The sequence below is a fragment of the Myzus persicae genome, unplaced genomic scaffold (assembly GCF_001856785.1).
Source record: "Myzus persicae strain clone G006 unplaced genomic scaffold, MPER_G0061.0, whole genome shotgun sequence".
Taxonomy (NCBI): domain Eukaryota; kingdom Metazoa; phylum Arthropoda; class Insecta; order Hemiptera; family Aphididae; genus Myzus; species Myzus persicae.
The window spans coordinates 73,972-146,060 of record NW_019102984.1 but is presented as its reverse complement, the minus strand read 5'-3'; the positions used below and the strand labels follow the sequence as shown (position 1 = coordinate 146,060).

Sequence of the window (72,089 nt, the reverse complement as noted above, 5' to 3'; positions counted from 1 at the left end):
ATTAATTATATTGTCTGTTAACACTATGTTTTTTGATTTTGAAAATTTGAAAATACACTTTCAAACATAAATAAAAATTAATGATCCTATAAAAACCAACGAAATAGTTTTTTTTTTGTCAGTATGGAGTTCTGAACGCTATATTATCCTATATTTATTGCTTATGAAACAAAATATTGAGTTGTATTCAAAAATATTCTTCAACACTAACAAATACACTATCTCTAATCTATCCATTGTTATGCACCAAAAACTCTTCTACTCTAGATTTTAGTATGAACCGTAAAGATATCTTAGTCCCATATTCATAATAAATAATTAAAATTTTAAGATAAATTCTCTTAAGTAATAGACAATAGACTCAATGATCACTATTAAAATGAGCAAAATATTGTATTTCAATGGTTTGAGTATTTAAGCAATGTGTTATGGTCTCCCAACACTTGAAAGTTTGGCAGCCATGCTCAAAAAAAAATCTTTAAGGAAACGAGTAGTTAAAATATAATACTTAAACAACTTATTTACAGACAATAAGACATACTTAGTTTTTTATTTGAATTTGCTTCATAATTTGCCTTGATTTTTTCATACTTCTTAAATCCATTTTAGAAGTTCCCAGAAACAAAAACACATCATAAAATTTGTCAGATTTTTCAGCCCATTTGATAGTATCCCTTGGTTTGATACATAGATCTGTGTTACTACTTGTGGGCTGAACATTTTTTTTTAATTTGAATTAAATGTTTAATATTTCAATAGTAAAATAAATAATAATAATTTTTTTAAATAAATGTACAATTTACCTTTATGAATAAACATTTTTTTTAAAAACGTGTTGGTAAGTGATGTAGATTGTTAACTTTAACAAATTTAAATCGATGTACAAGATCAAATAATGCACATAATGTTGGTTTTTTTGTTTTCTCTTGGTGAACTATTGACTGTATTATCATCACTATAGTATCAAGGGCTTTGACAAATCTCAAATGCATAAAGCGACAATAAATTGACCCCATATCTATTCGATTGTCATAAGCTATTAATAACTGAAAACCTAATGGTTTTAAGTTTTAAAAAAATGAATTAATGTTTTTACAATTCTGTATTGTTATAATAATTGAGGTTAAAATGAAATGAATACTTTTAAAGTTGTTTTCACCAATTCAACTGATGAGAATTGTTTTAGGTCTGTTATAGGAGTTGGAATTGGCTTCATAAAAAATAGATGACTATTACGGAAATGTTTAAGACTTGTAAAACTGCATAAGTATCAGTTGTCAATTTTTGATTATTAAATTTTGCACATACAGCCAATAGATACATTAAATACTCATAATTTTCGAGTTTCTTTTCTTTTTCTATCTAAAATTAAACAACAATAGTTAAAAACCAATATTATTTAATAACCACGAAAGACAACAAACCTTTAAGATTATTGGAACAATAGAATCAATTTCATTAGTTTTATTTTTTTCAATTATCTTTCTGATCATTATTATATCATTTAATTCATAAAGATTTTTTTCATTTCTCCAGAATGTTGTTTGGCGAATTGGATTTACATAAATTGAATTTTTATGACCCAAGTATATAAATCGACGTAATTTAATTTCTATTAATGAATAATTCATCTTGGTAAATAAAGTACTGCAAAACATACTATGTATCATATATCAACACATATTCACATAAAATATTAATGTATACTTATGCTATTTTATCTTAATATTCTTAAAAATAAATCAAATATTATAACTTTAATATATTATGATTCATCTGCAATGTGAAATATGTAATCTTATAAGGTACCTATTATGTATGATATATTAATTATTTTTGATTACAAATCATCTATAACTAAAATCTAATTGTATTATCCATTTTGAGTGAATTATATGCATAAATGTAACATTAGACATAATATATATATAATTATTACATGTATCTACCTAACTAAACATTATATATATTCACATGTGCAGTATACCTCTGACATTGAGATTAACTAAAATGTGTTCTGCCAGATAAAAAATATTCTTGGTGCTTATCGGTTATTATGAATATCTATCAAATTATTTGGGTAGTAAATTGATATTGCGACTACTACATGTTAATAGGGTAAAACAATTTTGTAATACAAATAACTAAATTTACCTACTTTATCTTGATATTAATATTATTTCATCTCACATTTCCATATTTGTTCAAAACAGTTTATTAAATATTTTAAATAAATGAAATATTTGTTAGAAAATGTTATTCCACAATTCAAAGCGAAGAATATGACACTTAATGGTTTTAGTATCTACCTATAAACTAAACGATTTTCCAGGAAACTCATTTCTGTCATTGTGATTATGACCAAACCTACTTCATCCTAACTATTATATGTTATATTATCCTAAGGCAATTTTTTAATCTACAGGACAAAATAATATAAGTAAATAAAAGACAAGTGGTGGTTAACCTACTAAGAGTATTTTTGGCCTCACTATTGTTAACAGTAAACATTTAGATTATAAATTTCTAAAATAATATAAAATAAAACAGTATTTACCTACGTTTATTACAGACCCAGACTTTTAATTACTTGCATTCATCATTCACGTTTGTGAAATCTTAAAAACTGTGGAACAGCTAAGAATGTTACTTATCAGTTATAAGTTATAACTATGAATGTAAAATTTGTTCAGTTTATAAACAGATAAGTTAGTTTTATGACACAGATATTAAAATGAAAATAGGAACCTATAATAGATATAATATTAACATATTCTGTACTGGATGTACCCCATGACTACTGCACGGACTAATCAATTAGTGGTTTGGAATGTGGATCCATAATAGAGATCGTTGAGGGGAAGAGAGTGGTTCGCAAAATATGCCACTTTCTCATTTGACAAATCGTTCATGGCTACATGTAAGTGAAGTATGAAAACTTAACAGCTAGTTGCTGTCAGCGCGCGTGGTGATTTATCTACGGACTAGATAAAATTGTGGTGTACCTACTACGTGATGTATACAGTATGTGTGTCCGTGATTCTTTTCAAATGTCGCTCAAATTTTCATTTGTTTTGTATTTATTTTTTTTAAATCTAAAACAAAAATTGATGATTTATTGATACATCATGTACCGGTAAGACCAATTTTACTACTAACTAACAATAATTATTATTTTTTATTAAAAAGGGAGAAGCATGACTATATAGGTATGATCGCAATAAGATGCGTTTTCGCTATGGGATTAATAATTTGTATTGTTTTGTGATAATGTGCATTGCCAGTGGCGGCCTTGACTCCTGCGTATCACAAAGTCGTGACCATAATACCTATAAATTTGGTATTCGGAAATAAAATAAAACAAATAAAATTTATTAAAATTTATAAAAAAAAAAAACTAAAATAATTTAAAATTTGAAATGTCGTAAGCAGCTCAAAATGAGTCCAAATATTTAAAAAGAATTTTGAAGCCAGTTCTTAAATTGCAACAAAATTTAAAACTAAGCAGTTACATTCAGTATTTTTGTTAGTTTTAATTTATAATACTTATCTTTTATTTGTATAATAATATGGGCTATTATAATATATTGATTTAGTAGCTACATGTGGCTACATATCGTTAACTAATGATTATATAAGGAAAAGTTAATAATAGTTAATAATATTGTTCATTGGCCTAATTGATAAAAAAAAAATATTAGGTATATAGATTTTTATTATTTATTATTTTTTTTGTTTTCAACTTTAAATTTTATATTTCACTTTCACAATATTTATTGACTTTCACAATTTCAAAGGAGGTGAAATGTAAATGTCTCAAAATAATGAACCTATAATTTTATTTAATAAACAATAAGCAATGCCTATCAATAGTCACTAAATATTTACAAATGATTAGGAAAAACTAAGTAAATACTAGATATAGCTACCCACAAATAATAATTTTTAGGTAAAAGTGTAAAACTACTACAAAATGTAAATATATGATACCAGTTATAATACAGAATGAATAGAAAACGTTACTATTTATTCAAATCTAATACATTCTAAGTATATTTTTTTACTAACTTAAAATTTAATGTTCATCTAGGTTCTAGGATCATATATCAATTATAATATCTAGTATCTACTAATAATATACTTTTCAACTTTAAAAATGTTCTATTGTTTATGTTATGTGAAAGAAAGTCTTAAACATTTTATGGACAATAGTTGTCCAAGTTAACCATGCATTTTTTTTCGGTTTACTTAAATTAAAACGTTAAGTAAAGTTAATCATTAATTATTGAATATCATAATGGTGATTGAACCATAAATAACTTTTTTCTTGCAATAGTAATATAAAATATTCGTATAAATCCATGAAATGTATTATTTAAAAAAATATGTTATGATAATTATAAATATCATTATTAAAATGAATTTAACCTATTATTGTAGTACTAATGCGTAATAGTTAAATAAATTACATTAAAAATTAAAATTCCCAATAGCTTTCAAAAGCGACCGGAAAAACAAACAAAAAATTAATGAAAAACAGGAATCTTTTAGCAAAACCAGTTTTTGTAAAAATCAATTTTAAATTTAAGTGTAGCACTAACAAAAATTACCGTAGATACATGAAATGTTCATTGAATATCTGTATTAGCATTTTCTATACACCATACAATTTTCAAAATATTTTAACTTGTGTTGAACTATTCATAGGTATATGAAATTTTCAATCATTTATGAGTTTTGACAAAATTCGTAAGAATTACAAAAATTGGCAAATTATTTTTAGTTAAAAATGTATACAAATTTTTCTCATGTTTCTATATTTAAAAATTTGATACAAGATTCCTTATAAGTTTGTCTAACTTAATCGAAAAAAAAATTTCTACCGGAATTTTTTATGAGGGTTTGAAGTTGACATTTTCACAACATTGGATATTCATTCGGTTTATCATGTAATGATTTTCTTATTTTGTTGTAACTCAAAAACAAACTGCTGTAGACATTTAAAATACCATATGTTTATTTCATCAATTCATATACTTGATACAATTTTCAAAATATTTTGACTCGCTTTTTTAAGTTGTTATTTTCAATTTTCATTTTTTTTTCTATAAATGTCAATAATATTTTATTGGTGGGGTCAAAAGCATAACAGTTTGATACAAGACTCTTAATACCTTGTTACAATAGCAGTTGAAAAATATTAAAAATACATATATGCACAATTTTTTTAATGTGCACAATTCAATTTAATAATACTATTATTCTTAATATTAATTCAACTTACCGGCTACCGTATTAATAATAATTAATAACAATTAAAAAATATCCTAGCCTAGACTGACATTGCTCAGAATCATTGTTCGTGTACAATGATATCATATCAAATTCATTATTCAAATTTAATACCATCCATTTCAGTGACCTTCTAGACAACTTATGTATAGCAGAGCGACATCCATTTACCCTCTTTTTTTGTTTGTAATTCTTATCATTTTTTTTAGGGATATTTATCAACAAGTCTATATCGAATGTTGAGTTGGTAACTCTGTCCGACGGATTGTAGACGGTAGACGCTAATGTCTCGATACGCGTTTTGTAGTCGTCGTCATTACCCGTTTTGTAAGTCTGTACAACGCACTCCGCAATACCGGTACCGTAGATACATCGGAAATTCGTTGCGTTCAGTTTTTGGTCTGCAACAGGTAGTATATAGCAGACAGAGCATAATATATCAGCCATCAATAGCTTGTCGTCATTATCATCGTCTTCACTGGTGAGCATAACATTATATTATTATTATACTTTTGTATTTTATACAAAATAAACTGACAGATGTATTTAACTGTAATTTAATAACTTTATTCTAATCGAATTTTTAAAACATTTTATTTTTAATTTAGGCAGGTATTTTATGATAGTTGTAAATTGTATATAAAAAGCAAAAAAAAAATTAACGTTGATTAAAACAGAAGTTATTAGTTATTAAATAGTTAGTTAATTACATTTATCAGCAATTTATGTTATTAAACCCTGCATATTTTCTTTTCTTATTTTGCTTTGCTCTTCGCTCTCGTCATATAAATATTATTAAAAATTAAGTCAGTAGTTCGGGTTCAACTTTTTAATGTATACCTATTCATAGGTAATAAATTAGTAACAGACCTACTGCATAATTTTCGTTGCCATCATGCATGCTATGGCAGACACCATTACTGTTACCATTTTTGCCTGAGACATTTACATTACTGATGAGCTTGCGCCCCTAGCACCGTATCAATAGCATAACAATAGTGTACAATCACATTATTATTTTTTTTTTGCATCCTACAATTTTGGTAGGCACATGAAAAAATATCTAATTTAGTAACCGAAAAACTGCATCGGAGGGACTATAATAATGAGCGATTTCAATGAGACTCAGGATTGTGACACTGAAGTGACGGCCGTGCGGGTACTAGTCTTGGCATTGCTCGTTACAGTGACGTACTGCTGTTCGTTTTTCTTCGTAATACGATGGGCGGCGTCGTCTGCCGAGCAACGGCAAAAGTCTACAAGTTACCAGCATAAGAATGTCGCCGACATGAAAACGTCGAAGTCCAAACAAAAAAAATCAACGTCCACCGCAGTCAAACTGAAGGTCAGCAATATTAAAGATAACACAGTCCAACTACAGGTACATTGGTATCTAGTTTGTAGTAAAAGATCAAAAATAAAAATTTCTAGTAATTTTCAAAAAAACCAGAAAAATTTTTAAAAAAATTAGTTGGGGAAGAACGGGAATTTAATATAAAACCAGTTTTATAAAAAAATTTTTTTTTTTTTTGTAATTTAAAAATTAGTAACTTTAAAGACTTAGAATGTTTTCTAGACGTGATATGGGTAATTTTCAAAATATTTTCGCTCTTTTTGCTGAATTATGTAGGTAGTGCAATGACGATTTTTGTCAAAGTTCAAACGCTTATAATAGTATTGTCTGTCTTAGCTTGTGCGTTAGTAACAATTGGTTAGTAGTGTTATATGTAATGAATAATTATATTATAATAATTGTTATGTAATACATACTATTTGTTTTTGTCCAAAATTAATCCAACCTGCCGTATAGCCATTAACAAAATAAATGTATGATAAAATATCATTATAAATATTGTCTGGAGTCTAAACTGTCCTAGAATTATTTTTCGTAAAACAATCGTATCGTATCATTTAATTCAGGTAATCAGATTTGAGACTTACATTACACTTATACTGTAACTACAACCTACTTAATGACGAGGTACATTTGATATTTACTACATAGGAGAACGACTTTCCCTGTTTTTTTCTATTGAAAAATTAATGTTATAATAGATTTGTATTATTTATTTTTATAATTCAACGAAATTTTCAAAAATTTGTAGACACTGTTGTTTTTGTTTGGTAATAATATTACCAACATATGTCACATATTATGTTCATTGTTCAGAAAGGTTGTAAAATATTGGTATGATTTAATTTTAATTTCGGTTAAATATTGTCATATTGTATACATATTTGTAGATACCTCCTTACAGATTTGCTTCATTAATGGATTCATTCTCAGTTCTTTTTATGTTTATTGTACCTACGAATAAAGTTTATTACATGGGTGTTATAGGTATTTTTAAGTACATTAATTACCTAATGATACATTAAAATTACTCATTTGTTTTTCTGTTGATAATCTGTTATCTAAACCTTCCTTGAATTGTCGAAATCAGAGTATTTTTTAATTCTATATGCCTCAGCCTTATATACGCTTTGCATTTTATGTATAATAATTATTTTGGTCATAAGCTGTAGATTGAGATATGCGTCATTTAGATATAACCCAACTAATTATATTTGTATTAGGCGATTATCTATTAAAATCTACTTACCTATTTATCGTTTCTGTTTTGCTGCAATATTCTTAAATGTTTTTGTCAAAATTGATAGTGTTGAGTATTTTTTTTTTACATATAAACCTCAACTATTCACTCAGCCTCTAATATACAATAGCTATTGCCTATTACTCAATATCTAATTTTAAAATTGAAATAGAACAGATTTATTAGTTAAAGTCACAAAATATGTTAACTATAATGTACAAAATACTCAAAAATATGGTCAACCGAACTTGAACCTAACCGTTTAGGCCGGGCTATACATGGCGTACCTATTCCGCCGCGTTTCAAACGTATTCCGCTGAGTTTTCCGTCGAATTCAAAATGCATTGGTTTATATCGGATTAGCTACATACAACGGATGTAATGCGCCGCGTTTCCATCCGCGGAGGAAAATGCCGGTCGGTTTGCGTTTTAATTACGAACACCGAAGTAATAATAACGCAAAATCCTAATTGTACATTTTTTTAAGTTGGGAAGGCATACCGGTCGGGAAACGCGGCGGAATATTCGGTGTATAGCGAGCGCCGGCCTTAATAGTATGTCGAACTGAACTTTGACTGACTTTTTAATCGTATGTATGTCGAACCTAACAATTAAGTGTGATATCTGATGTCCGGATTTATATTTTCTTAAAACACCTACAAATATTCTCTAAAACATTAGAAAAATATGGTTTTAGATCATTTTTTTTCTCAACATTAACAAAATTTTCGAAAGTATGCAAAAAAAAACTTTATCCTATGAACTCTGCAGCCTGAATGATGTGAAAACATATAAACTTGGACTTTGGACTGATGTCAAACTTGAGCTGAACAGCCATGGTAATAAGAAATAATACTAATAAGTAATAACTATAATCAGACGTATTGTATAGAGAGTGACGTACCGATTGACCGAGAAGTCAATTCGCTGACATCCGAGATATTCAGTTAAAAATGAATTATACTTAAAATATAATCTTTTATTGTTTTTAACTATTTAAACAAGTCACGAACATTGTTCAAGACAACTATCAACTATGTATAAAAATACCTAATCATACGAGCCTTTGTTTTCTTAATGAAAATGGAACATTATTGCATCTAAGTATTCCAAAATACAAATCGTACAATTTTTAATCTAAAGTTATAATTTAAAACGTTCTTAGGAAAAATATGTATTATTATATGTCATTCAAATTCATAAATCAACGACATTTTAAATTTTATATTATTAAATAATTAACTAATGGTGCAATGATTACTAACGGTCTGCTTACAAATGCCAATAATAGTATAGTTTTATCAACATTTTGGCTGTATATTATTATATCCTAGGTTTCCAAAATTATTTTTGAGTTTCGTGAAACTACAATTTGTAGGCGAATCGTACCGGGTAACAAATAAGGACCAAAAAATACTTCAATGTCACAAAAACAAAATCGATGCATGGGCAGTATCTTGATTTTAATTTTACTCTTTTTAAATCTGTCTTAAATGCTCGAAAAGGGTCTAAACAATTTTATTCATTTTGTTTAAATGTAAAATATTTTTTGGATTAGAAACTTCAACTTATATTATATTTTATATAAGTTATGACATTTTCAAAACATTTAGATCAATTGTATGCTAATGCCTTTTTAAAATGAATTCCGTATTACTTTTACTTATAGAACAATAGATTATTATAACATTTAATAGCAATATATTAATTATAATATGATAATCGGTATCCGTTCAAAATCGTTGTTCGAATACAATGATTTCTTATTGAATTTAAATTTAATTCTTCCATTACTGTGACCTTCACAATAACGAGATACATAGTTGACTCCTACTATACAGCAGAGTGGTTACTCACTTCTCCCCTTTTTCTTATCTGTATGTGTATGCAAATAAAATTTTATATTTATGAGTTAAATAAAGTATGGTAATAAAATAATAAATATACAGTCTTTATATTTCAATACAATATTCGCTTATCTGGATGTTTTTTTTTACAAAATTATTTTTTTTTTTGAATTATTTTAAATTTGAATTTTATTGATGAATACATCAGTATGATGCCTGCAATAATTACCTGTTAAATATGGTCTTAATTATAGTTATTGTGTCATTATGTATAATTATAATTTTAGCGTTAACCGTTTAACCTAATTAAGCTTTACGAACGTACTCTTTAAACGTTTAATTATTCCAATAAAAAATTACTGTTGAATCCATGTTATCCTTTTTTTTTAAAAAAAAACTAGTTTATTTTAAATGAATAAATAAATTCCATAGACTTTATCGCAATAATCATTACGTTTATTTTCTAAAATATGAACTAGTTATAAACTATTATTTTATACCGAATATTTGAATTTCATCAAGTCTATCCCAAAAACTATTGGCATTTTATTAAAGATAAAAACAGTATAATCATTTATCCGATTATAATATGTATTTAAACAGACATTACTAACTAGCTGAGTCATTGTATTTTGTATTTACAAACCAAACGATAAAATTTATCAGATAAAAATAATGTATAAATGTTATGGCTATCCTCTAAAAAAATCTTAATTTTATTTTATTTTTATCCACCAAGAAGTTTGAAAATTGCAAGTTATATTTTATAATTAATTTAAATAATTTATAAAACACCTGTGTATTAGATTTATCATTTTAATATGACTTCATATTATTAATATTTTATTTTTTTTGTCAACCTATTATCATCTACTTATATTATTGCGTCCCTTGTATTTCAACAGGAGAAGAAAGAAAAAAAAATTAATCTTAAGATGCAAAACCAACCAAAAAATAAAAACTTAAAGAATCAAAGTCTGGTGGAAAAGAGAAATCAACAACAGATGCAACAAGCATTGCAATTGGAGATTCGTCGACAAAGACAGGAGATTCATTTAAATAATGAAATAATACATAAGCAGGTGAAGCAGATACGTAGAGAACAACGGGAGCTAGAGAAGCAGCAACAGAAAATAAAAGAAGAAAATCGACAACTAGAAAGAAAGCTACTTCAAGAAAATGAACAAAAAATGAATGACAATCCATCACCTGCCACCAACGACATTGCCGTTGCGCCAACTGAATTGGCAATGGCAGCAGCTGCTACCGATAGTCAACCATCGAGCCAGAGCCGCCGAGATAATATTGCTGCTGTCGACGTGTCAGAAAAACAGGTGTGTGTTGATAACATTCAGAACGACTTGTTGCGAGCTGAGCAAGGTAAAGAGCAGGGAGCGGAATTCCAAAAAGTTGAGAGGCGTCGTCGTAGAAAGAAGATCGACGAACTGCTTAAGACCCCGATTCAGGTTACGCAAGTGACTCATGAGCTCCCTGTCGTTGAAGCGACAGACATAACATCAAAAGATCTTACGGAAGTCCGAGATTCGATTGGGAACAGCCAGAACGAGCTAAATGAGGATCACGAGGCGATATTTGGAGCTTTGATAACAGAACATGACCCGGAGGTAACATAATATGTTAATATTTCTCTTATTTAGAAAAAAAAACAATAAGAATTTTATGTTTCTTTAAACGTAACTGTCTCGAATTTAACCACCCCACTTGTTTAATAACCTTATATTGTTCCTTAATAACTACAATACGTTCATTATAGTTGAATACTGCTGAATAATATGGAGGTCTTATTAAAAATATAACCAATATAACGGAGATAGCAAAAACAATAAACGTTTTCTCCGTGTGATAAGTTTTAAATTAGGAATAATTGATACTGAATCAAATACATTAGCTAAAAATCTATGCATTTAGCCCCTCAAAAATATATTGTTTAACTATGATATCATTTATTAATAATTTCATTGTTTCTCCAGAGCGAAAATTTCTCTTAATGCTACCACAACATAATCTCGTTTCTACTAATACATTTAAATTCTACCACAAATAAAAATTATATTCATTATAACCTATAAGTATAATTATATTAAATGTTAATTCTCTAAAAAAAATAAATACGATAGAAATGATAGAATAGTATAAACTAGCTCTCTCTTATAGGTTTAATTTATTTATGAATTTTATACATATTATTATATATATATAGATTATATAGATTTTAATTTTATACTCATCTTCTATAATTTACAATTGATACTTAATATTTAAGAAGCATTAGTGTAGCATGATTTAGGTCTATGAATGAAATTGTATCGTTCACAACAATAGCAATATAAATATAAAAAATATATTTTGATAATGAATGAAAACGTTGACATTTAAATATCTTAAATATATTTATTCTTAATTTTTGGCTTATTATAGACTAGCAGTATTTGTGCTGAGAAGAAAAACCAGAATAATAAAAAAATAAAAAATAAAAAAATGTCACAAGAGCTGGAACAACAATTATTAAAGGGAGAGCTTCGACGACAAAGACAAGAAATTCAACTGAATAAAGAAATGATTCAAAGACAGGAAAAACAGAAAAGGAGAGAAAAGCAACAGGAATTAGAGAAACAACAAATCCTAAAGAAAGAAGAAAAACGCCAACAATTAGAAAGAAGGCGTCTCGATAAGCTATCTCAGCGACAAACCGCTACACCTGCCACCAACGACATTGCCTCTGCGTCTACTAAATCGGTAAAGGCTGAATCCATTATCTATAATCAACCACCGGGGCATAGCCTTGAAAATAATAAAACTGAAGTCGATGTAACGAATAAACAGATATGTGCTGAGAACGACGTTTTGCTGAAATCGTCACAAGCTGTGGAAGACAAAGCTATGGAAGATCAAGAAATGAACCAGCATTTGAGAGTGGAGCTTGATAATGTGCCGCAGACACTGACGACTCAGATTACGAGCTTCGCTCACGAGATCGATGAGAGTGATGTCGTCGAGGACACAATAAACAGACCACACATCGAGGACTTAAAGGCTCTCCTCGATTCCGTCAGGGACTTAAAGTTTTTGGAATGTTCGGAAAAAAATGTGAACTGTGATTTCAAAAATGAGCAACTTTGTGAAAAGCACGACACGGCGATCAGTAGCCTACGTAAGGAGTTTGATGATATCCTCGCAAAGTACACTAATGTTTGGACAGACATTGACTTTGATGTCATGGTTGACGAAGTGCGTGTGGAATGTGAAAATGACAGTCTACAGGTGATTGAAAAGCTTAAAAAGGATCACGAGGAGGAGGTTAAGAATTTACATATATACTATAGTTCGAGGATTCATGATATCCATGTAAATAACCAGACTTTGATCAATACTATTCAAAGAAGTCACGATTCCTCAGTTTTCCATTTGCGTAATTTAAATTACAATCAGGGCGTACGACAAGAAGCCGCGTTGCGAAGTATGCGTGAGCTTAAAGAAAAAACGCGCAAAGAGCACGAGATTGCGATCAAAGGTTTAATTGAAGAAAAGGAACTTCTTTGTACAGAGCACGAGAGGGTGGTTCGAGAATTGCAAGAGATAAATCAATCGCTGAGAATGGAAATCGAGACCATAACGAAAATACATTTGCCTTCTAAATGTGAGACCGTGATCAAGATGGTGAGGAATAAGGATGATTCCCTGGTAGTGATAACAAGTCCAGATCTCACTTTGCAAAATGGAACTGTCCCAACTGAAGTGGAGAGACTTCAATGTCAGCTAGCCGGGGAGGATCAACAGCGTTCCATCGTAGTAGCAGTAAGTACTTATTACAATGTTTGTGTATAGCATACAGTTCGTTTAGGTTTAAATATTTTATGATGTATTAATATTTAAAATTAATTAATTTAAATTTTCTCTGTTTGATCAGCATCAGCAGACAACCAACGGCGACGACAATAACGATTCTGACACCACAACGAGCACTATCGATGACAGCGATGAATTAGACATGATAAAGTCTCAAGACACAACGTCTCCAAACACTTTAGAAGATTACGAGCAAATATTTTATGAAACGGTACGTGTGTACAGCATATATTATATACTTTAGTGTACCCATAAGCGAAACTTGACACTTTTATTAGGACAGGTCATATGATAAATATGGTTTTTTTAATTATTGAATTATTTTTAAATTGTATTTAAATTATATTGAGTCACTATGTTGTCCAGTCAGTATTAAATTAGGCCATGGCCTGACCCGTAATTTCGACTATAAGTCATATTAGATCTTATAAATTATATTTTTCGATAATTTGGTGCCGTGAGGATTGTTGCATAAATATCTAACCAAACAAAATAAAATACAATTAGAAATATTTTTAATAATTTTTAATTTATATATGTTTGTACAAAATATCTTAAATTTGTACAGGCAGAAAAGCTGAGCCTGTTACATAGGTACGTTTCCAGAAATGAATCAAATTGTTCGTCTCAGGAGGACGACCTACAACAACAGGACGATTTAGAAGTAGACGCCCACAGTCCACAAAATAGTCATAGCAACTCAAAAGATGAAGACTAGGATGAAAGTTACGCTATGGCAATGATGGTAAAATGATTACCAAACAAAAAATTGATAATTTTGGTACGTAATTATTTTCACTTTATCACTTGTTCCTAAACTTCAAGCTGGGACGGTTATTAGCTTATTATTACTATCATTTCTGTAGGTAATAATATTTTAAACAAAAGACAATAAACCACGCTCATCATAACTTTTTTTTTAACTGTAAATAATAATATTAATGTATAAATGGTTACAAAAATATCATTTATCATACATAATATAATGGATTCATGCACAGTAACAGCTTTTTTAAATGTTGTATGTTATTTTTTTCTTAAATTCTTATAGCCGTTGTGAGTCGTTGTTACAAGTTTATCCTACGTTTTTCCCTTGTGGTAGTTGCCTATTAATATCCACAAGACCATAAATGTTTTTTTATTATTATATAATTAATTTAATTAGGTATTAGTTATGTAAATATTGTTAATAATTATGGCTTTCGCTGGTTATTATCGTGTGTTTGCCTAATTATATTATTACGTTAACTGCTAGATCATTATTATGTACAATTTGTAATTATAATGTAATAGTATTTATTAATTATTGTATTCACCTTATGTATTACTTACATAATTTGCGCTCATTGTACTCATTAGTCACTCGATTTCGTATTTACTTAAATTGTTACTTATTAGTTATTATACTCTGTTCGAATTAAGATATGTAGTCGGCGGCGACCAGTTTTCGTCGGGCCACAGCCGGGCAACACCCGTTTGTCGCCCCTACCCAGTCAATTAACTGTATACCTGCCGTGTAGTATTGCACACGGCCGACTACGTTTCTTAACGTCTTAACAGAGTTATTTAAAAAAATAAAGTTTTATTTATTTTCAGTTATAATATCTCTCCTATTCTCGTTTAATTATTATTTGTTGTTTGTATTATTTTTGTTTACATATGCATTAATTATTTGTAAACCTATGTAAGTTTCATAAATATATATTAATTCACACACATTTATATATTTTTCAAAAATTTAATATTGAAATCATAAGTTTGACTTCCAAAAACAATACCTCAACTTATAAATTATCATTGGTGTACTAACCCACCCTGGCATTAGGTCCAGAAATCGTTTCAGCCGTTTTTTTGTGTAATGGCCCGTTGTGTAGTGGCGTGATTAAAAAAAATTTATATTTTGAAAATGAGTGACGGACTTAACAAAAATGAGAGCGAATAATAATCACGTACCTAGTAGTCTAGTACTAACGTCTAATGGCATGCGGTGCGATACTGCGATTGGTATAAGACATAGACTCAAATAGCGTTTGAAATTTGGGAGGAGCTGGTGACCTACTAAATAATAAATAATAATATTGTAAAACCTTAAAAAATTTTTTAGGAAATTGTTGAAGGGGCTTGGTGCCTTCCTATTGCTCTCCCTACATATAATATTAGACGAAAGTATCTATAATACTCTAAAATGATTGTAAATATCTTGTTATTTTTGGAAATAAATGAAATAATCGGATGGTGGTTTAATATACCTAGTGATAATTGGAAATAATTCATATGGGTCATGCGATAAGTATCAAGTATAGAATATATACGGTCTATTACATATAGCATACTTGGATTACACTTTGTAATTGAACGGTAGGTAAATTATTTAAATTCCGGCGGTTTTTAAAGAATTAAAATCGTATTTACAATATATTAATTTATTTGCAATAGAAAACGTTTATAATGACACTGGTCTTAGTAGCATATGCGATTTTATGACTTCAAACCCGTACAATTGCATACGTACATTTTATAGGTAGTTATGACTATCGGTTATTATGAGTTCCATAACGCTTGCACAGACACACTGACGTTCTACGAAACAACATAAATTCTCTAATGGTGGCGGCCGTATGTAATTTGCACCACTTCTAAAAATTAACTTTGGTGATTTGCAACCACTTTTTAAAGTTTCAATTTGCGACACATGAACCTAGGTAAATGAGTATTACAAGGGTTTTTACTTGCATGAGACTTACAAAAACGTTCCGTTTCCGCGTTAAGACGGTTTCGTTTTATTGAGGTTCAGTGTCTATATAAAACTATAGGAACTTGCCGGGACCATAGAAAAATTCTGTATTGGATAGTTTTCCGTTTTATTCAGGGTCCGCTTTAGAGAGTTTTCACTGTATACCTAACTGCATAAGGTTATGGAATATGTCAACATGGGTATATTAAAATGTATTTCATCTTAAATCGTGACTGCGATAAGCGATTGTCATTATTATTAAAATAACGGGATGTCGCAGATGTTGTTCAGTCATTGAACATCCTTCAGCCGATAGTTGATAGGTAAATACAGAAATATATTATATTCGTATTTCCGATACTTGTGTCCGTCGTTGTGGACTTTGCTACATGTCTCGAGTGATTGCATTGTAGCCCCCCTGATATTACGTGAAAAGTAACCCATGACGATATTACCTCCACACCGACCACACCCCCATGTATATAAACAAGGTTTGACAGCACACTTATGCGACAAATAGCAAATTCAAAGACACGTAGTTAGCAGAATGCTTAAACTTAATGATAATACTTTTGACGTACCACGTAATAGTCAATGCACGGCTTGCTACAACAAGCCCTAGTCCTAGTCGCGGGCAATAGTCTGTAGAATACAGGTCACCCATGAGTGTAATTTTTCTATGTTCTAAACTTTAAACTAGAACATGATCCTTATACACAATAATACTGTTAGAACATTAAAGTTTAGTACTCAGTGCAGACTGCATATTATACTGTACAATTATGTATAAAAATCGTATCGATGTGCCGAAATAAATCGTTTTCTTAAAATCAAATAAAAAAATTACAGACATTCAGTTATATTTATCATAGGCTATATAAAATAATCTTAAACTTTAAACAAAAATTAAATTTCCAAAAAAAAATTAAGATTACAGTTGAATTTTAAGAGGTTAATATAATATTTTAGGAAACAATTGAACATTTTTTTTTGGGGGGGGGGGAGGCTAAGCCCAGCGGCTAACCTATACTAGTTTCACTAGTGACATATTGATATTATTAGTACATTATAAGTTATAAAATTATTATGTGACATATAGATTATTGACATACATACCTACTCACATCGATTTTGCACGAACGGTAATCCGAGCCACTGACACGCAAAAATGCAAAGACTCATTCATGCATAAGTAATATTTAATAAGTAATAAATAATTAATTAATAACAAATAATATAGAAGAAATTGTAGTCCTCGTTCACACAACCTTACGGGCCAGACGTATAATTCTATTTAGTTCATTGTAATAAAGTGAGTACTTAGTGAACTAGCGTGTGTACTCACTAATCGTAAATCATAACCGCAATTACGGGTGATACGGCTACCGCCACCGTGCTACTGTACAACCGCCCAGCGGGCCGGTGTCATATAGTCACGGACTGGAAAAATATAATCCACCCTGTATAATATTATTATTGTTGACGATTGTGCACTAAGGAAGTTTCAGGTAATGCTTTTTAAGTTCAAAATTTATTTCATCTAAAGAGAACTGAAATCATAAACTTTTATTTCGCATTTTAATCGATTTTGTGGCTTTTCTGACATTTTTTTTTTATATAAATTTGATAAGATTTTATTGAATTTTAGTGCATAATATGTATTAATTTTATCTATACATATTTAAATTAAGCTTACGTTATTGATATTTCAAACATTTTGTGTAGGCCATTTATTATTTATTAATCGTACTATATTTATTTTATGATTTCGGTAACTTATTTATATATATACAGTTTATCTAACGGATGTTAATATGCGTCCGGGACGTAAGCCAGTAACAACTAATTGATCAGTTGCCTTTAAATCGTAATCAAATTTTTTTATAAGTTCGTATTTTAGTTTGTTTGAGAATTATTAAAAGAATTTTTTGGTCATTTTTTAAAGACATTATTGCGGTCAAAACTAATCTTTTGATATTTTTTAGAGAATATCTGGATTGTTTTTAGGACATTTTAAGCTGGGGCCTATTAATAACTCATAAATTACTCAATAAAATTTTGATTTTATTATATCAAAGTTCCTCAAAAAATAAACCAAAAACTATGTTTTTGTTCTAAAAAATTAAAAACTTAAAAAATAATATGTCTGTTGCCAACGATCCAAAATAACCATCATTAAAATCTCTAGCTTAAAGTATAATCTAAGAAATAGTTGTAAATATGTCTATTATGAGTTAGGTACCAACTTATTAAGCAATAATTAATTATTCATTAAATCGTTATTTACCTAAGTGAAATGATCTATCTCTCTATCACATTAATACTTTAGAATTTACCTATGGTTTGTAATTTAAAATACAATATAAATAACAATAAATTAATATATAGGTACCTCAAATAAATTTAAATTTTAAAAACATTTATATGCTTTATTATGGTGAGTAACCAAAAGTGAGAAATAAAGTTTTAAAAGTTAAGATTGTAATAGTGTAAGGCCGAGATTTATTTTCGTAATAATAGGCCCAATGGGACCTAGTCCGTCCCTGCCTGACAGGTCAATTCTCGATTTGAGTCCAAACCATTTTTTTAAGAGTCGTTTTAATTGTTTTTCGTTCATGTGAGACACTTTTAACACTGTTGTAACTTGTAAGCTATTATTTTCCAATTATTGTTACATGATATTTTAATTCTGCAACGACTTCGACAAATATGTCATGGCAACGACCACATTTGTAGAACTTCATTAAGCATAATATTGTCGTTTACGTTTTATTTATTGTCATGTCTTCATTTTTTTTTTATTTGAAAACAGTACAATGTTCATTTTTCTGATTGAAATTGCATATATTTGCATCTAATTAACATTAAGAAATTCACTTCAGAAAAAACCTAAACTTGGAGACCATTTTTAACAATAACAATAACATTTGCTACGTATCAGATTATGAAGACAGATCATACGTTAAAACAAAATCCGGAAAACAGTAAGTTATCCAAAATCTGTTTAGATGATTAAACTTGAACTTTTTACCTATATTATTCTACTAATAATCTATGACAACACATAACTAAAAATAAACGATTCATAGAATACCTGTATTTGATAGCAATCCAAAAAAATCTATAGAGAATAGAGATATGAATATAATTATTAATTAAGCCTATCGTAGACTATGTGTATTTCTCTTGTAGCTCATTTCCAACTTTATTAATATTTAGTCCTCCTTCCCAGGGCATTTACTATTTAGAGAGGGAGTGTGGGGCAATGTCGAAAACTGCCCTTGGAGTCAACATTTTGGGGGTGTCAAAATTTGTTCACTAGTGAATTATTAAAAATTTTTTTTTTATGCTGTATGTTTTCTATATATTATGCTGTTTAAAATTTAAATAACTTATACATTTTTATTTTATGGCTATCAGCGATCAATAATAATTAATTGACATATAGGTACCTAATAATAGTTCCTTTTTCCCAATTTGTTGTGATGCAATAAATTTATGTTGTTTAAAACATACTCTCAACCTTGCACTATAAAAAGCCCACAATGTGAACTTAATAGTCTAAAATATATAAAACTTGATAAAATAATACATCACTAATTAAAAATAAAAATAAGTATCTAACTTAATCAACAATTTAACTACCTAGTAATAGATTCTAAGCAATAATTGTTTTATTAAGATTATTTATAAACAGTTATATATATTGATAATATATAACATTAATATGCATAGTTTATACAGTTTTATCAAATTTATTTGTATTTCGTTCATTATAAATATGTAAAAAAAAATGATGGTTTATGAAATTATTAAACAATATTTAAGAAAAGGACACATTATAATACATTATTGTAAAGCCAATAGATTCTTTTTTGCTCAAAATCTAAAAAGTTCATGAGAATCTATGAAGCCCAGTATAGAGCTCGCTTATTTTGTTTTAATAAACTTGTCTAATCTGCTTTATATATATATAACTGGCGTTCAGTACATATGTATCATTCACTTTTAATACGATTATTAGAACAACAGGTGTGAGCTTAATAGTTAACTTCCTAACTTGAGTATTGAGAAAAGAAGTGTCGTCATTCGCTAATTTTATTATTCCATTCTTTGGGTAATTAGATGTAATATACTATACGTAATCGGTTGTCGGATAAGCACGGATGAATGTGAAAAAAATGTTATTTCAAATAATTTGTAAAAGTACTAAAAAGTTAACAAGTAAAGAAGAGAGGAGGAATGAATATAGCTGAAGAGATGGGATTTGTAAAAGAAGGAAATGTTATGAGAGTAACATTGCATAATGTTATTCTATTCATGTTATTCAAATATTTTAGTACCACCTTTGGGTAAGAGACCAGTGATGTTGACATGCCCAAGGTGCAAACAACAAGTGATGACAATAGTGAACACACAAACATCGTCTACAGCTTATATATGCTGCTTGTTGATGATTATTATTGGGTAAGTGGAAAAATATATGGATAACTGTATTGCGAAGATTGTGATTTAAACTATTTACACTATAACTTATTTTATGAAACTTAAGATGATGCTACCCACACGTTTGTTGTCTCCATCTTACTAAAGTACGACATAGTTTACTAGTTTAAAAAGTATGCTGTTAGTTTTTATATTAAAATGAATTGACTAATAATCAAACTGTTATGTAAGAACATTATCTGTACTTAAGCATCGGCGAATTTTTAATATTTTCATTTTCAAACAAGATACAAGTGTATGAAATGTCAAAAATTAAAAATGCTCATATCTCGATTGAAAATGAAAATATCGAAAAATAGCCGACGCATAAGCACAGATAATTTCCTTACCTAAAAGTTTGATAATATAGGTTGATTTAGTCTAATATCAAAACGAACAACACACTTTTGAAACTAGTGAACGAAAAATGTCTATGTCTTAAGTATGTATGGGTAAGTAACGTTCTCTTGAAAATCATGGAAATTAAAAGTATTTAAGCTATTATTGATTAGATAAAACTATATTCTACAAGATAATATACATTTCAATAATAAAAAACAGGATCCGTCATATTCCCAATATGTTGTCACTTGGAAGTGACTGTTGGCCGCATGACGGCGATAAAACAACTATCTACATGTACAAAATCAACATGTTTTTCTCGTGGAATTAACTTAAGTTTATAAGCTTGCTAATTATATATATTAACTTATATGATTAATAATCAATAATATTTAATAATATATAACTAAAATATGATTGGTAGATGTGTTAAGTAATTTACATTTTTTTATAGGTGTTATATTTGTTCGTGTGTGCCATTATGCATGAATAGCTTTAAGAACAGACAGCATTCATGTCCATTGTGTAATGCTTTCATTGGACTTTACAAACCATAAGCCAATAGACAATAATATAATTAATTAACCACCAATTTAACCAAGCGTGCAAACTACAAGTGTATAAAATATTACATTCGTCAAATGATTACATTTGATTACAAACTTTCATTACTATAATTACACTATTAAGTATATTTTTGACAATAATTTTTATTTAGTAAATTATTGAACTTAAAGATAGCAGTGTCTGGAAAGAATGTCATTCATTAACTCACCTTCATATTTAGTAACCTAACGAACGTCACACGTTTTTATCAAATTGAACTTGAACGTGAACGATATTTCTATTTTAATGAATTTGAACAATTTTTAAGATGCTCAATTTATTTAACATTTAATGAATATATGTTTAAAATACATTGATTAATTTTATTAAGTAATAATATATTTTTATTATAATTCCTATAATAAAAATTTAAAAAAAAATGTATTATAAGTGTTTGTAACATAATATATTATATGAATCGATCTACATTTTTTTATTGATTCTATATAAGCCTCAACCATATACATTTAAGTACCTATAGCCTATTAATGGTAATCGGAATAAAAATCTCTGGAAAAAAATCCCTGACCCTAGAAAAAGAATCCCCAGACTACAATGTTACTCACAAACACACGTAAATTATTGAACAAATTTTTTTTTTAACTCTAATTAGTGTGATTACCAAAATTATTAATATTTAATTACATATATATACTTATAGTGTAGTAATATATCCTTAAAATGGAGAAAATGTCCAATTTCTATAGCTAAGGATTGAACATTGAAAATATTGTCTACGTTTCTTGTATGCAACATATTTCTATACTAATCATGCTAGTACCTAATTTAATGTACAATAAATGGCATGCAAAAATCATTCAATTTTAGTTAGCCAAAACTAAAGTCATGTGTAACCCATACTATATTTTGACTGAAAACCGAAGCTACAAATCCTCTCCAAGTATCAAGGAATCTATTGATATAACTTTTATAAAAAACGGCTTAGCAGTTTTCGAGTCTATAGAAGACGAACCAACTTACATTTATGAGTACAAAATATTATGTATTACCTACCTATTATATTTTATATTTTTATTACAATATTATTATTGTACACCGATTTGGTCCCTCTGGTTGCGGCGTAGTATTAAACTAAATACAACCGGCGACTCAATACCTACCTACCTGTAAAATTATTACCCATTGGGCTGGTACCACTTATTCACTTATTTCACGTATTTTTTTTTTTTCGTGTTAGCACGATTTACACAAGGCTCGAGTTCCCCCATGTAGCGTAATTTATTGGAAATAAATGATAAACGCACTAAAAGGTATGTAGACGGGACAAGCACCGCCATACCCACCCCATCTACCTTCGTCGGCATAATGCGTAGTAGACGAGTCCCGCCTCGCATTCCAGTATTCCACCCTCAAAGATTACGAAAACAGACAATGTAATGAACATGATTCAATCGGCGCCGTTTCAAGGTCTTCTCGGCCGACCGTAGTCGACCATCCCAAAATCCAAACACCTGCAGGCCCGAGCCCGACACTCTCTGCTCCCTGTTCCATAATAACATTCCTCTATATCAGGGGTGCCCAATATGCGGTTCGCGTCTTATGTACAAAAACCGATATTTACTACTTACCCATCTTACTATCAAGGATTTAAATTGTTTCGTAATGAACTGATACGCGTAATTTGGCATGGTATGTCTCTACGGCCGTCGGCTGTATTTCCATTGGATACATTTAAATAGTTTCGTCTAATCGGCAATGATGATTTTGAAACGTTTTGGCTCTTGACGCCTTCGTGTAATATCATTCGATCCGTGTGGCTGGCGAACGCATTCGTCACTTCTGCGTACACCACAAACACTGTCGGCGCCGGTCGTCTGGACGCATGCCGCATGCCCACACGCGTATAGTATTATATTGGGTACCAACCTATGTTAGCTATTAGCGGAGATAATGAAATTCCAGATATTGCCGACAGTCATTACTCCGGGCAAATGCCATTAGTAGTGACTTGACATTTTAGACGATACTGACTGATGATATACAAAGTAATAATTTACGTTATCATCGACTTAATGGCTGCAGTGTTCTAAATGGACAACATGTAGATATAATATATACTTACTGCCTAATCCTGGTATTTCCTGATCGCGTATTACAAATACGTGTATGTTACGATAAAATACTATAGTATAGTAAACTACTCACTATTAGTCCGTCGAAATTATTTTATTTTTCACGTAGCTTCAGATTATAATAAAAGGTTATAGTCACCGTCTGTATTATGGAATTACCTGCTCAGACAGTACTACCTTTTTGGCTGTAACTGTGTGCGTATCAGTTTCAATAAAGGTATTTCACATTCCACGCCGATATCGAGTGTGATCGGTTTAAGAAGTAAAACGCACCCGAACGTTTTAAAATTCGTTTACCCATAATAAAATAATATTATCATTGTCATTGCAGGTAGATAGTAAAATGCAAACGACACAACTTTAAACATTTTATTTCTTAATTTTTTAACTTTGATCATTATTATATTTACATTATCGTCAAAATACATTAAGACGTAATATTTTATTCAGAATTATATGATACTCGTCCAATATGCTATCTACCACACGTTTGATGGTTTAGTGTATGAATATTTTATCTTTTTTTTTTTTTCTCGTTATCGACGACGCTGCCGGAACTGCTTGCGCATTACGTCGACATAGCGTTAAATACGAGGTTATATATTTTATCTACCATCGACTTAGTTGATTTTCATTTTTTCGTAAACACTTCGGCTTGTGTTACCTTTATTTGAAATACCCAATACCAAACAAGTTCTACGATATCGCACAAATTTAAAATATTTTATTTATATTATAATATTTATATAAACATATATTATATTATATTTTATTTATATATATTTTTTTCATTTTTTTTTCAACATTAATTGTTACACTTTCCCTTTTATCCATGTACGTAAAAAGGTTATTGTTTTTGCGTATGGAGTAAAATGTTTGGCACCCTTTTTTTGTACATTGATAATAAATTGTTTTCAAAATATTACCTTCCGAATCACGTTTTTGACTATTTTTTAGAACTTTTTTCAACACCACAAATTGTTGGGTTTTTAATTGTTGTACATGTTTGGTCGATTGGTAATAACCGAGTATGTTTAAAAAATGTTCTCACATCTCTTCATTTTGAATTATGTGTTGACACACAGTTGATAAACCCATAATACATAATATGTAATACAACACGACTCACCAACACACTTTAAACAGGTATAATATAAAGGTATACCTACTAACCTACCTTACCTACTAAATTACGGTAGATAGTATATATTGGACGAGTACCTACCAATTATACTTAGTACAAAACCAAATATTATAGTTAATGTCTAAAAACAATGATGTTAATATAATAGACAGTTAAATTGTATTCAATATTCATTTTTAACTTTGATTTATTTTTCAATTTAATGTTTCTATAATACTTGATTTTTAATTTTTTTATGATAAGTATATACCTATATAAGTATATATTTGTAATTAAACATTGATAATGTGGTAATTACAATAAATACAGTTTGAAAAATATCAATTGTTCAACGCGTCCATGCGGTGGTACTCATATTGTAGTCTCGGGATTTTTTTTCGGGAATTTTTTTTCTAGGAGATTTTTATTCCGATTACCGCCAGATCGTTTGGGTTATTTATTTAACACAATCGGCAAAGATACAAAAATATACATCATTTGCTCCAAAATGAGTACTTGGTGTATTAGCACATATATTGTTTTGTAAAATTAAGTAAAATTAATTTTCACAACGACATATATTACGTAAATGCTTATTGAGTACCTGGTTATTACTTAAACTATAATTAAATTATTATTTTTTTTTCTAACTGTTCATAATTGACATCGGTGAAAACGGTCATTAGTTATAATTTACATTACATTTTTATTTTCATTTTTTTTCTCTATACTTGGTTTAACAGTTTGATTTTTTTTTAAATTTTAAGATTTGATTATAATTTTATTTATTTATATAATTAAATATTATATTTTTAGATTTAATTCATTGTTTGTCATTGTCCACTACCATTTGTTACTTTATATTACCTGGTAGGCGGAAAAAAGCCCAGAAAAAAAGCACAAACAAATAAACATACCTACAAAAGTAGGTATTTTAAACATTAGCACTTCGACCACATAATTTGTTAATGATAATTTTCACCATCGCACTTACAGCCGAAAATATTGTTTATAATTTTCAGTTTGTATCATGGTATTAGGCGTCAAAAATAGTCCCAGTGATTTTCCACAAAATGAGTTTCTACTTATCTATGCGTAGTGAATATTCGGTTACAAAGGCTTAAATATTTTATTATTTCGGCCGCACACTCGGTATTCTATTGACTTGAATGAAAATAATATTTTTTCGGGATTTCTAACTAGATTTCTAACTTTTTTTTGTTTTGGAATATTCTTCTTTTGAATTTTCAGACATAAATAAAAAATTTTAATTATACTATAATTTTTTCAAACATTTTACTAGTATAAATGTTTGGTTTTTATTTATCAGGTCCTTCAGTGTAACAGAACAATGCATAATGCAGTATCGAAGTAATGAGCAAGAAACCTTTTAAGTATGAATCATAATAGCTCTAATATAGTAGTAGTTGCATTCCCAATTTCGACGTATTAACATTTTCGTAAATATTGTTGGTCGAGTTTTAAGAAAATCGTTGTATTGGGCATTGACAATAGTCGTTCGAAATAATAGTAACCATGTGTGAAGCTGCCAGCTGGTAGGTGGCACATTTACACTTGTAGACTTGGCGTCCGTCGCAGTCCCTCAATAGCCTGTACAGCTGTATCTAAAGAATTTTCATTGTACTTATCGTCGAATGACGACCGGTTTGTAGAATTCAAAAACGAGTAATGCATTATAATGTTATAATATTATAGCACCACTCCCCCAAGCAGTCTTTCTGCAGTCGAGACGATTTAATCTCAGACCCCCATATGATATATTATTGTATATATATATATATATATATTTATTGTTGTTGGGTATTTTTTCCATACGTACATGTAAACCCAATGGGGGACCTTTCCGTATAATTCGATGTTAATATATCGTCCGGCTTTAAGAGAAACCCCGCAGTAAGATATTTTATATCGAATTTTACCAAGAAAAAAAAATATAAAGAAAAAATCTATAATATTATTTTGTTTAAAATATCAAAATAGTTCAAAAAGAGTCGATTATATACATTAAAAATTTTACCAAGCATAGAGAATGCTCATATATAAAAATTTACAAAAGTATACAATTTGGGCTGTATAGATATTGTTAATAAGTAGGTAAGCAATTGAATCAATTAATAACTGCACTAAATAAACAATTCACGGTTACTAAATAGTTAATTTTTCGAAAGTAAAATGTCTAATCGATTGTGGTATTGCACTATAGGCGCTATAACTACCTATAATAGAACTTATAATATATGTGGACTGACCCATTCTAAGAAAGCCGATAAGAACAAACTAATTAGCTTTGGATAAATAATAATCTTTAGATAATAATTTTGACTTTATTTTCGGTGATATACGATTGCGTACGTTTTTCCCTTTTAGTAGAACAAATGCGTACGTTTGTACGATTGCGTACGATTTCTCTTCCTAGACCTTAAAAACATTACGATTGTGTACGAAAATAATGTAATATGATTAAAAGATACATCATAAATTATAAATTAAAAATTTTGGTATCGATAAACAGTCCCTGATCAAAATTTTAAATAATAATAATACAATTTAAAAAAAAAAAATATTATTATAGTCAACTAAAAACAATATTAAATATATAGGCTTATCAAATGACAAGTTGGTCGTTTACTAATATTATAACGATGCTAAAGTGCGACACGCCAGGAATTCCGATATAATAATCGGCATTTAATATTATCTTATAGTATTTTAATAGATTATCGAAAAGTATTGGCTTGGGAATAATAGTTACAGTAACGTTTATGGAATTGTATCAAATATAAGCAATCATTTCCTAAAATAAGTTATTTGACAAATTTTCATTATTTTGAACAACGGCAACTTTGCACTAAGTTTGAGTACCTAGGTAGAATGTACGCAATCGTAATAATGAAAAAGGTCCATCCGCAATCGTAACCCAACCTTTATTTTGACTATGCTTTATAATTAAAATATCATATCATCCATTCATCCATTATTATATTCTGTGTGGTCCAATGTACAAAGGGCATTTCATACATATAGTCTAGACATTACATAAAATTCCAAAATTGTATAGTTTGCCAGTAACATATACATACACAAAAAACACTACATACATAATACACATAATTATAAAATTAAAACATTTATCGCTCCACTCAGAATTAAAAATAATATAAACCTACTATCTACCAGCGTTTTCTTTTGTTTTTTATCAGTGGAAAATTTTTTAAAGACCATTTATTCCGTGGAACTCTTAATTTAATTCAATTGTATTAATATTTAAAGCTATACATTCTGTATTAAGATTATTTGCAACAAAAATAATAATAGGTACTCTTCATTTAATTAAAAATATGTTTTCAACATTTACTAAACGTTCTTAAAATTACAAATGAACCAGACTTTTACAATTAAATTTTAATGAGACGAATGTTATGGCATTTTACGTCATTAAAGGTATAAATACTAGACTATAATTGTTTGATGATGGTTGAATTCTCATGTCGGGTTCGGCATCAAGTCTGTTGCATTATTTAATTTTTTTCGATACATAATCTAAGAACCTCATTTCACGATTACGTCGTAATTAATCGTAGGTTATCGACCAAAAACATCATGTCAGAGTTCAAGGGTCAGTTTTATCGATAAAATATTAAAATCGACTGTTATATTATGAAAGGTGCTAGAATCGACATATGAATAAAAGTAATTAAAATATCTTTACTTACATTTTTAAAATAATTTTCTTAAATTTTTTAAAATTTCACTTCAGTTTCTTGGCACCCTTTATATGATCTTTACCGAACACAGTTCAGAAACACTGCTAACAACTATATTATACTTTTTCTTGAGAAAAAATTACATTTTTACAATACTACAATATTTACAATCAAAATAGTAATAATTATTGATGTGCTAATAGCATGCAATATATTACATTGTACTACACTATGTATTTTAACATTTCAACCTAATTATTGGGGCTACACATAGGACCACCCACAGAACGTGATTCCAGGGCGGCGGACCAGGTGACTAATAAGTTATTATATAGATATATCGACGATATCAATAATAACGACCCGCGCATTCTGCACGTACTAACAAATTACACTCTGGAGTCTGGATATATCGACGATATCCAGATAATAACCGGCGTAATTACCTCAATTACTTCAATCTATATGAGAATGATACCGTCATACCGACCCTGCGACTGACGCGAATAACTATAACCAATAATCTGATATATCGACGGTATCAAAAATACGTATAACGCCCGACGCGTATACGTACTAACTTATTTACACTATGTATATATATCGATGATATCCAGGTACCTAGTGTGGAATTACCTATTTCTGTAATTTATATATAAGTACCTATAAATGATAGCAACACGGTATCCGACACGGTTTACTAAATCGTATTATATATAATATACCTAAAACCTATATAGGCTATACAATCGGCGCGCAGCCAATGCCGCAAAAACCGGGCGTGCTGAGTGTGCGGCGCACACGTGCCTCAATGCTTACAGACATTTGGGGGGCCCCGGGCCCTGCCTTGAGCAAACACTAAAATTGTCTTAAAACGCGCAATTTAATTACTCACTCCTTTTTTTTAAGTTGAAACATTAGTGTAGTTGCAGTAGGTATACTAATATTAGATTAAATAATAAGGATGTTAAAATAGGATGGTAGGTTTAGAAAAAGGGTACCTATCGAGTATTCAAGTGTCAACGTTTCTTACTTTTGAAGTACTATAAATTTTTCCGTAAGATCTATTTTTATCGCGTCTGTTAGTCGTTGTTTGTCGAATTGTCGGAAGAACAACAGACTGATAGCGGAAAACGACGACGGTTGACGAGTGACGACGTACACAATATTTATAGGTATTTAGTTATATATATATGTTAACCCATGTCTTAGTTACCTCCACTGGGAGGCCTCTGAAATCTGTTTAGTCTGCCTTTTTATATTTATTAATTTTAGCTCATTCTATACCATCACTTATTCTTATTGTTCCCTTTGAAACAGATTGAATAAAACGTATGAACCAAAAAAAAAATATATATATATATATGTATATGGAGGTACACACAAAACCTAAAAACGTTGGCACTATTGATTGTAATACTTACGGTAAAATTAATTTAGGAAGTGGCCCAAAAAAAGTAACGCACACTAGCCCCTTATTACGTAGTTGCGGCACTGCTCGCTGCACATAATTAATGAATGTAACTTAGGTATAATAATTATATTCACTACCGGGGAAAGCCGGTCAACTACTTCACCTGAAATTGTCAACCTCCGGTGAAAACCCAAGCACTGTACTCGAACCCAAAATACCAGGTCAAAACACAACTAACAGCCCAAACACACAGCTACCGAACCCCCCACTGTGAGGTCGGAAAACCACGCTCGGCTACCAAAATGTCTGCGCCGAAGCCGCTCCTGCTTTGGAATCGCGGTTAGCGGCAACGACTTGCGGAGTGTTGGGAACGGGAACAGGTTACCCAGCTATATATATATAGAAGGCCTAATATAAATGTATATAACATGGACTTTCATTGGGCGCAGTTTACAAAAATAATGTTAATTATAACTATACGACGCCCGGGCAGTATACGCGCTACAATTACAATAATAATAATAATAATAATATGAATTAATAAATGACAACTGCCAACACATGAGTTTGTCTACACAAATCAATCTTAAATGATAAATAACAGACCTGGTTTGGAAGCTCCGGAGAACTTCGCGGCGTCGGTTCCACGCTGGTAAGGCGACGGCGTCTTCTGCCTTTGACGACCAACGCCGGTACACTGGTACAATAGTTGGTGCACGGGCAAAATAAGTCGGCCCCAACTAGGTACCTCGGGACCTCCGACAATTGCCGCGTACAATTGGTACAAGACGGCACACGCTCACAACACCCAGCATTTTGTGATCACACGAGGTTGTGGCGGCGGCGGCGGCGAGCGGACGGGACGTTGCGTCACGCTCGACCGCTGAAAAAAGACAACAAAGACAACGAACGGACGCCGGCGGCATAGCCTACGGCTGTTACGTCACGGTGGACATCCCGGCGCTGGACAACGGCGGAGGGGATACACTGCCTCACCATGTCTACTGCGTCCTAGCGCCGCCGGGAGGAAGCCTGACGAAACGTCGGCGGCTAGAAAACGCGTCCGCGTTCGAACAGTACCCGACCAGGCCTGTTCGTAATTTTTTATTTCATGTCCATCCTCAACCAAAATCAACGAAAAACCGTTTAAAAATCATTATGAAACCATAACGAAATACCGATGGACAAGTCAATAACAATATGTGTGTATAGAGCGTATACCTATAATATTTTCACCGTCTTGAATAATTCTCGATTGTCATCGATGATTAGAGTATTATAGGCAATAATAGGATTAGTACTTAGTATAGCTACAAATTATCACGACGCACATTTCAACAACTTGGTATAATTAACAGCGTATAATTATATAGGTATTATTTCACTATCAAGTGTTGGTTCCACTAGAAATAAAAAAATAAAATTAATTTGATCGGTTGATCGATCCAATAATAATGGTGACAGTTTTGCTCTTCGGACAAATTTTTTATTTATTTATTGTACGTGGTTTGCAATTCATTGTTAAACATACTTGCATACTTAACTACTAAGTATTTTAATAAATGTGTACACAATTTTTACATTTTTAAAAAGTATTCATTCAAAATAATTGCTTTAAAGTTATAAGTAGGATATACATACGAAAGATTCAAAATAATTTTCGAAATAAATGTCTCGTTTTAAAGCTTAAAATTAAAAATTCTCAATACTTTTCTTAATAATTAAAAAAAAATGTGGATTCTTAAGCATGACCATGGTTTTGGGCAAAATAGATTTAACCCAAAAACAAAAATTCTGCACACTGAATTTTAATGAAATGTTTATATTACTGAATTCCATCATGATGCAATGTTTTTAATATTCTCACTCTTTTTAGATATATATTTTTTTTGAGAATCTTTCGATTTTATTTATTTATTCATTTATTTATGCCTATACAATTTTTTTCGCTTTGCCAAAAAGCTTGAAAATGTGATAAATGATTTATCAGCAGTTGTGGTTACTGAAATTCAAAAAATCTTGAGCATGACTTATTTAGGTTATAATTTGAAAACACAATAGTTTTTAATGAGTATTTGAAGGTTACAATTTTTACGAAATTCATCATTATCGTGATTTTTTTTTAAATTGTTGATGTTAGAAATTCATTAAAGTAGTTTTCCATTTTCCGTCTTTGCCATTTCAAATAGCTTACATATTTGATATAACTGTTAGAACTTTCCTAATCTTTGTGCGTTTTATATAAATATTTGTCAGAGGTAATCTATAATATTTATAAACAATAAAATATATTTATATATACGTAATATCATATTTTAGTAGGTATGTATTGTACATTTGTACAATATAATGATAGTGACTTTGATAAAGTACGAGTTCGTAAACTCAGGTTGATCGCGTTTACCATAATTAACGAACGACATGTGTGTTTATATTTTTGATGAATAAAATGAAAAATTATTTAGTGTTTTTTTCAATGTTGTTGTGATATACCTATAGATTGTATACCTATGCTTCATAATTTAGAAATGTATGAATCATTTATTAAACTTTCACAATATCACTAACTATCTATGTATTTTTTTGTTCGTATTGTATCAGTGTAAATAAGTAGCTTAAAATAATAAAGTGCTCAGTCTATATAAATAATGATGGTGATGGTGGGGCTGATGAGGTGAGTGGTAGATACCTACATCCACAAGACTGAAGTCTCTATTTATGTAAATTGCCCAGTGTTGTAGGCTTAAAATTAGGTACCTATATAAATTTGTCATTAGTATATGTACATATATGTAGTATTAACACATTACATTTTAAGACAAACCAAAGAAAAAAACGGGGCCAAATGTGTACCGGTCTTATGCACTTAGGTGTCGTGTAGGTAACTCTAATGGTTGTTAAAATTTGAATTTAATGATTTTATCATTGAATTCAAAAGACGATTCTATACAGAGGGAAGGCGGTCTGTGTCAGTCTATATTAGTTTATTACTAAATATATTTTAATATTATTATTGCTACCTGTAAGAGTAATTTATTTTACAATTAGTAATACCGCAGTAGGTTAAAATAAACTTTTGTCGAAACATTGCATTTGAAAATTTCATTATAAAATGTGTGTATAAAATATAATAATATACTATATAACTTCCTAGTACCCACGAATAATATTGGTACTTATCACTTATAATTAACATTTTCAAAATATTTCAACTCTTTTTAAACTATATTTATCGACTTTTTTTTTGATTCTTTGAAAAAGATAATCGATAAAACAATTTGGTGTGCCAAATAGCTTGAAAATCTAATAGGTTTTTCAAAATTCATAAGTTATTATTATAGTGGTTTAGCAAGCCATCGTAGCCACAGTTTTTTTTTATAAGAATTTAAAGTTCAAATGTTGACAACAATTCAAGATCAACATCATAGAAATTTTATAACTTTTTGTTGTTAAACAATTATAAAATATTAATTTTTATCACTATACATTGAAAATGTATTACAAGGTTGGTCATATGTAATTCATACTGTAATCAAAAAATTATAAAAAAATATAATATACAGTATTGTTAAAAATAAAGAAAAACAGTTATGTAGGTAACGCTCTGTTGTACATTAATGGGTTGTCAAGGGAGTCACTGTAATGGATGTATTAAATATTTATCATTGTATACGAAAAATGAATCTCAGTGAAGGCAGTGTGTCAGCTTTGGATATTTTATTTTTTCTTCATATTGATTTTCATTATTAATAATATTAATAGGTTGAATTCATTTTTCAAAAAACTTTGTATTTTCTTACCCATTTTTCAAAAATGATCAGAGATTTTTTCGTAACAGTATAAACTAGGGACTTATAATTTATAGGTGGACCCTGTTTTATATTTTCAATACTTAGTTATAAAAATCGAGCATTTTATAAATTTTTAACAACAATTTAACTGTAGTTTTGTCAAAATGTGAACTTTATAAGTGCTTATAAAATTAATTGTTCATATGTGTCCTTAATATTTTTTAATAGCAATAATAAAACTTATGAGGAACCTTGTACTAAGTTTTTCAGCTTTTTTACCAAGCAAATAAATAAATTTTTTATCTACGTTTTTTATAGAAAGGGTGACTCGTGATTGTGGAATATCCGTGTATAAGAAAACACTCAAATTGTGCTATATGAATAATATGTTCTTAAATAATTGTTTTAAAACATATCAATATAAATTAAAAAATTAACCTTTAAATTTTAATACTACAATCAAAAATATTATTTTTTTCATACATTCAAAAATTAATTTTAATTTTTATAGAAAATTATAAAGTATTACAAATATTAAATATCTGAATATATATTTTTCTCAACAATTACAATTTAGTATTTACAATCAAAGATTTTGATAATTTTTACGAAAATGTCAAATGCAATTACCCGAGTTAAGTCTTGAGTAATTGGAATACCTATATTCTTTCTTATGATATAAGTTAATTACTATATGTTTAAAACATTCATACATTTGTACATTTATCCGCCTAGTCAAAAGTCAATAACATATACAATTTAAATAATATAAAATATGTGTAGTATAACAATAATATGTAACATAATGAAATGCAATTTATTATACAAGGTTTTTTCAACTCACAGATCGTACTAAAAATCAGCCATCTAGCTTTAGAAACCCCAAACCCAACTTCTTACTCGTAAATATGTATTTCAATAATCTAAACATATTTGGGGTTAGCTCACTCTAAATTAAATCGCATAAACTATTTTTGATTTGATATTCTTCATAATAGTTGAAAATTTGACATGACGTATAATTAATGTAGTCTACAATTCTCAAAAAAATAAAGACGTAATGTTAAAATAAGGTGCACGGGTTTGTTATTATTAAATATTTTATCTATCAGCCCCCAATACATAATTAGTTGAATTTATTATGTTCATTATATTTTACCGAATAAATTTGTCACAATAATGAAAAAAAGTGATACCTAGATAAGTAATGTTATTGTTATTTTTTCCTTTTGTGTATGCAACACATCGTACACGAACGTAACACAGTTACAATCGTTATTATTGGTGAGAACTATAATTATTACTTATTCGAACATTTTATCTGAATAACAAAGAGCTGTCATTGTTTTAACCGAGCCATAGATAATAATATGAAAGATAATTTAATATTGTTGTGGTATATTTACTATCTCCGAATTTAGGAATACCTACCAATATAATTATTCTGAATTGTATTCGTTTCTTTTTCAAATTTGAAGTGTTCATCAAAATAATGTTGTCATTATATTTCTCATTCTATGTTGACGTTGTTGTGTGACGATATCGATTCTTCAAAGTTAAATGTTTTAATTTTATATACAAATAATAAAACGAAATTAATTATTTGTAGGTTTTGTAGCCATCTATAAAAAAAAATGCTCAACATTTTTTTTCAGCGTTCATCTATTACTTACATACAATCGCAGTTTCCCCATGAAATCACAAAAATATTTTATTATTTTTTATCGGAGTTTTATTATTATCTATTTAAACATTAATGCCTTAAAATGAAATAACATTGCTTGAAAAATTAAAATTATAATCAAAGAATCATAACCTATGGTTATTAGTTAGGTATGAATCAATTACCTCAACCTTTCAATTAACAGTAATTACTAATTAATTAAATGGTTATCTATTAGTAGCAGTTTCGTACCTAGGTTAGAGCCTCTAGGAGTGACACAGTGGGCACGGAGTACTGAGTATCTGTACTGTTTTGATACTCATATTCGAATACCTACACGTAAAAATTTAATATTTAAAAATAAAACACCTATGTAACAAATTATCATAAATTTAATTTCCTATAACTTATGTTGTTGGAATTTTATTGCAGAATTTGTATTTCTAGAGTTACGATTGGTTAAATTAAAAAAACTGAACATTTTTGTAATTAATTATTTTTAAAACTTTAGAGCTTTTGTGACACAGGTTAAATTTAATCAATTTGTCTGCTCTACAAAACAGTTTTTGTATGCTTTTTTTTAGTAGTGGAATAGGTTTATGGGGGGGGGGGGGTTTATAAAAAAAAATAACAACAAAAATTAAGGACCACTCTAAGGTTATGTATACCTACTATACTTATAAGTTATAATTACCTATTTTATTAAAATGTGACCATTATTTGCAGCAAAAATCCTAAGCTATTTGACTCCTTCACAAAAAAAAAAAAACCATAAAATCCCATTCAATATAAAAACTATACTTACATTATAGTTGTATATAACGCACTAATGTGGTTGTTTCATCAACTTGAGGGAAATTTTTTTCTTTATTTTATTCAATGAAAAAGTGTATTTTAGATAAATGTGGACTTGTCTGGTTTCTGCAGAGCGATCACTTCAATTTTATTAGGTAGGTAGGTACTTGAAAGTGTGTTTTATCTTTCTAGAAATTCGTAGTAATAACATAAGTGTCCGCAATGAAACACAAAAGTTCAGATAGTGCTGGTTCATAGTGAGTGAAAATATGGCAAGTACAGTTTTATAAATGTCAAGTGTTATAGTATATGAATTGTATCACACGGCTAAGCACCTACCTTCAAACAACCACATTCAAAGGTGAAAAGTATACAAAGGTTCTGCATGAATTATTTTATTTGTTGTATATTATTAATTAAAACAAGTTGAGCAGTAAATCCATAATATTTTTTTATGAGCGTCTAAAGTTTGAATTTTGAAAACATTCTTCAAAATCACGAAAATTTGCAAATTATTTTGAGTTAGAAATCCATAAATATATATAGTTATGTCTAAAATTTGATATTAAAACACAAGATTCCTCATTAGTTTGTCTAAATTTAACAAAAAAAAAATGTTTATTAAATACTTTTTATGAGCGCTCGAAGTCTTTTTGAAATAAAAATAATAAAAATAATCGTAGACACTTGAAATTTTCACCTAACGTCAAAACATGTTAGTAATTTTTATACACAGTATGATTTGAAAAATGTATTGACTATTTTTGAGCTTTTTAGTTTTTATTGACATTTTCAATTTTTTTCTATAAATATTGATTAAATTTTTTTTGTTGTATCAAAATTCTTGGCAACTTAACACAAGGTAATCATTTATTTTAATAGGAATTCAAGATTATTAAATATACAGAGGCATGATTTTTTAAAAACCATTTAAAGATCACATTTTGAGAAAATTCATCAAATTACGGACGCTTGCAAATTATTAAATGTTAAATTTTTATAGTTAAGTATCGATCCAATATTGTTACCGAGTTGTATGCTACTAATTTTCTATTATTCACCCGTCTCTTTAATTTGGTCATTTTGATCTATACAGTATACATATTATTATGACAAAGAAGTTTATTTAATATGTAATGATATCATGTACTATCAATACTATGTCAATATGGAGAAGTCGAAGTGGGGGAGGGAAACAGTGAGATGACATCCCTCTGCATTTTATAATTCACATTTTCCACCATAATTATTAAATTATAGTTAGGCTTATAAATATTATAGAGTTAGAATAGTTACATATATATAATATATATTACATTTTTTGGGTTCGTTTTGTGCTACCTGTTTATAAATAATTGACATTATAAACATTTTTAGTTTTACGTCGATTTAACTAATATTATATTTTTGTTTTTGAGTAAAAAGTTTGACAATTCCAGAAACAAAAATTGTAAGAAATATTTACTAGGTATAATTGCTAAGTGCTAACTAATTTTTACCGATATTTATGAAGAACTAAAATTATTTACTAAAATAAAATTCGAATAAGTCATATGCATTGTTATATAGTTAATATATTTTGAAAATGTTATCAACGATAAAAAAAGTTATCATAAATAATTTTTGAAGACTTCAACATATTTTTACTTGGATATAAAAAAACTAAAAAAAAAATGTGTGATGTCTATTATAATGGCTCAAAAAGTGTCAAAATATTTTAAAAACAATACTCTGTATAGATAATTAGCCTTTGTAGAAAATTCGAGATTTCCTGATTAAAAATAATGTATCGGCATCAACATTTTATAATTTTTATAATACTGTTGCACAGTATTGATTTAATTGTATTCAGATTCTTTCAATTTTAAATATCACTTTAACATTTTAATGGTTTTATATTAATGCTATATTACTTTCAACGTTGATTAGCTAGGTTTGATTTACAATCATATGATAATATATTGTGCTTAGCGATGAAAAATATTATAAACCTGTTGACTATTGTTGAATTTTAACTTTAAATTTAAACTCAATTTGTAGTTATATCATAAACAAAAATATTCAATTTTAACATACGACATCACGTTTGATTTTTTAAAAGACTTTAACGATTTTTATCAATATTTAAAAGTTAATTTTGAAAATGATTTTCAAGTCTTGGTTATCACAACAAAATAATAAAATTGTCTTTATTTCAAACTTAACGTAAAGTATTTCGATTATCCCTAATTATTTTTTTCCAGTTATTTTGAAAAATACCTGCCATATTTTTACTTTTGACCTCCAAAAGTACTAACTATATTCAGTTTTCAGTCAGAAACCACTCTCAAATTTAAAGATTAGAGAAAGTTTTACATGATTATAGCTAGTTCGTTTTATACTAAGGTGACGTCAGATATGTAATAAAAATTGTCACTAGACAAAAGTCTCAGAATTTAAAATGTATAATATTAATAATTTAAAGTTAATTGCAAGTACAATAACAATTTGTGCAAAACAACAATGCAATACTTCAAAATCCAACCTCGGGCAATTTTTAAATTCGAAGCTTTTAGTTTATTTTTAAATTTAAATATCGGTAATAAATACTATTCCATTTTCCATTAGATAGGTAGGTATAGTATAGCAATTTAGTCAATATTTTAGCTCTCATCCTTTAAAATATGATTTTGAGCAAATAGTTATCAACCACTTGTAGAGTATAAATACTTATGGCATGTGGATGTAGTCATGTTGAAGGACACGAGCAAAAATCAATCAAAAGAATCTTTTAAATTAAAACAATTAATATTTAATAGTAAGTTAAAAAAAAAAAAGGTGTACAACTTTTGTAGATATTGTTTTCTTCTTCTTTTGCACTCCAGTAACTGAACTCAACGTAGCTAAAGCCGCGTTCCAACGACTGATGTACTTGACCAATATTCGGCGCTGGTAGGTTAGGTAGGGTAGATGGTCACATTCAATGTCGTCTGAATCGAAACGGTGTACACTTCTAATTGGTCACTGGTGCAGTTGCACTTGACAATGATTTTCGGAAAATGTGACTTAAGTCAAAGGAACGGTCAATAAGCGTATGAATACCGACTTGACAAAATATATTTTACCAATATTACCGATGACCGGAACACTTAGTGCTTGCTCGTTTGATTATTTCGGTGTACCTACCTGGTAAGTACGCCATTGGTGGGAAACCGGTTACTATATATTATGTTGTCGCAGCTTACGCATTCGTGGAAAACTTGTAAGTAATACGTTTATATAGTACAACATAATATTATTGCACATTATTTATAATATTAAATATATTTTATGTACTTATGTCCTATATTAATTGTTTTAATAACGACAGCAGATTTATTTTTATTTGGATAGCCGGTTTACGCATTACCTACCTAATATTTACAAAAGTTTTGATATTTTGTTTGTTAAAAAGATATAATTATTATAATATTATCATCGTCAGATTAAACCAAACTCGTTGGTCGTTTTTTTGTCGTGCAGCGAATACCTGCCTTGGTACCTTGTTATAATCGCATTCATATTAAGTATATTATATTATATTATTTGTTATATGAGTTATACGAATTATTTTTGATAACTGAACGTTCCAGATCCGATAGTAATTTTTTTAAATGTGTTATTACTTATTATTATATATACCTAACTAATCTAATTATTGAAGTGTTTGTACCGCGTGCCTTGTTACAATTTTATTTTTGTCAACTATTTATGTCCATATATATTATTAATGATAAAGAAGAATTTGCGCAGATAACCGTTTTAGAGATTTTAATAAATACACTATAATATTGTTATTGTTTTTTTTTTTTTTATCAATGAAATATTAACTGAAATTATTACAACTATTATTACAACATTATACGAGTGTAAGATGATTAATAATTGAAATTGTTATTGTTGCGGTCACGTCATACACAAAAATATGTACAATCATAATATGAAACGAATTTAATCAAATCGACGTGGAAGGTGGAAATAAAAACGTTTTTGTTTTAAAATAAATTGAATGGGCACCTATGCTCGGTGTCGACTGGCGGCGTGTGATTAAAACGCACCGAATCAGAAATTTAAATTTGTTTCTATGACTTGGCGTCTAACGAATTTCAATGAAGCGTACTCGTATTATACATTTCTCAACGATATATTACACTGTCGCACACCTATCTTATCGGGTTCACTCGGCAGTTGACTCTCAGATAAAGTGAGACGAAATTAAACGAAATCGGTTATTTAATACCTACTAAAAACGGTTATATTTTAATCACATATTACGAATTTGTTATCCATATTATATGGCGTACGCATATCTATTACCACATACCGTTTGGTTGGCCCACGTTTCATTGTCGTGTGCCCTGCACTTCTAAAGGACTAACACTAAAGGAATGACGATTGTTAGGTGTCTGCTATATGCACCTATTGTTATTGTGGAGAAATATGTACGGGAGGGTCCAATTTCTTCGGAAAATCCGTTTTCCTCCACTGTCCATTTTGCACAAAAAAAAAAAAAAAAATAGTTGGATTCTATTTCCTTCGAAAAATATTTTTTTAGACTATTAATAAGTACAATTCCCTTAAAATATTTTAATATTTAGACTATATTTTAGCACGCATCATCAGTGAAGTGTAGTGTTGAGTCTCAGTCAAAAACATCGTAACCTTGACTAAGCCTATAAACAAGATGCATAGGTACCTACATATTTTATTTTATTTATAATTGTTGATAATTCATTATTTTTTCTACTTTAAATAATTTGACTCAATAATATATTTGTTGTATTTTTAATTCTTTATTGAAGGAACATGTCAAATAGTATGTCATTAATGCTGAAAAATGGCTATTGTCGTTTGCACAGTACAACATTTTAGCTTATAGTTATAAAAATCTCTTATCAGATATAATAATTATACAAGTTTTAATGAATGTCTTACAAGGAAAAAAATATCACCTCCGTTGGATCACCTCTGTTTGTAGTCACATAAACAACTTTAATAGGGACTTAAAATGCAGGCTCCGAATGATATCGGAGAAATGTAAAAAAAATTTTTAATTTTGTGGGCAAAAAAACCATACATCTCCACTAAGTTATGCCTTAATTCATTTATAAAAATATTAAAATTTATTCAAAGGTCAAAAACTTAATACATACTGTTATATAATTTAAAATGTAAAAATATGTTGGACAACACTAATTTGATGAAGGGGGGGGGAAGGTAGTATAACTTTTTTATGTCTCCTGAAAAATTACAAAAGTGGTTGTACCTTGTAATTCAATCTTCTAAACCTTACTATTACAACTTATAATAATTATATAAAAGGACAATTATTCTGCTATGTTAGGTATAATTAAAATATTGTAGTTGTATCAACTATATAATTTTTACTATATTTAATTTAAAAAATAATTACCATTATTAAATAATATAGTGTACTGCAGTAATTTACTCATCGTGATACATTCTAAATATTATTCTAATTCGAGATTTTAGTTAAATACGCCCGCCTTAACTAAATACCCGCGTATCGTATTTCCGCGTAAGCGTGCTTCAATGGTCCGTGTTCAAAATGTTCATGTTATTCACAAAATGTAATAGGTAACTTTATTCAGGTAAAACGATCTCACTAGTAGTCATTAATAACCACGTTTAATAACAACCTAACCACGCGATGAAATAGTTTAGAATATTTTCAACTATTTGATATACATATAAGGTTATTTAAAACCAACAAGAATACCTATTAATAAGTGTTTAAATACAAATACAAATTTACTAAAAGAGTATTTAAATTTAAAACAATTTCAAATGCTTTTCAATTTTTTTTTTTTAGTTTCCTGGCTTATTTTATATTTTTTTCGTTTTTAAGTCTGGATATTGCAAAATAAAAAAGGTAAAAATTACAATTTAAAGAGACAGCATTCATATGATTTATATTTTATATCCGAATACTAAAACTTTTAAGATATTTCTTTTTTAATATGTGTTTTTAAGATAAATAATTATTATAAAACTATTATCACCAGAATTTTCCTTCTAAGTTTTGTAGGTATATAATACAAACATTATGAATTACATAAATATTATTACTCAGTTAGATATTTTACATATTGTTTTGTATTAAATTAGTAGTAAAAAGTTCTTCAATTATAATATACCTACTCCTAATTTACAATACATATATTGGATACGGTATCTATATACATAAATGTGAAAACGAGCATCTTTGATGCCAAAGTTCTCGCGAACCCCTCATCCGATCTCATTTTTTAAAAATAATATGTTACGGAGAAGGTTTTAAGCTTATTTCAATCCATATAGGTAGCAAATGAGTACTTTGCTCACATGTACATTTTTTCTCAGCTCAGAAAAAATAAAAGTGTTTTGTTTATTTTTAGGGTAGTCAGTGATTACAATCAACTCTATACAGTACTACTATTGTGTACTATATACTATTATCTAAGCATAAAAGTTTTAGAAACGGTTGGATATCACAATATCAGCTGTCGTAAGTCATTGCCCATTGGTAACATTATATTTTATAACCAATTTAAAATATAGTTAATAATAATAATAATTGTTATTAGAATAAATAGTATTTTAAAATTTAATACCTACCGCAGCATTATAGATTCCTTGAATTATATTATAATATTGTATCTATATTAAATACTGGTTTTTTGAACACTATCATTATCATAGATAAACCCACCACCTAAGATCATAACATAAGTTAATATACAATTAAAAATCAAAATAATAACAGAAATAATCGCATTAACTTACTCTTTTTCTAACTTCACAAATAAAATACTAATATTATAAAAAAAAAGTCTGAGGCAATCGTAGACTGCCGCGGTAAAGCTATTGCACAGCAATTATGTAGCTAGGGTCTATATATCATGTATTTTTGTATGATATTAATTCAAGTTACACTTTTTAAGCGCGGCGACCGAAAAGAAAAAAATAAGATCTTACGGTCACACTTTTTCGTTACGAAAAATATTTTTTCAGTAGCCGCGCCAGGTCCGCGATAAAAGCTATGCAATAGCTTAATAGTTGGGTGTAAAAAGTAAAATTCTTCATTATTTTTTAGGTGAACCCAAAATACACGAGCTGTACACTTTTTATACGTTTTAGGTATGAAAAGGACTCAGTAAGAGGATATAAGATTGTCAGAAACGTTTTGAAGAACAGCATAGTGAATAAAAAAAATGTCCAAATTGTAAAACCATGGAAATTACTAATGATGTGAATTAAAGTATTCGAGACACGATAATATTTTTGAAATATTAAAATGTATTTTGTTATGGACATAATATGAAGCTTAAATTCCTATGAAAATTAAAATAACAATTTTGGTTATTTTGTTGTAATTCAAAAATATTTGCGAAGACTTGAAATTGCCTATCCATACTATTATATATTATACTACACGCAGTGATAAAAATATTTACATTCATTTTGAGCTATTGCGTATTTATACCACTAACCTGTTCAGTGTTCCTACCGTACTACTTTAAGTCGATAGGTATTGACTACCGTCTACCAAGTTGGCAAGTAACAAGTCAATAACAATATTATAATATGATATAAATATGTACTCCCTATTATAATATTTTATATTTTAATAATAGATATAACCATATTATATAGTAATGTTATAATAAATGACGTGATGTCTTAATAAAAAATTAATAACATGACCCGTGAATCTAATAATAGTAAAACAATTTTCAACAATACAGTTCCACATAAGTTGTAATTACCATGATTGAAAAACATCTTCATTATTTAACGTCGAAGTTAGAATTTTGACAAAATTCGTCAAAATCGCGAAAATATACACTGTTTAGTTAAAATATTAATTTATTTAATTTAGTATTTAAAATGCATAAAATGTTTACTCTTCACTAAACCTAAGGTTTTACAATGTAACAGAAGGTTATTATAATTTATAAGTTTGTTTTATGGGAACTTACTAACAAGTTTAGCCAAGACATATCATATTTTATAAGTGATTGAATTTAAAATTTTAATGACATATTGACATTGGTTATCAAACGTAAAATAATTATTTCTCCCCAAAAACAATTTTTAATACTTTGTTATAACCCAAACATAGTTAATCGTAATAAAACTCAAAATATTCTATAACATCATAACAATCATTTTCCTCACACAATGCAATTTTCAAAATAGTTAAGCTAACTATAAGCTATTTATAGGCTCATTTTAATCATGCACAACATAGTGTATAAATTAAATAATAATGTTAGAGTGCATGAATAATTTTTAGTTTAATGAGTATATTATCTATTAACTGAATTGGAAAAAAAAAGTTATTATAAAATATGTAGTACGTAGTTTGTAATCTGTTTGTCTAGTGTAATATGAGCATTTTCACTAAATGAATCAATACACGATTGATGGGACATACTATAATATACGTTTTTAATTAATATAATTGTTATACCTAAATAAAATAATTACCTATAATATTATAATGTACACAAAATAATATTTAGGTTTCAGTACTCAAAATAAATGTAAAAATGCTAACAATAAATACATAATTTATTCATAATTAATTTCGATTCACATAAATATTGAGACAAATTTTTAAATTAAATTAATAAGTTCTTTCACCATTACTATGATAGCAGCTGGTACCCACGGATTATCTAATAACATTTTGAAAATGTTGTTGTTTTTTTTAGAGCAAAGAATCCGATCAATATTGTTATTTTAATTTTAACAATCGACAAATATTTTCAAATCGCAATCAAATCTTTAAATAATATTTTGCGGATTATGATTCACAATGGAAATATTAAATCTACAGTAAATATGACGTAGGTACTATTTACTTCCTCAATAAAAGTCACTATTAGCAAAATATACGATTAGAGTTATTAGGCTAGGCCGCGTCACTTATTGCAAAACCATAGATGATAGATCGTAATTCACAGTGAAAAATTATATTTTTGCTCATGCATATTATCGTCTGTATAAAATGATGTACTTTATTTTAGTATCTATAGACGTCTACTGAACACGATTATATTGTAATAAATGTCAATTGCGTAGTAACTGCTGAAATAATACATCATCGAAGTCGATTGTGGTGTAAATACGTGCATTTCAGTATGTACGTATACTGTATATTTATGATCATAATTATTTAGTTATTAAACTCTAAGTTGCAGTGATTATAAAACATTTAATAACCACATTATTTAAATTTAAAAATTATTACAAATCCATAGAGTTAGTGTGTTATGTGATAGACCATTAAAGTATAATTTTCTAGACACGATATAAAATATTTTGGCTCTCGTTATACTATTGATAGCCAATAGGCAATTTATTTTGTTGTTGTTATTTTCTATAAATGTTTATGCGATGGAAAAATAATTAAAAAATGTAATAAGTACAAGGAACTTAATGATTTAAGATTATAGGTATTGGTTTAATATAAATTATAATTTATAAATAATATTTTTTATTAGCGTTTGAAGTTTACATTTTAACATCAAATAATTCGGCAAAATCACTAAACTTATTTTATAGTTAAAAAAAATCATAAAATTTTCAATAATTGAAATAGTCAATTCTTGAAAATTAAACCCAAAGTTTCTTATAAGAAACAGAAAGTAAATATATCGATAATACAATATACACACAATACTCTTTTATAGACATTTCAACTTTCAAGTTCGAATTCTGATGAAATTGGATATTGAAACAAACAATAACGTTTTTGGTTGTTTTGTTGTAGTTCAAAAAACATTATTCATAGGTATTGTTATTTAAGTACTTGCAACTTTTACCATTACGTATATTATTATTTATCATATGCAATGCAATTTTAAAAATATTAAGATTAATTTAAAAATATATTTCATACCATTAACCTATTAACACCGCTCTTATGTACGATGGATTTATTTATAAAAATTAATAACACAAATAATACTATTTTATGAAATAATATTATAGTTATTATAACAAAATACTTGAATTTTGTTTTTGGCAAAAATTAGTAAAAACTATACCGTAATACTATTCAAAAGATAAATGACTATAATAGCAATATAAATATATAATGGATTATTCTTAAAAAATATTGGCTGTCGGCTGACAACCGACAGACGGCCTATCTCCGCTCAATCGTTTTTTTGTTTCCAACGATCTTGTTAAAATGTAATACATCCATAACAGCGATCTACCCAATATACTCGAAATCTACAATACAGCAGAGTTCCTCGATTTTTCGTTATAATATTCTTACCTATATTTTATTTAATGAAAAGAAAAACAATCGTAATCATTAATATAAGATTATCTGTTATATCCTTGGTTTAATCTCAACTGTTATAATATTACATAAATATGTACATTTTTAGTTATTCTACAATTATATTTGACATTTGACACCTTGATAAAATATAATATTCTATGGTAATCATTTTGATTTTGTAACGACGTGCCTAGATAATATACATTTTATCGACTTTGACTAGTATATAAACCCTAAAAAAAACCATCTTGTAACAGTTTGTGTGCTATAGAATAACTGCAAACAACTAATAATATTATGGCTGACTTAAAATTTTTTGTCATATTAGTTATGGTGTTGGTTGCTAAGGTAATGCATATTGTTTAAAACTTTTTTTTTTAATTAAAAAAACATTACATTTCTATGAAACATTATATTTGGTGTGTTTTAGGAAGGTGTTTTTTCGTGTTCTTTGAGAAGTCATAAACATGGTTCATCTCATCCATGTTTGCCCTTAACGTCTGATTCTACATCAGACTCACAGCTCACACCCGTTTTGAATACAATATCTTCTCCTGATTCTTCGTCTAGCCCGAGTACTAGTTTATCGAGTGTTCATGGAAATGGTTCAGCCATATCTTCTATACCAACCATTTCTCCAGACATGTCTTCACAGGGATCAATACCATTTATACCACCCACGGCATCTGTACCTACTGATAACATGGACATTTTAAATTCTCTAATTCAACTTTTGTCGTCTCCAGCATTTTCTACATTACATGCAAGTAAAACACAAACTCCTGATAAATCAGTCTTGCCCTCTATATCTACATCAAATGCCTTACAACCATCTGCTTCCACTTCAATGCCACATTCAACATCATTACCATGTGCCTCAGGCTCCACCTCAAGTTCTTCTTCAAGTATTTTACCTGCAGGTCCATCATATGGTTCGATACCTTCAATTTTGAATACCATTCAGATTCCAAAGTTGCCACATTCAGTATCAACACCGTCTTCTGGTACTAATACTGACCTCAAAAATACTTTGATCAAGATTTCATCATTAGTTCCATCGGCTCCATATTTATCTACTTCTAAACCGACGCCTTTATCACCACCATGCTCTCTATTTACGCCAGCGTTAAACAAAAATGTAGTTCCAGGTAAAAAACCATGTGCTATATTATCTCACCCCGTCGGGGCTTCGTTAAGTGTATTACCAGGTGTACTGCGTGGTTCACCCTCGTCATCAAACCATTCAGTTCAAATACTAGTTTCTGAGAAACTTCCAGCACCAGTTCCAGAACATGTACCAGAAATAGCACCCGAAGAATTTCCAGCACCAAGTAATGTACCAGTTTCAATACCAATAGTAACTTCAACGTCTACTCCAACTTCATTTTCTAATATTAATCCAGCCTTAATAGATCTTTTACGTAAATTATTTGTGGCCTCTCAGGCAAAAACTGGATTGTCTTTTCCTCCAATACCAACTAAAACACATGCCATACCCACATTTAATGCAGCCCCTGTATCGGCTCCAGATATAAAGCCACATACCATATCACCTGCTTGTGGAACATCGTCTGAATCGTCAAGTTCTTGTTCATCGAGTATACTACACAACCAGTCGAATGGTTCGATTTCTCGTCTTCAACAAATACTGATGTCTATGACACCTCCCCCTGTTTCAAGCGTATCTTTTGGTTATAATCCAGAATTTATGAAACTATTGATTAAAAATTTGTTATTTAATCAAACCTCTTCATTACCTCCATCATCGTCATTATATTCACTTCTTCGGGCTAAATTAAATACCACCCCAATAGCTCCTTTTGCTCCGAATCCAATACCAGCGTCTACTACTTATAGACCATTATCCGAGTTAAACCCTAATGTATTCAATGTATCGTCAAATAATATATTTGATTCAGCTCCTGCAGGTTCCGACACCAATCAAAATACATCCATTAGTAATGATCAATATCTCACCAGTATCTTAATCAATATTTTAACCTCATCCAATGCTTCGAAAACTTCTCTCCTTCCATGTTTACCTTCAACAAACTCAGATTCCATTTCTTCATTAAATACTACTCCAGTATCGTATGTTCCTTGTATCCCGCCGCTTAGCTCATTGCCAGATATTTTAAATAAATTTCCTAACCTCACGCCCAGCACAAATCCATCTTTTCCCGGTCTAATCCCAAGTCCAATTATTCCATCGTTGCCAAATATTAAACCATTTCCGGAAAGATTACAAAATTTAAATCCTGTACCAACTTTAACACCTACCTCGTATCCTTTATTACCGAAATCGGATATTAACCTATGCCGATCAAAACACAAAGGATCACTACAATTGTCTAGTTCGACATCAACTGCTGTTGACCCGTGCCTTCAGAATGCTATACGACCGCATACTCTACATTTGCCATTACCATGCTCATTATCTCATACTAAATTAAGTTCTGGATGTAAACATGTATTACCCGCCATCTAATTATATTTAATTATATTTGGTATAAATATTAAAGATCAACGACTGTTATAAAAATTTAAAAAAGTTATTATAGGAATAATGAATTTTGTAATATTATGTTGTATGATTGTTATACATTTTAATAATTATTTACTATTTAGTATATTTCCGTTTAGGTGTATTGTATAAAAAAAATCACGAATTATATACTAAATATACTTTTCACTATGTTATTTATTATGTGTGAAATAAAAGATACAAACAGGAGTATCTATAAGAAAATATAATTTATCATTTTAAATCTTTAAATCTTTTTACTTAAATTGTATCAACATGTTGGTAAGTATATTTTTAATTCGATATAGTTACGTATGGCAACTGTTTTAAACATTTAAATGTTAACAGTAAAAATATTAATTTAAATAAATTATATATTATTAAAACTATATCTAGAAATGTTGGAATCAGAATTTATACACCTGGGTAAACACTAATTATTAGGTAGGTAATTACATTTTATTGTACTCATTGTTCTATATAAATTCGCAGCATTAATAATAATAATAATAATAATAATAATAGTAATAATAATAATTTTAATTATACTAAAAAAAGAGTGGACAAGTGGCTAATGCTCTGCTGCACAGTAGGTGTCTAAAGGAGTACGCACTGTCACGAGCGTTTTAAATTTCAATTCAATGATATACAATTATTTTATCGAAATACGATTCTGAGTGGAGGCTATTTATTACCCTTAGAAGTAATTTTATGATCTAAATGAGATCAGAGTAAATTCTTTTACTATTACGTATTAGAACTTCAGTTAGTTCAAGTCATTTTTACCGAAAAAATTGGATTTGAAAATTTGATTGTGTGTATAACATATAATAATGTAGAATGTAGATACTAGATAGGTACTTCAGAAGTTTCAAATACCCACGAGTATTATTTTCAAATTACAACAAAATAACTAAAATCGTTATTATTTATTTTAATATGTAATTTCGACTAAATTTAAACTTAAAATTTCTAATAAAAGAAATTGTGTTTGAATATGTTTTAGATTTTTTGGTTACAGTATGAACTATTTATGAGATTGATTGTTTTACATTTGCAATCCTTAACAATATAAAAATCAGATAGCTAGGTGACTTTCTGCTGTACTGTAGATCACAAGTGGGTCACTTTAATGGATGGTGTTAAATTTGAATTCAGTGAGATAATATAATTTTATACGAAAAATTATTCTAAGCGTAGATGGTTTGTCGGACTTGGACATTTTATATGATATTTGTATTGTTATTATTAATATAATATTTGCATATCATCATATTTTTATATAACTGCAATATTCTTTAGTAGTTTCAAGTACCCATGAATATTATTTTTAAATTAAAACATTAAAGGTAACTAAAATCGTTATTCTTGGTTATTTAATATGTAAATTTGTTCGAATTTGAACTCATACTAACAATACAAAAAAATAAAACCATGCTTTTAAATTTTTAATATTTTTCAACTGCTATTGTTCGAAAATAGGTAATAAATGTATAAAAATAAATATATATATATATATAATATATAAATAAATATATCAGGAACTTTGTATTAAATTTTCAAGTTTTTTGACTCAACGAATAAAATTTTATTGACATTTACTGAAAATTCTACTAAAATTCTACTAAAATAAATTGAAAACTGAAAATGTCAGTAAATTGCTTAAAATAAGTCAAAATATTTTGAAAATTATATCAAATATAGAAAATGATGAAATAAACATTTGATGTAAATTTAAAATATCTACAGTTATTTGTTTTTATATTACAACAAAACAGGAAAATCGTTCCGTGAAAAATCGAAAAAAAATAACAAAAAAGGCCCATACAAATTTTATTTTAACTTACCAGTAGAAATATTTTCAATTAAATTTTCGAACCTTCGACATAAAACTAAAATTTCTTATGAACTTGTTCCAATAATAATTTGCAAATGTTCGTGATTTTCACGTATTTTGACAAAATTCGAAATTCACAGACGCTTATAAAAAATTATTGTGGATTAATTCTCAACATTTTTTTTTAATTTCCACTAACAACAATTTACAATGACCTAACTTAGGTTAGGTATGACATTGTATTACTTACTCATTTTTTAGTTTTTTGACGAAACGAAAATGTTTCATCTTTTTTTAAATTAAAATAAAACTAATAATAATCGAAAATTTCATATGCCTATAAATAGTTCAACATTTGAGTTAAAATATTTTGAAAATTGTATGATGCATAGAAAATGCTAATATAAATATTTAGTGAAAATGTCATGAACCTACAAAAATGTGTTTTAGAGTTACACCAAAAACCTATTTTACTTAAAAATTCTTGATTTTAATAATTATTTTTTTCCGATGTTTTTAAAAATTACTGAGAATTTTAAATTTTAACTTTCCGAATGCACCTATTAGATTCACTTAATCACCTGAAATATACTGAGATTGAAAATCGACGCATTATCTCGACTACTTATCTTGCACAGACACAAAAAATTAAAATTAAAAAAAACACTTATCATTCTAAACTCAAAAGAGTTATGTTATATACCTAACTTATATTATATATTTACAAAATAATTTTAAAAATGTCTAGATTTTGATAAATTCAATTTGCAATCAGCAGTAAGTACTAACAATAAATGCATAAATAAAAATAAATAATAATTATTTTCTAAAAAAATTATTGTTGTGATTAAAAATCGAATTTCTATTTTTTAAGTGAAACTAAAATATTTTTCCCTAAACATTTTCCACTGTACATTTTTTTAATCAGACATCTTTTCAAAATTTGTATTTGAGTATGAAATCGTTTAAATATTTTTATTATTATTGTGTTAGAAAATAAATTATAGTAAAATAAAATTCTGAATATTTCTAAATAATTTATACTCATACATTTGTTAATGTTGATAATACAAAGTAATAACTAATAGCCAATAGGTATTATAATAATGATAGTAATAAAACAAGTCAAAAAATAAATAATATTCTAAACAATCTAAGTATAGATGCAACCATGAAAAAATGTAAAATAAACTATTCAGATTATAAAAAAATGTGTAAGATATTCCGGTGTAAAAAACGCTTAGACTTATATAACTAATATTGAGTACTACTAAGACTATAATGACCGGCTCTGAGTGTTTTTGTGTACATAGATAATATTAAGTAAGTTGACAGTTGTATATAAAGTATAGCGTATTGTACTCTTTTATATAATAGTATGTAGGTAAGTACAATACACTTACAACTATATTATTTGTCGCTTATCTTAAATCCTAGAATTTAAAATAATCCATGCTGGCATATACCAATATCACCCACCGGCCAAACAAAACATGTGTATCTTATAAGTTATAACATAAGTTTAAGCTATATAGCATACAAATGGCTTAAAATTTCGAAACCATATAGTTAGATGGTTTAAATCTCACCAAGTCACAAATATGATTTTTTCAGCCATTCGTTATATGAGTTTAATAAAGTTTCAATAGTTATATAAATGTAAAATATTATAACAGGACTATCGGGGTTATCCATTTAACGTCCAAGATAATAAATATTTCAAGAACTAATTAATGTTTTAGAAAAAGCTTTTTTTTACATAATTTTAAGTCTTTAAAGGACCATATTTTTCTAAAAAAAACTATTATTTTACTATTTTTTATCGTAATAGTTTGTTGTTTTTTGTATTTTTAAAAATCAAATTTTATACTAGTAGTTTATGAGTTATAATTATTTCAGTTTATGATGAGTGGAGTGTAGTGATACAGGAGTACCTATCCAAAAAAATGCTTGCCCACTACTCTACTCATATAAACTACTTGTCCAAAATTTGGTTTTTATAAATCAAATATTCCTCTGAATAATACATACCCTTCATCGGAATATGAAATTAAAAAGAGCGAAGTTCAAAAGTAGAAAAAAACTACTCTGATGAATAGTAGGCGTTGATTGTATCCCGCCATTGACGAGTAAGTCATTGTAATGTGTTAAATTGTAATTAAATGATAAATCATTTTTCATTACATACGCAAAACGATCTTGAGCGAACACGATCCGTCTACTTAAGTATATTGTATGATATATATTTATATTTATATATTTTACTATAAGCTAAGCTAGATAGTAAGTTGAAATAATTTTTTCCGAAATCATTGTGTTTGAAAACTTCATTGTTTATTTAAAATACAATAATAATACACTTTACAATGTTCAAGTAAGTACTCGCGAATAATATTTTTAAACTACAACAAAATAACTAAAATTGTTATTCTTTGTTTAAATACCCGATTTCGTAAAAATTTGGACTTAAAATATCTATAAAAAAAACTGTGTTTACCTACATTATATTTTTAAGATTTTCTAGTTACAGTTTAAACTGCTAATGGAGAAACTTTGTTTTAAGTACTGAATCCTCGGTTATGAAAATGAACATTTTATAAATTCTTAACTACAAAATTAGTTGCATATTTTCGTATTTTAGACACGTATAATATGGATTGGCGTATCTCTATTATTTTTAAATTAATACCTATAGGCTATAATAACAACTTAAGAGAAACCTTGTAATTAATTTTCCAGTTTTTTGGCTGAGCTATAAATTTTTATCGACATAATATGATCACTCCGTGTATATGATATATATTGTAAATGAAATATAATAGGTTTATTAAACTATTTATTTTCATGGTATATAATAATGAAAGCCACGTACCTATACATTACAGCAATTAATGTAATTTTTATTCAAATATTTTTTTAGAAAATAATAATAATTTATTTATATTGATTCATTTATTGTTAAATAATTTAGTGTCTTATTTTTAGGGTCATAAAAAATCTTTTGTTGGATTTATAAAGGTTTAGCTATATAGCCTATAGGTGCAGATAATACTATATTGAATCATTTATATAGGCGGAGCCGGATAACCCCTAGTGTACCCATTTCTTGGACCCCCTTCATCCTTTTCTGATTTCCTAAGATACATTTTTTCCCACCAAAACGCAATTATTTTCATAATCAATTTTTTAATTAAATATTGTGATAAAATACTATACAATTTCGGTAAAAAAATTGTACCAGTAAAATTCAAATTAATTTTCACTCGACGTATTGATAATGAAGCATTTTTAAATTTTTCTTCTCGGTTCATGCCCCGCTGCCTATACTGCCTGATGGATAATTCGGACCTACTTAGTACTTATATAGATATAAATGGTTTGATAGATACTTAAAAGTATATGGAAAACCAGCGCAATTCGATATCTACATGTTTATATCGTCCAACTAATGTAATTAATAAATATTTAAAGATATTAATCAGGTAGTGGGTGTGGAAAAAATCACACTTGGTCTGTAAAAATAAAATTGGTAGTGGGTGTCTGTGTACAATTCATGATTTTTCAACAAAACTTAGAATGAAGTTCGGCGTCACTGCAGTATATTTTATTGAGGAAGGGACAAATATTTCCTCAAATGTATCATATATTGTACAGATAACTATCTAAATAGACTAACATAATAATATGAGTTTAGTGAAATTCAATATCAAATAACGCGATTACACAAACCTTAATTTTAAAACTCAGAACTCACATACTTATTGTTTTTACTTACTTTGAGTGAGTTCGTTCCAGTCGATTATATAATACAGCAATGATATACATTCATTGGTATACCTGTTTGTTTGGTTAATAATTTGATCTTTAAACAGTACAAAAGGAACCAAGGTTATGACATAACCATAATGTTAATGATTTCTTCAAACATCATAAAAACTTGAAGGCAAAACTACTGTCAAAAAAATATAAAATATAATATAATTGAAATTTTATAACAAACAAATTGTATACTTTTCGTTACTTATTATTTTTCATAACTCGTAAGCAACAACCCGTAATATCTATCAGTAGGTAGTTAACTACATTTTTATTTCATAAAATATTTCAACAAAATATGTATTATAACTATTAACTTTATAATATAATGTATAAATTAATAATTAAAGTTCTAAAATCGATAACATAAAAAAAAAAAACAATTTAAATTTAATTTTTTGTTCGATTATGTATTATTTCATTATATATACACATTTTTGTAACAACTTTGGTACTCTGGATGAGTATATATACTCACGATAAAATTAATTACTAATTTTAAATAAACAATATAACTTCAATGTCATTTAATATTGAAATATAAAAATTTTATTAAGGCATAATATAATATTATATTATATTACATGATCACTATGACCATACTATATTTTATTAGATATGTAAAACGCAAAAATTATAAATTTATTAAATACCCAAATAATATTTTGTTTGATAAGACATTTTGGTCGACAACTATAAATATTTGTACTAAACTATAGTACATAGCTTGTATATACTGTACTATATACATACATAGGAGAATCGAACCAGTACCATAAGTATGTATAGACCATAGACGGAAAACACGGTAAGTGTCGTCGACTGCAGGGATTTATACTACGCTTGGCGTCGTAATGTCGGACGGAGGTGGCGCCGATGACGCTACGTCCGCGGAACTTGAAGCGGGGACCGAATCTGGGGCCGGTACGGTGTTCGTTGCCGGTGCCGGGATCGCTTCTAACGTAGAACCGGAAGCTTCCGGTGCGACGAGAGTAGAGTCGGACGCGTTGATAGGAGCTGAAACTGCTGGGACGTTGGGCGACCCGGGATCCGATGGCCCGACCGCGTCGTTTGCGGGTACGCTGTCCGCGGGGTCCGTGGCCGGAACTGAGCTTGGCGGCGAGGCCGGCACAGTTTCCGGTGCGGACGTCGGTTTCGATGACTCGTCAACGGGCGCCGTTGCTGTTGCTTCCGTTGTCGCCGCTTCGGGTATAGCGTTTGCAGATACGGTGGCGGGGGGTGGAGTAGTGGTATGCGCCGGCGGAGCGGGCGACAGAGACGGGAGTAAACGGTCTGAGGGGACTGCGGGATTTATGGGTAAAACGGAGCCGGGTCCTGAAACAGACAACAAAAGTGAAAGGAACTGTTGTAGTTCAGCCTGGCCAATCTGCGGGTTAGGCGTTACAGGATAAGGAGTAGGCGTTAATAGTACAGGCAAACTTGCAGGCGTGAAACCACGAGGTGACGAGCTCAACGGCGGTAACGGTAACCGGCGCGGCGGTTCCAGTGCAGCGAAATACTCGAGCAAGAGATCAATAAGAATTCGGTCGTTACCGGAAGTGCTCGCCGAAACGGGCGCTAAGTAGTGCGGCACCGGGACCGGCGGAAGTGCGGCAGCAGGAACTGGATTTGATAGCGAAGACGTAATACTTGGAATTTTATTTAACGCGTCGGGGTAGTGCAGTCCGTGTGTCGGTGTTGCGCACGAGGCCGGTGTGCGGCGCGGAATCGCTGGAGACGGATCGGCGGCACCAGGAGTGGAACACGCTGACTGCGGCCCCGGAGCTTTGTGACTTCGCAGTGTACACGAATGGACGCCATCCTGTATAGCACAACCGGAACACGGACAACATTATAATAAATTATTATTATTTTTATTATTATTATTATTACATCAATATATTATTATTATTTAGCAACCCTTATAGTAACGTGGTATCAAAGCACAACAAGTTGTGGGTCATTTTCCTCCTTTCGAATAATAACATTTTTGATACAATTTCGATTAATCACCTAAATGTATTAGAAATCGTACAATTTTTGTTTTACTCGATATCAAACTATAATCGTTATACGTATACGAATTTATTTATTTTCAATTCGTATATACGTTGTACATACAAGTACGTCCCACGCGCGTTACCAAAGGTTATAGCTGAACAATAATATTGTAAGACTATATTATGGCGATGACATACCTGCACGACCTGCAACGACACGATTATTGCTAAAAAAAATGACCAACCAGCCATCGTTCGTACAATTATTATTAGGCAACAAGTATAAGTACAACCGAGTTCAACTACGCACTAACTGATCTGCTCGATTGCACTTATTTGGGTTTATATAGGTGCCCATATACCGCGGTTAAATGTCGATAGCACAAACGTTATCGGGGCACGTTACCGCCACATCTAATAGGATATACGATTCGTAACAATATAGAATATAGAATAACATTTCAATAACAAGGTGTCAAATATACGACTGTTGGAAATAGGAATGCAGGATATCACGATGGCGAGCAGATTGAGGTGCACGCATTTATATTAAATACTGTGCGAGATACTAGTAAGATTATAAATTATAATAATACATCATGCACACGGAGGATAAAGCGCATAATTATTTCATTCAGCTAGGTACGTGGTTTTTTCCAAGCTAAGTCTTCGTAGGTACATTGTTATATTGGCGGGCAATCGATTTCGTTAAACAGTTTAATAAATAATTACATAATTATAACGTATAGGCGTTATAATTGTTAGTGACTGCAGTTAAATAGGAATTATTTATATTTTATTATCATTTATCACTACGGGTCAACTTACCACTAGAAAACGACTAGAATTTTTTTAAAGAATAGAGTGGTTATAATTGCATTGTTATGACAAACCATACACATTCAATTTGCGTAATTTTATTTTATAAATTTTTAGTAATGTGTGATATTATTGTATAGTAAATATTATTGAGTGAAATTCATTTTTCTATTTTTTTTTTTCAAATAATTGATAGTTTGGTACAATCTAACGTTTCCTTGTCGATTCCTCAAAAACAGAATAAATACAGCAGTGCACGAAAAAATCCCTTTCTAAAAAATATATGCACCATCAACGTACATGTAAACATAAGTCATAACTAGTCAAACTCAAAAGCCCATCTAATGGTAATCAGCAAGTATAAAAAAGGAAATTTTCATAGTTGAATAATTTATATAGACATGGCCAATAAGCCATCATAAACGGTAAAATCTTATCAAAGTATTGAACAGACCACGGGGTATGGTTAATGGTTACATGAAATATAGTATAGTTTAGTACAAAAAGCAATATATAGGTACATTACATTTTTTGTAATTGAACTGAAATATCACTGAGCCCCCTTCCCCCGTGGTGTCTACGCTGCAGGGACACTCCGTGTACACGCCGCTGATGAGTATTATCTATTATACTGAAATATATAAATGTCAACAATTTGAGCAATTTTTCTAGGTGGTAAGTAATTTACTAATAGCTATAATTTAATTTGCTACATATTATTGTATCAAGGACCGGGATCGGATAGAGTATAAGTAATAATTTAGTACTACGCACTTACTGAAAATGTATCATTATTATTTAAATTAAATGCATGTGTAGATTACGTGCCTAGTGGCAGTGGCTTGTATAATAAATATCTCACTCTCAAGAATTAAATTTTAATATTTTTGTTGGGTACCTGTCCTATGTGTAATAGGTATTATGTTTATTAATAATATGTAGGTAGTAGGTACCAATAAATAATTGCTGCGGTGCCTAAGGTTATTTTTTTATTAAACACCTAATAATTATCAAAAAAAAAAAATCATCAAAAGTGTTTATGTTTACTAAAATTGATTCAACGAACTGTGTTTTATACTTTTATGTTAAGCAATCGGGATAAAAAACTACATATTATGCCACCATGGATAACTTTCAATTATAAAAGATATAGAAACATAAACTATAAGAATATGGTTAAACAATTATGCCTAAACCTAATATTTAATAAGTAGGTACATACCAGCACTAACTATAATTACATAAAATATATATTCAATATTATTAATTATAATGATCCATTATTCATATACCTATAGTCGCCTATAAGCTATAGGCTATAGCGCTATATCACTAAATACCAATGCTCCATAGTACCACACACTATAAAAAATACTAAATAGTACCAACTGATACATACAAATGTAATATATAATAAACATAAGTGATGTAAAAAATTATTAAATTATAGCCTACGTGATACCAAGCTATCAACACGCGATCCAATATCTCAAAATTATTTTAAATTTGAAAGTTAATGAAAAACGAATAACAACTGCAGTACCTATTTAGAGTAAAAGAAAAAATTACTGTTTTTGAAAAAATGTGTTCATTTTTATCTCATGGCTCGTAAGTTCATGCATCTGCATGTTTTTTTTTGCTACACAGAAAAACATGCTAACTGAGATACAAATCCGTTTCATAACAATAGTAATAATAATATGAAGTTTAACAGTGCACGTTTTTGCATGTTTTGGGTGTAAAGACATATTTGGCATATAATCGTTTTTTTTAGAGTTTATAGCGCATATTATTTCATAAAAAAATTTTTTAGAAAAATATTTGAAATGTTTCTTGTTTCTTATTTACATTCCCGTTTACTGAATGATAGTGTTTTGATTTATTTTTATTTTCGTCTGACTGCCTAGACTACTTCGTATTCTTGTATTTCCCTATTTAGATTTTATGCGTTTTACTTAGTACCGCGGAAACAATTTTATCGCTACCACTACTATCCTTGGCCGTGTAAAGTCCGTCGTCGAAACGATATCTGTACAGGCATACACACGTGTAAAATGTTTCTTACCATCTCGCATCTACAATTTTGTACACTGGTACAGCATAGTTTTCTCGCACACGCCAGTCGCCGATGAGTTGTTTAGTTGTACGAGTCGTGAAAATGTCAAATAACTAATATTTCATTCCAAATGTTTTCATTGTATAGGTGCATGATTATAGTGTACAAAAATCAGACAGAAAATGACGACCTAATTAAAATTGATAAAGATGACAAATCCATATGATTATAATATGAACTTCACAAGTATTCATTTTATTAATTTTGGTTGTTAAATATATAAAAATTAAAAGGAATAAAATACTTTTAAAATGAATGGATATATTCTTATTATTTTAAAATTTGCTCATACATTTTTTACATAATGCATATTTTGAGTGCATAATTTAAAAATGTAAGGGCATTTAAATGCATATTTTGCCAATTTTTAGTGCATTCGTGCATGCTTATTTGTGCTTTTTTTAGTGTATAAACTCACGAGTCCTGATTATTATATTTGTACTTTGTAGATACCTAATTCGTAAATTAAAATACAAAAATATTTTTATACAGTATATAGTTATAATTTGATTAAGTATTTTCAAATTACATTTGACTTAACACATGTAATATGAATGAGCTTTTTAAAACTATTCATGTATTGTTTGCAATTAAAATTACTATCTCATAAAAAAAACGTGGAGGGGGGGGGGAAATGGCAAATTCTCAATTCCTTCCAGAAAGTTTTTTTTTAAATTACGAACAATTTAATAATAGAAACTCTAGAGAAATCTATTAGTACAGAGATAGACTAGACATTTCCTAGCCTTAATAAAATATTCAAAACTTCAAAATGTTCTATTTGTTGTTAAATGACTATAATAGTACAATATAATATATATATATATTAAAACATTGAAGTAAATGATCAGTTTTTAAACTGTTGCCAACATTAATCTATCGGTTGCACATTTGTACTTAACATACCCTTAGTGTTTACCCTATCTAAAATAGTAAACATTTTTAATTTAAGATTCTGAGTGTCGCAATGAAAGTATTGTATTTAAAATGATGTGCGTTTTTTTTTCTGTCATCAACATTTGTGGTAGTAAAATGCCCCGATTTTCACATCAACATCTTTTCTGATAGAAAAGTGAATCTAGTTGGTACCTAAAAGAGGTAATAATTGAAAATTCGAAAGCGTTTTGAAGTTTTAGAAAGTGTCAGGAAATACAAACCAAAAGGTAAAAAAATGATATTTATAACTCAAACCCAATGTTATTAAAAGAATCATTTACTGAAGACACTAGAAATTTCCACCAAATATGTCTATTAGGATTTTTCATGGTAAAATTTTCGAAATATTTCGACACTTTTGAAATATTAAAGCTTCAAGAAATTGTTTGAATTTTTTGAATTTTTTAAAATTAATCTTAATAAAATTTCTTCTACATAGCAAACAAGATTGAAAGTTTAATGCAAGGTTTCTTACAATCAATGTAAGTTCAAAAATAATAAACATACATAGGCTAGACTATTTTATACATGTCGTATTTATAATTCAATCTTTGACAACATTTATCAACAATTAGAAATTCATAAAAGTTTTTCTTTTCATACAGCAGACAGAAGACATATAGAAGATTTCAAACAAAATCTAAAAAAAAAAAGTTTACCTGAAATGTTACGCCATGAGATATTATCGATATTTGTTAATTTTTTTTTTTGATTTTTAAATTTGATTATTTATACAGGTATGCTAGGATGACACAACGTCACCGCTCAGAATCGTTTTTCTTACATGTAATGATTTATCAAAGAACATTTGAATTCAATTATAACTCATCCATTACAGATTAAAACGATATGCTTCACATCTACTGTATAGCTGCAGAGCGGTATTCACTTGCCCACCTTTTAGATTCTAAGAGGAGCGTTTCATAAACGTATTGATTTTTCAATGTGTGTTTTAAAATTTTTTTTTTGTTTAATATTTTTTTTTGCATCAGTTATCACGTTTTGAGCCAGTTCAAATTCTTCGATTTTTTTCAACCGCAACTTTTCTGGTAAGAAAGTTAATCTAGTTGGTACTTAAAGGGTTCAAAAGTAAAAAAATCCCGATAGTTTTTAAAAGAGGAATAACAAACAAAAAAGTAGGAAAAACGGGAATTTTTACGGAAACCCGGCTTTCGACAAAATCGATTTTGGTTTTTGATGTAACAATAAAAAAAAATATCGTAGACACATGACATTTTAACATAATGTTTATGTCTGCATTTTCTATACACCATAAAACTTTTAAATGTTTTGATTCGTGTTAAATTAAATAGGCATGTATAATTATTGATTATTATTTGTTTTTTTAAACTAAGGTCGGTAAAGATTTTTTGCTCGGTCAAAAAACTTGAAAATGTAATACAAGGTTCCTCCTACTTTGTTATTATTGAAAATTTAAAAAAAAAGTTGATAGTAAATCCACACTTATTTTTTTTTGAGCGTTTCAATTTTGACAAAATTTGTAAAAATCATGAAAATGTGCAAATTATTTTTGGTTGGAAATTCATAAGAAATTTCTCTTTTTTTGTCCATGATCTTAAAATTTGATGCAAAATTTCTTATAAGTTTCTCTACCTTAATCAAAAAAAAAAAATTTTACTGAAAAGTCAAATTAAATTCATATGAGTGTTTAGAATTGACATTTTTACAACATTGGATATTTACTCGATTTCTCATATAGTGATTTTCTTATTTTGTTGTAATTTTGTTTGTACACAATAACAAGTAACAAATAACTGCAGGTACTTGAAATTTACACCATATGTTATATAATCAATATACTTGATAAAATGTCCAAAATAATTTCACTTGTTTTGTGCTGTTTACGGACATTTTCAATTTTCAATTTTTTAATTTTTTTTTTCTATAAATGTCAATAAAATGTTATTTGTTTGTCATAAAGCTTGAGAATTAAATATAAGGCTCCTGATGGCTGATATATTGTTACGATATACCAGGAGCAATACTTACGCACGAATTTTTTTATAAGCATTTAAAATTCAAATTTTGAGAAAGTTTATATCATTCAAAATTTTAAAATAATTTTACTGTTAGAACTTTTAAATTTTCAACTTTTATAGCTAAAGATTGAAAATTTAAAACAATGTTCCACCGAGCTAGGGTATTTTGTAATCAAAAAACTTAAAAATATTTAATCACAGTTTTTTTTTTAGTTTTTTTATGTTCAAATGTGGACGAAATTACATTTTAAACAACCAATAATAATGATTTATGTTATTTCTAAATGAATATTAATTTTCTGAAAATCTTTATGTTTATATTATATAAAAAATATCGGAAAAATAATTTATTGTTTAATCACATTTAAAATGTAGTGTCAGTCCACTGGCATATAGTCAGAGCAAGCTAGGCAAACTACTATAGCCACAAGGCGCATGTCCGCTAAAAAACTAACAAAATTAACTCATATTATTTATGACATGTCTTGTAGTTGTAATAATGTGCTATTATGTATGTTTCTGAATTTATAGATAATATACTTCATAGTTTGCAACGTATATTAGGTACAATGATAAAAAAATTAAAGTGGCTAACTTTGTGGTATAGGCAATATATTGACAGAAATGCTTGTGATTTCAAATACCTACGCCGTAAAGTAATTTTAGAAATGTCTGAGTGTAGGTATTGATTCGTATTATCTATTATAATATATTTTGATCAATGATGTTGACTGTAGGTGACCGAGGTTATACAAGGTCGTTGGAAGCTGAGAGTGAAAAGATAAAAAATTCTTATACAAATTGTTTTATTTTAATAACCAATTAATGTAATAAATAATAATTTATAATTTATACACAATTGAAGGAATAGTGGAGTTTTTCAAGTTTCTATTTATATTTTTCCAAAAAAAAAAAAAATTAAAAATAAATCGTTATCAGCTAGGTATATTGGATAATATGTTTAAATAACCTGCAGGTTATATGAACTGATTGCGATTGTGACACTTTCAACATAAGTTTTTTGAAAAAAAAAAATGTTTTCATGCAAAAATCTTGAAAATGTAACCAAAGTATTAAATAAAAAAATGTTTATAAATAACTCAAATCAAATTAAAACATAACATGTTATCAGTCGTGTAGTCGATATAATTGGCAATTATCGAGAAAAAAATGCTATGGGATAGACACTGAGTTGCAAATGATCGATAAATTGTATTATTACATAACTGCAGTTTATTCGTGAGTTATAAAGGAATTAGGTATAGACTACCAGCAAGGCAGACATAATATAATACACAAAAACACCAAATAAATAAAAAAATTGTTTATATATATCATTTGAGCATAATAAAATTACATTTATATATAAAATGAGTTATGCAATAAATGCCAAGGGTATAAATAAGGAATATAACTTGTGTTTTGCACCAATATCAATATTTGTATACATATTATATTGATAATATTATATAATCGAAAAAGATATATATTTTTGGTCGTTAAACAAAATGCATAAAACATGAAAACCACTTTATTCATAATTATTTTCGTAAAATTAGTTATCTCTTGGATACCAATACCTTACTTAAGTATAGGTACCAACAATATGATAATTATTCATAAGTTATATAACACAACAACTCTGACGCGCTCTATCGCAATCAGATAATACATTTGTTAATCATAATACAATACGTTTGGTGTCTTTTTTAACAATTTATCATCTACATAGTTCTAAATTTAATAACTGGAATGGAACACACGGGTAACTGCAGGTATTATGTGTGATACGTCTACCGCTAGGCATGGCGAGACGATCACCTGTGGCACAAACAAAATTCCGAAATTCAATTTTATTCGGTTCTAATCGTCGGTGTCATCTTCTTTCGTAATTGTGAGCATTACATAACAGACATTATTTTATCATTATTGTTATGATGCGACGACGTAAAATATTTGTGCCCCACCTGCTGTGAACCACACTGCAAGCAGCCAATGATTACGACAAATTAAAAAAAATTCTTAGAAATAAAGCCTGGCCAACAGCGTCACCGCTGAGACTCGGGTTTTTTAAAATTTTTAATCATTACATTCAAATCAAACACGTATATTATACACTTCACGGTGTACACTCGACGACTAGCTACACTTGAAACTGCTATGCATCAGATCGAATTCCCCGATTTTTTCAAACCTGTTTTTTTCTTGCTTCCTATTTGCACACGCCAATTTAATACATTTTGACAAGTTCATATTGAACATATATTTTGTACACATTTATTTTAACTAAATTATGTATTGTACCTACGTACCAGACATCAGGTACCTACGTCATAGGAATTAGGAACCTACGTCGTCTCATTTATTGTTACGTCTTGGACCTTGAAAGTTCGTGATAATATAGCTGTTTAATATATCGGTATATTATATAGTGTCTGCACATTACATGGGTTGGCCCAACTTATAAATTAAGCATCTTAAACATAATATTACGTGCATTAATTAGGTATAACGGATTACAGTGAAATTGAATAGATTTGTCAATTAAATATGCTACTGTATGAACTACATCATAATTCAAGCCTGGGCATTAACGAGTTAAAAAGTTAAAGTTAAGTTAATTTTAACTATTAAAATTTAATTTTCATTAACTTAATTTTTAACTAAACTGATTTTTATTGACATAAACTTAATAAATAACGAGTTACTATTAATATCCAATTTCGTTCATTTTTAAATGATTAAATAATAAATATAATACAATTATTATTGATGATGCATATTGCATAAATATTAACTTTGTATTATTTTAAACCATATAGATAACTAGCTATTTGTGGATTAAAAAAATATACAAATGAATCATTTAACTTAAGCTAATAATATAATTGTAAGTTTCCATATAACTTAACCGATTTAAAAAAAAATAGAATAACTATTAACTTTTAACTTTTAAAAATGTTTTCTATCGACTTAACTCAATTACAAACTATCATTAACTTACCAAGGCTTCCATCGTGTAGGTACCATTATGTAATGATATGTAAGTATACACAATTAATCTAAATAAAATATCGAAAATTTCATTGTAGTTTGTAAAACTGTAGTAATATAAGTAAAAGTTTCGAAATACCAAGAACAATATTTTCAAATTACAAAAAAATAACTAAAATCTTTACACTTTGTTCAAAATTAAATTGCGTCCAAATTTGAAGTTAAAATGTTTATAAAAACAATATGTGTTTATACAAATTGTTTAGATTTTTCGCCTCTAACATGAAATACGTATGAGAAACTTTGTGTTAAATTTTCAATCTTCAGCTATAAAATTTGAACCTTTTATACTAACTATATTAGAAAAATTTTAAATTTTCGCGAATTTGTTTAAATTATAACTTCGAATGCTCATAAAAAAATTGTGCGTATGGGTCTTTAATATTTTAAATAGCTTTTATAAGGAACCTATTATATTATTACATTTTTAACCTTTTAACTGAGCGAAAAATGCCTAATTTACCTGAATATGCTATCTGAAATTTACTTAATCTAGCTTAATATCGTTCGGCGCAATCGATGTTATTTGCAAAACCCATATTTTTTTTTACCTGTGATTTCTACTTCAATTTACATATACCCATAAATCAAACATCTCTGGGATTCGAGAGAGTGAGAAAGAGTACATCAAATATCTAATAGCTCTGCCTATTAAATATGATCAAGCAAAAACCACATCGTAGGTGATAGGTACCATTTTGGAATGGTATGCAATAGTGGCGCGTACGTATACGAACTGCAACACGATTATTAGCGCAGTAAATAACCACTGACAAAGTAGGACTTGGACATGACGTGTAACCGTATAATAAAAAACAATTATCATATTTTTATCTAATATTTTCTGTAGTGACGATTTTAATTGGACTCTCACAATTACGATTTACGTGTCAGCTGCAGTGTAGAATGTACATTTTGCACTTGGTCAAATAATTCAACCATGAAAACCGAGAGGAATTAATTATTATGGTGTAAGGTCACGATCATTTTTCAGAAAAATGTTCTTACCCAATATTTGTATAATACTTGAGCATATTTTTGAAAAACATTAGACTATTAGATACACAAAAAATGTCAATCAATACACTTTCAAGAAATTTAATTAAAATTTAAAAATATTAAAGATACATAATAGGACAGATTATTTTAATTTTTTTACAAGCATTTAAAGTTCAAATTTTGACTAAACCCCGATCAATTTGTAGTTGAACATTTATAAAATATTAAATTTGTGTTGCTAAGGCTTGACAATTTAATATAAGGTAGTTAACAAGTAGTTCATACTTTTATCACACTATTGCTGATCATTTTAGGAAAATAGGTATGCAACTATACCATATTTTTGCAAAAATAAATTCAATCTACCAATTATTAATAGTTATCAGCTATAAGTTATAGCTAATCCAGTAAGGCATATACAGAGTGACTTTTTAAGCATGCTCATCCCGTTTTTATGCTTAAATTATGCGTTTAATCAAATTCTGATTTTTGGAATTTTTAAGTGTATACGATATATACGATATTTTCTTGTACTTAGATTTGTAACAACATTTAAGGATTATCCTATGGCGATACCAACTTTTGTCTTTCAAATGACAATCGAGCAAAATTTGATTCAATAATTTTTCTGAACATTTTGGTGTATTGTAATCGAAATTTGAATGAAAACTTCCTTAGTTATTCTTCTTGACATAATAAGGAATAAGAATATTAATATATTAAATACTAAATACTTTGAGAATGGAGACGAGCTTGATTATTATAATTTGGTTAGGTAGTAATTATTGACGAATATCTTATATTGCATATCGAATTATAATTATCGAGCTCATATCCATTTTACAAAGCATTTTATTTATTTATTTATTTATGTTGTATATCAACGGGTATATACCCTTTTACAAATTATATAAAGAAAACATATCAGATAAAAACTAAATAAGTGTAGTAAAACCTAACAAAAACAGATAAAATAATATAAAAATAACTCTGAAATAAAAGTAATAATTANTCGTTTTATAATGAGGGACTAAAAATAAATCTGAATTACGTGTAATAAGATATGGAATTCGAAAGCTAATTTCAGACAACAATTCTGGACACACAATATTGAAATTAATAAGATCATAGACAAACATAATATCAGTTAATTTTCGTCTAAGTGAAAGAGAAACAAGGCCAATATAATCTTGAGTTAGATGGAGAGAGTCCCTAGATAATGGAATATTTGACAAGTATGAAATCCTTTTTAAAAATTTATATTGTACATTGTCCAAATCATTTATATATGTCAAGTATTTGCATGACCAGATTACGGAGCCGAAATCAAGATTGGATCTAACTAAAGATGTATACAAGGTTTTTAAGCATAACGGATTTTTAAAATCTTTAGTATTTCTATTAATAAAGCCTAACATCTTAAACGATTTATTAATTATCATATTATGGTTCGTTTTAAAAGAAAGATCACTTTCAAAATAAATACCAAGATCTTTGATTACATTTACTCTAGTGAGAGAACACAATTCAATATTATAGTTAAAAAAGATAGGATTTTTTTTACGTGTAAATGTTATCGTATGACATTTATCAATATTTAATGGTAATAAATTTAATTTACTCCATAAATGAAATTTATTAAGATTATGTTGAAGAGATTCAGCATCACTTGAAGAATTAACTGTACAGAAAATCTTCGCATCATCCGCAAATAATAAAATGTTTATAGAACCATCAAGGACTAGTGGGAGATCATTAATAAAAATTAAAAATAGTAAAGGGCCTAAATGGCTGCCCTGAGGAACACCTGATAAGACAGGATAGTCATCAGAAACGTAAGACATAATTTTAACTACTTGAGTACGATCAGAAAGATACGAAAATAACCATTGTAAAAAGTTCCCACCTATACCAAGACTTTTTAATTTATGATATAGTAAATTATGATTCACCTTATCAAACGCCTTTTGAAAGTCCGTATAAATAGTATCCACTTGGAAGCCTTGATCAAGAGCTTTTACAAGATAATTATGATATAATAATAAATTAGTTTGAATCGAATGTTTTGGTACAAATCCATGTTGAGAAAAGCTTATATTATTGCACAGTAAATTTGATAATTTTTTTGAGATAATTGCTTCAAACATTTTTGGCAAAATTGACATTTTCGAAACTGGCCTATAGTTTTTCACATTTTGTTTGTCACCTGATTTATGTATAGGAGAAATAAAAGATTTTTTCCAACAAAGAGGAAATGTTCCACTGGACAGAGACAAATTAAATAAATAATACAAAGGTTTAACGAGAGTTTGACAACACATTTTCAAAAAAATTGTAGGAATTCCATCGGGTCCAATACTTGCCTTGTCATTAAGTGAACCAATATAATCTATAATTTCGTGTTCATGAATAATAAATGAATTCAAATTAAAATTATGAAACTGATTATAAAATAAATCATTATTGTAATCGTCTGTTATATTAGTTGTGCTAGTTGTGTATACTGATGAAAAATATTTAGCAAATAACCCAATGGTATCATTCATATTATTCGCAGAATTATTGTCCAAAAATACTGAAAGGGGAATATTAGAACGATTAGATCTCAAAGATTTAATATAATTCCAAAACGACTTCGGGTTGGTATTAATATTATTTTCAATTTTTAACAAATGATTTGCATGAATTTGAGAAGACAATTTTTTACAATTACTACGTAAGTTAGAAAAAAATATGTAATCTGAATGTGAATTAGTAATTTTATATTTTTTATGTGCCTGTTTTTTTAGTTTAATTAAATTTCTCAAAATAGGATTGGACCGATATAAACTACGCGAATCATAATGATTTAATTTAATTTTAGGAACAAACATATCAAACGAGTGGGATATAATTTCATTTAGTTTAAGAACCGCTAAATCGACATTAAGATTTATCAAATTAGACATTAGATCAATGCTATTAAGAAACAGATTAACATCATTATAATTACATGCATTAAAATTAAAAACAACTGGACATGATGTTTCGGAAAGAAATTCAGGTGTAGAAATGGATAAAATAAAATCCAATGGTGGGTGATAAGAGTCAATTAACGGTGTAAGTGAACTACCTAGACGTATGCAATCAACGCAATTATTAGTCATAATTAAATCTAAGATATCAAACCGCTCATTAAGGATACTATTAACTTGTTTTAAATTCAAATAATTAATAAATGAACTGATTATAACATTCGAATTGGGATCATTAATTTGGGTATAATCAGTACAAGAGAAACCAGAAACATTATAATCACCAATAATAAGTATATTCACTATTGAATGAACAAGAATAATATTCTCCACTAACTCACAGTGTTTAATATATATATCTTTATGGGTATTGGGAGGAATATAAACACAGCCTAACAATAATTTAACATTATTATAATTAACTAATACAAATACCTGATCAATGCCACCGATATTATCAATAACAATACGTCTGCATTCCAAATTATCTCTGATGGCCAACAACACACCACCTCCTCTACAAACACGAGTACCAATTCTATCAGCTCTAAAAATATTGAAATTAATAATACCAAGTTCTACATCATTAATAGTATCATTTAACCAAGTTTCGGATAAAAATAAAAAATCACAGTTTAAATTATTAACAGAATTACGAAAAAATTGAAGTTTCGTCCTGAGACCTCTTACATTTTGATACATAACATTTATTTTAAAAAATTTTGAGATTGTTGAGGTTGAGAATGAGTAGAGATGACATCCGATTTTTTAACAATATTAGGGGTACCATGAACAAACTTGATCGTTAAATCCATTTCACCTTTTGAAGTACGTTGATTTAATTCTTCACGTAATTTCTTCATAGCCTCTCTTTGATACAGGGTCCGATCAGTACTTATGTTAATCGATGATAGTGATGAATTGCATTGTGATAACTTGCGTTTATTCTTAATAATATCAAATACATCAGACTTAGAATCAAAGATGACTTTAATTGGACGTGATTTACCCGATTGCGAACGACCGATGCGAATAACTTTCTTAGGAATAATAGACGAATCAACCAAAATAGTTTTAATGACGTTATTTATTTGTGCCAGGTCAAATGAAATACGATCATCCAACCGGTTTGAATCACATTCTTCAATATTATAGAATAATAAATTATTAGCGCAGCGATTACGCTCATTAATTTCATTAAAAATAAATTCATTAGAAAAATGCACAGATGACGTATTACTGGAATCAGAATTAAAATTCATATTTTTTAAATTTTCCACTTCAACTAATAATTTTTTTATCAACAGCTTCAATTCCGGTAATTCTTTAAGACCTTGATCACAGCTTTCACAAAAATATTTAAGAGACCTATTTTTTAAAGCCAGACACTTAACTTCAGTTGAAGAGAGTCCCGTGCATTTAGGATGAGCAGATAAAGTACAACTATCGCATTTGACAGGAATATCCAGCTCTGCGAATTGAATATTACAAATATTACAAACAACTCCAGTCATGATGAAAATAATTAGAAACATTTTTTAATACATTTTACAATTATTTTTTTAAACATTTTAGTATAATAGTCATCAATTATCTTTATTCCTTAGTATGCAAAGAAGAATAACTAAGGAAATTTTCGTTGAAATTTCGATTACAATACACCAAAATGTTCAGAAAAATTATCTGAATCAAATTTTGCTTTAAAACATATAGATTGTCATTTGAAAAACAAAAGTTGGTAACGCCACAGGATAGTCCTTAAATGTTGTTACAAATCTAAGTACAAGAAAATACCTTATATATCGTATACACTTAAAAATTCCAAAAACCAGAATTTGAATATTTGTATAATTTAAATTTTAAGCATAAAAATGGGGTAAGCATGCTTAAAAAATCACCCTGTATATGAATTTATTTCTTTGCTTACTAGTTGACGACAGTTGAAACTTGATAAGTATTTTTAAAAAAGTAATGATAATAATACAGGCAATGGAGTTGGGGGTTCAGCCAGTTAGCTCCCCCCCCTGTGTACATCATGTATGTTTTTATTTATGAGCAGCTACATACGAGTACAACTATACAAGTGTGAGTTTAAGGATCTTTCAAGAAAATTTGAAGATTAACACTTAGGTAGGTACCTATAAGTTTAATAAAGATGAAGCGAGCTTAACGATAAGCTCAATTATGCAGCATCTAAAAGAATATACGATAACAAATAATATGATCTGTATAACTATTTAAAACTACAACCAGTCCAATCAGTATCTGTAATAAGAAACAGT

The 72,089-nt window shown here is 28.7% G+C and overlaps 4 protein-coding genes across 4 annotated transcripts; 3 read left to right on the top strand and 1 right to left on the bottom strand.

Annotated features, from left to right (window-relative positions):
• Positions 1–10,612: 10,612 nt before the first annotated feature.
• LOC111033524 (trichohyalin-like) lies at positions 10,613–14,496 on the top strand. Its single transcript, XM_022314301.1, has 4 exons — positions 10,613–11,358; positions 12,173–13,549; positions 13,662–13,811; positions 14,169–14,496. Exons 1-4 carry the CDS (start codon positions 10,669–10,671, stop codon positions 14,316–14,318), a joined length of 2,367 nt encoding a protein of 788 aa, XP_022169993.1. The 5' UTR covers positions 10,613–10,668; the 3' UTR covers positions 14,319–14,496.
• A 4,363-nt stretch (positions 14,497–18,859) lies between these two features.
• On the top strand, positions 18,860–21,718 carry LOC111033519 (lipopolysaccharide-induced tumor necrosis factor-alpha factor homolog). Its single transcript, XM_022314295.1, has 4 exons — positions 18,860–18,888; positions 19,236–19,318; positions 20,675–20,801; positions 21,616–21,718. The coding sequence occupies exons 1-4, from the start codon at positions 18,860–18,862 to the stop codon at positions 21,716–21,718; spliced, it is 342 nt and encodes a 113-aa protein (XP_022169987.1).
• A 25,226-nt stretch (positions 21,719–46,944) lies between these two features.
• On the top strand, positions 46,945–49,257 carry LOC111033530 (flocculation protein FLO11-like). The gene is made up of 2 exons (XM_022314313.1): positions 46,945–47,040; positions 47,123–49,257. Exons 1-2 carry the CDS (start codon positions 46,990–46,992, stop codon positions 49,178–49,180), a joined length of 2,109 nt encoding a protein of 702 aa, XP_022170005.1. The 5' UTR covers positions 46,945–46,989; the 3' UTR covers positions 49,181–49,257.
• A 6,224-nt stretch (positions 49,258–55,481) lies between these two features.
• Positions 55,482–57,211, bottom strand: LOC111033532 (vegetative cell wall protein gp1-like). Its single transcript, XM_022314314.1, has 2 exons — positions 57,068–57,211; positions 55,482–56,691 (listed from the first exon to the last, which is right to left on the bottom strand). Exons 1-2 carry the CDS (start codon positions 57,119–57,121, stop codon positions 55,702–55,704), a joined length of 1,044 nt encoding a protein of 347 aa, XP_022170006.1. The 5' UTR covers positions 57,122–57,211; the 3' UTR covers positions 55,482–55,701.
• Between the last annotated feature and the right edge of the window lie 14,878 nt (positions 57,212–72,089).

Coding starts and splice junctions, on each gene's coding strand:
- LOC111033532 (XM_022314314.1), bottom strand. CDS start 57,121: ATGGCTGGTTGGTCATTTTTTTTAGCAATAATCGTGTCGTTGCAGGTC. Junction 56,692..57,067: donor TGTCGTTGCAGGTCGTGCAG/GTATGTCATCGC, acceptor TGTGCTATACAG/GATGGCGTCCATTCGTGTAC.
- LOC111033519 (XM_022314295.1), top strand. CDS start 18,860: ATGGGACCTAGTCCGTCCCTGCCTGACAG. Junction 18,889..19,235: donor AGTCCGTCCCTGCCTGACAG/GTCAATTCTCGA, acceptor CTAAACTTGGAG/ACCATTTTTAACAATAACAA. Junction 19,319..20,674: donor AAAACAAAATCCGGAAAACA/GTAAGTTATCCA, acceptor CAAATATTTTAG/TACCACCTTTGGGTAAGAGA.
- LOC111033530 (XM_022314313.1), top strand. CDS start 46,990: ATGGCTGACTTAAAATTTTTTGTCATATTAGTTATGGTGTTGGTTGCT. Junction 47,041..47,122: donor TTATGGTGTTGGTTGCTAAG/GTAATGCATATT, acceptor GGTGTGTTTTAG/GAAGGTGTTTTTTCGTGTTC.
- LOC111033524 (XM_022314301.1), top strand. CDS start 10,669: ATGCAAAACCAACCAAAAAATAAAAACTTAAAGAATCAAAGTCTGGTG. Junction 13,550..13,661: donor AGCGTTCCATCGTAGTAGCA/GTAAGTACTTAT, acceptor CTGTTTGATCAG/CATCAGCAGACAACCAACGG. Junction 13,812..14,168: donor AGCAAATATTTTATGAAACG/GTACGTGTGTAC, acceptor AAATTTGTACAG/GCAGAAAAGCTGAGCCTGTT.